Source organism: Sander lucioperca, chromosome 2 (genome assembly GCF_008315115.2).
Source record: "Sander lucioperca isolate FBNREF2018 chromosome 2, SLUC_FBN_1.2, whole genome shotgun sequence".
Lineage (NCBI taxonomy): Eukaryota > Metazoa > Chordata > Actinopteri > Perciformes > Percidae > Sander > Sander lucioperca.
Window position 1 is genome coordinate 20,915,511 of NC_050174.1, and position 69,012 is coordinate 20,984,522.

Consider the following 69,012-nt stretch of genomic DNA (forward strand, 5'->3'; position numbering starts at 1 on the left):
ATCCAAGGAAACCTGCGAGATGAGAAAATACAAGGACTCCGGGGAAGATGCCACGTTAGTAATATGCATTAATGGGACAAGAGTGCATCCAGGTAAGGCAAACCTGAGCCAGCCCTAACTATAAGCTTTATCAAAAAGAAAGTCTTAAGCCTACTTTTTAATGTGGAGAGGCTGCTTGCCTCCTTGACCGAAACTGGAAGATGGTTCTACAGGAGAGGAGCCTGATACATTGTACTTTTAAAAACTATAGGAACCACAAGTACGCCAAGTTTAGACTGGACTTTACCAGTTTACACCAGTGTAGTCTTGCATTGCCAGACCTATCTCCACATGTGTCAGTGCTGAAGTATGGCCTAGCTACACCCTTTATCTATTCTGGGATAGGGGAAAAATACGCTATGGCTTGTTTGCATTTATTTAAACCAATTCCATCCTTCATGTGCGGTGCTAAGCCCTGGATGCAGCAACAGTGCCCTTGCAAAAGCGACAGAAGAAGGGGAGAGACATCTCCTTTTCTTCCTGTCGAGGTCGGGTAGAAGGTACCGGATACACCAGGCCAGCACTGAGATGCTCAGGAGAAGCTTCTACCCTCAGGCCACTAGGATCCTTGATTTATTGATGTGAGGCATCAGCAATGCACATTCGTTGAGCCAGACTACCACCAATGCGACTTTAGGAGACAGTGTATCATGGTGTATTATGGTGGATCAAGGAAATTCTCAAAATAAAAGACAGAAACCAGAGAGAAATGAGAGAGGGGTAAAAAGGTGGACGAGGAGCCCCAGGGCTTCTTTGTTTGGTAGCCTTTTTTTTCCGATCAATAAAGCTCATTTCAACCATCAATCTTCCCACATCCTGCACACACCTGTTTGCCTCTTTGCAAAAGGAAGCAGAAAAATAAAAAGGCAGACAACAGCAAGAACAACTACACTACACCTTAAGACAACGAAAGAAGCACAACTAAATAGACCAAAGTGAAGTAAAATACAGGAAAGGGAAGAGAAAAAAAGGAAAGAAGTGGTGGTGTTGAGATAGTATGAAGTGATACAAAAAATAAGACATCTAACTAATGCTTTGCCCCGAAATTTGTTCGGAAATGATCAACTCCTAATCCTCAACTAGATAGAAGTCACACTAAGTATGTTAATCACCGTTATTTCTGTAAATGGAACCACGATGCAGGTCGGCAATGAAATGGACTGCATGGAATTTAATGGATATTTTGATTGTTTGTCTTGAGTTTTAATTAAAGACCTATATCCTAAAGCGTGTATTTCTTCACCTAGTACAAAGCTGTCAAATAAAACGTATACATTTTGCCTAATGTAAATTGAAAGTCTGTAAAGCCTCAACACCCGCACATCCCGTCTTCTGTATTCTAATCATGTAGAAAGAAAGAGCGAGGAGTGTTTTTAAAGCACTCCCCAGACGTCCTGTCCTCACAGTGAAAGTTGCACACCCTGCAACTAAACAAAACGTGGATTCCTGATTGTAGGCCAACCTGATCTCACAGAAATATGTTAAATGTCCACAACCTCTTAACACCGCATTATGTAGTGATGGCCAGCGTTGTAGTACTTGAGATCGGTCTCAAGGCCACTTTTTGACGGTGTCCGTCTCGTCTCGGAATCGACCGCATGTTTACTTGGTCTTGTCTCTGTCTCAGATAAAGAGGTCTCAGGATTTTATTTCAAGACGGGGCAACGCCACAACTGCTTTTTGATTGTTTTATCAAGGCATTTCTCAGGTACACATATGGCAATAAAAGAGGTAAATGAAAAAGAATATTAATTTGTGTTTCGTGTTTTCTATTTAATGAGAATGTGGATCTTTCAGATCAATTTGAGGAGTGCCTGTGGCTTGCATTTTCCACATTTTATCGTGTCATGCAGTGTCGGACTCGCACCGTTCTGGTCTTGGTCTTGACTCGGTCTTGCCCTGCCTTGGTCTTGGTCTTGATTCGGTCTCAACCACTCAAAGTCTTGGTCTTGTCTCGGTCTTGATACACTCTGGTCTCAGTTTATGTGGTCTTGATGGGGTCATCCCTATGTTCCCCGGGTCCTATGTTCCCCGTTTTTCCCAAAAAGGGTTAGGGTTAGGGTTAGGGCCTATTTGCCATGGAATTTGGCAGTAATGGTGGAAAAAGTAACAGACCGGGGAACATAGGACCCGGGGAACATAGACACGCTCCCGTCTTGACTACAACACTGGTGATGGCACATCATGTGTTTAAATTACTTGCCGGCACAGTACTAATCAGGCTGTTCTCATGAACCATTGGTACATATAGCTACAAAAAGTAAAGTACTGTAATACGTATGTATTCCACGTATTTATTACTGTATGCACCACAGTGACTGCTGCGGCGTAAGAATGCTGAACACCACAAGTAAAATGCATCCTCAAAGCTGTAGAAGCAGACTTGCATGTTTACATTTGTAAAGTGGCAAAAGTGACAGTGCATGACAATTTGTCATCAATGCCAGTTGCCAGCATCTAACTCTGATGCCATTTGGTGGGACATCTTGATCCAAAATGACTCACAATAGCTGACAAAATCCCATCTACTTTGTTCATGGGTGGCCCAGTGGGAATCAAATAGCTAACCCTGGTAGTGTTAGCATCTTACGCTTCCCACACAGTACTGCATATGAAGCAGCGTCAAACCAGACCAGCTGTCAAAACTACGATTAATATTAGTTGTCGCATCCTGCATGCCATTAAGTCTTTACTCCAGGGTTAGGTACACAGATGGTTATTTAAGTCATCAATTACATGTTGGCAGTTTGTAGTAGAGCAACACACACTGATGTAAGAATGAGAGTGATGGCCTGCCTGTCTTATTGTGATACCTGAAAAGAGAGGAAGAGATTACAAAATGAAGCCTGAAGGATGAATTGCTCACCACCAATGCTGTAGTGACATTAGTGCATTAGTCAGGTGGGATGCAGCTGTAGGCGAGGTTGTGGCATTAAACCTTAACACTCCCGAGCTACGAAAGTTATTGTGCCATCCCTCTCTTTGTGTGTGCTTACATAGCGTATTCTTATTCCGGCGGGTCTCAGAGAAAAAAAAAAAGGTAATCAAGTCAAGGAATGTATGCATGGAACACATCAAAACCACAGTGCCTGGCACACAGACACAACACATTCTCATGATCAGGTTGGTATGATGTTGCATGAAAAACGTATGCACAACAATTTGTTCACGGTCACGCGTCAACCAGTCACAAGTCACGCTTTTCAGTTAAATTTAGTTGAGAAAAGCGTACTGTGAACTGGGTACAGGGCACTGGGAGGTTACGGTCATTTCAATGGCCATTGCAGTGAACTTTAGCCGACAAAAGGTGATCGTCATGCGGCTACAGTTAAGTTTAGACAAAAGATAGTGCTTTGGATTTAAACAGCGGTCCCCTTAAGTAGTACTCCTGGGACACTGACAAGTGGTTCCTGGGTGAAACTCTTGTGTTTTCCACGGGACACGAAACACCAATCCACCCCGACCTCCAGCCTAAGCGGACCACAAGTCTCTCATACAGCATAGCCTACAGAAATAATTGCATTGAATACACATGAATTACAGTGCATTACATTTCGTAGCGATATGTACGAATGGTTCATGAGAACAGCCTGACAGGCAACAGGTGCTGCTGTGCTGAAACAAGAATGACTTAATAAACAATACTATGTGCAGCACACTGATAAAACACAAACTAGAGGCCTGCAAGTTAGGCAGAGTAGATTCGGGCGGGCTTTTTTCAGCCTATAGACCAGGCTCGGGTCGGCCTATAATAAATTGGGGCCCTAATTTTAGTAGCGTGTATGTGTCGATGTGTGTGTGTGTGTGTGTGTGTTTGGTTTTGCGCATCAGAGAAAGCATGCTTCAGAGAGAGCTTAAAGTTATTGTTGTCTGTCTTGGGTCGGGCACAGACTGAAAAATTGAAGACTTTGTTGGGCTACGGCTGGAGTTCTGGCCCGTGAAGGGCTCTAGAAACACCCACTGGCTGTGGGGGCTTACAGCAATATGCCAAACTATTACATGCAAACATTACATGTAGGCCTATCCTAATTCAAATCGCAGTAACTTTGGCTGACATGCACAAAACTTACAAACTTCAGGCATCATTGCATGACCTGAGATTGACGTCTCTCTCTCTCTCTCTCTCTCTAAAAATAATCTGATTTAAAATGTATCTAAAATAGGCAAACAAGCAATTTACAAGTAACTTTGATGGGAAATAACAGAATGACAGAACAGATAACATTAAATATTACACAACATGTATTTACAGATTTTGATAGTGACAATAGGAGGTGCCAGATCCAATCAAATAGGTCCCGGTCCCAATCTGACAGTATTCAGCTCAAATTAAATCCTGGTTTTTGAATATGTATGTAGTACCGTTCTAAATTTGTTTATTTTATTTATTAGGCCATATGTTGTTTCTCTGATATTTATTTCTGTTAACAAAAAAATATGGGCCGGTTCTTAACAACGTTTGCCTTAACATGGAGATATATATAGTTTTGTAAGATATTATTGTAAAATGCCCTCTGTTGTAAGTAGCCCTTGACCCTCTCAGTTGCTCTGTATTGGGTGGGGCCAGGTGTCAATTTTGTTATTAGCCAATCAGAGAGGTGTGGAACAGAAAGATAATCTCTAAGTGCTGACTCTAAGTGCAGTACATCTGTTGAATTACTGTTAATTAAAGTTAAGAACCAGGAGATTTATGTAAGTGTGTAACCCTGCTGAAACAGGAGAGTAAACTGTGTTTTGGTGCTGTTTCAATCAGTGGTATTTCTACTGAAGTGACGCGAACGCCATAGCCATGTGTGACGGTTGCTAATTAGCTAACGTTAGCTAGCTAGTTAACTATCACCCTCAGGAGCTGGGAGAAGAGACTGCGTGCGTGCGGAAACCCACGTTGTCACTGAGTTTCAGAGTGAGTATGGACATTGAGACCGATAATGATATGAACATTGATAGTAAAGCTTTAGTAAGCTAAATAGTGATTGTGAATTTCAGGATAGTGTACTTCGAATGCTGCCACCCAGGCTGCTGCAATAGCGGTGCTCAGGACTTTCCACTGCATGGCAGAGGAGCCTGTGTTTTGCACACGGACAGATACTCAGGACAGGTTTCTTCATCGTACAGCTTTGAGTTACAGAGGAACAGTGAGTACTAATTATTTTCTGTAAGGATTTCAAATGAGCGCCATCAAGCGCACCAACGTTGTGGTACCACAAACTTGAGTATTAAAAAAACCTGGGTATTTTATTTCTTTTGAGCCATGAGGACATTTAAAGGGTAAAATGACCTGATATTTTCTTGTAGGCTATGACATTCAATCATCGTGGTTCAATGTTTATTCATGTGTGATAGTAATTTGATTTAGGTGTTAAATTAGAGTTAGTGTCTAGGAATGACTGCATGGGAGTTTTAAACTCACAGTAAAAAATTAACTATTTTGTCCACCAGCCAAATGGCTAGTGAATGTCAAATTTTACCAGCATCAATAGATTACCATTGTTGGCTGGTGAGTGGAGCAAATCTACCAGCCACTTGCATTTTTACCAGCTGGCTAAGTACAGTGATTCGATTCTTTCACGATACATGGGTGCCGAATTGTATTTCGATTTTCATTTATTGCTATTCTAGAAGTATTTCAATTTGATAGTTTTGAGTATTGAGATTCTCTTTTACTTCAACAAAAGCAAAAGTTGATTAATACACTTCTAGAGACAAAAAAATCAAGAGACATTTCTAAAAACATTGTTTTCTAAGAAGAATGCACATCACATGTCAGTCTGACATTTATTTAATTTGTACATAACGTGTATTTTCTGCATTTTCTGCTTTCGGCCTGTTTTGCCAGAAACGAATATGATGTAGTCGCCGTTAGCGGTACTGTATAAACAGAAATTATTTAGGTGAATCGATACATTGTTGTTACACAGTGCCCAATGACTTTGTCCCACCACTGCTACTACCCATTTTAGATGTCAACAGAAATAAAATAAAAGGAATCAATTGAGTAGGGAAATCAACCAAAGGAATGCTTAGACTGGAGCACACACCAGCTCAAATCAAATTATTGAGATGCCAGTCTAAACAGCGTCCTCCTCTGAGGAAGTCTGTCTCCAGGAGAAACGAAGTTTACCACCTCACAGGGCTGGAGAATCCATCATCATTATGACCTCATAACTGTCGCCATGGAAAATAGACAGTCAGTTTTCCTGTGTGTGTGTGTGTGTGTGTGTGTGTGTGTGTGTGTGTGTGTGTGTGTGTGTATGCGCTGAAGGGTTGGTGATGGTGTCTGTGGGGCCCAAATAATCACAGTGATGCTAGGGATCATCATCTGCAAGTCATGCACACTTTTCTCAACACCTTACCACACACACACACACACACACACACACACACTTTCATCTTTATTACTTGTTTGCCAGCAAAAAAACTCAATCTGAAGGACGTCATTGCGAAAGAACTTGCACATGCAAACACTCAAACACAAATAACACAAATACATGCACAGTCAATCACAAACTTACACACAACACACCCCTGCAGAGCCTGTGAAGATATGTCATTCTGGGAGGAGAAAAACAAAAGATTCAAGGGGAGACAGTATGAGTGAGTGGGGAACAGATAGATTATTAAAAAGAGACAGACGGAAAACTAAAGGGTTTTAAAATCATGGATTCCCAGGTGTTTAGATATCTACCTTTAAGATGTATGCAATGTGATAAGGGTCGATGGAATTTTGTTTGTGGTGCTCACATCATTGAAAATGTTTTAATGAATAAAAAAATCATTGTTGCAGTGGCTAATTCACGTAATACTTTTAAACAGTTTTCAGAAGAATTACTTACTGAAGCAATAAGTCCTTATTAAAACAATCACCAATCTAGAGAAACGGGGACACTCTTGAAAGAATCGCTGTTGTTGAATTTTTTAAATACAAGTTTTCTGTGTGTTCAGCATCACAAACACAATTCCTCCATTGGGTATGCCAGCACATGCCCCAAATTATCTGCAAGGCCAGATATCCCCAAGACATAGGAATATGTTTTTTTTTCTAGGTTCTCTTCTCCTCTGCTCCCCCTCTTTTCTCCAAAGCCTTCATTTTTCTTGCATCTGTTGTAATACCTTCAGGGCAGGGCTCATAAAACATTTAACTGCTGCTTTTGTTTGTCACCTGCTCCGACATGCCAACAAATAACTTCTCCCCAGGAAAGCACATGTCACTGGAAACCTTTAAAGTTACTAATTTAGTCTGCTGAGGGGAAGTAAACGTGATGCTAGCATTAAAGACTCTTCTCTTTTCTTCCTACTACTTTCAGTCTCTCTCTCTCTCTCTCTCTCTCTCTCTCTCTCTCTCTCTCTCTCTCTCTCTCTCTCTCTCTCTCTCTCTCATCTCCTTCTCCATTCTTTGTCTAAGTTGGTTGCTGGCGCCATCTGTTGGTCACAAAAGTCCATCACTTAAGTTATTTAACCCCGTCACCATGCAGTGACCATTGTACAAAGAGAATAGTTTTTTGAAAATCATACACTTTATTTCATTTCAACAGGTCATACAAATTGCAAATAATTATAAAATAAATATTCTTTTCATTTTGTAATGGTAAACTTTACTCGTTATAGACGTCTTTAAGTGGAAGTGTGTATGTGTGAGAATAAAAACAGGACTCTTTATTCATTTATTTGAAAATGTGTTTTCACACTGACAGTATGTGTGGAGTGTGTATCATGGGTGCATTAGTCTGTGTTCCTCCTTTGTCTTGTCCTTGGTAAGAGGAAATTCCAGCGATGTCCTGAACCGAATGGGCACCTCCTGTTCCTCACCGATTGGCTGCTTGGTCACGGGGGCGTGGATACGCAGCTGTCCATCATTCATCAGGGAACAGGAGAGGCCGGACAGATCCAGGTGAGCGGGAATGTCGATCCTCTGAACGAATCCCATCTGAGACGAGGCCGAGGAGCACAAGGAGGCGCAGGAGGAGGAGGAGGAGCAGGACTGGCTCTCTTCCGCTCCGGCCTGCTTCTTGGCCACCACCGCCAGGCTACGCCCCACTAGTTTGACAGTGATGTCATTGGGGGCGTAACCGCGAGCGTCTAGGGTCACCAGGAGGTCGCCGTTCTCTGTGGCCTGTTGAGGTTCCTGGTGCAGCTCTGCGCTCGCAGTCTCTCTCAACTGCTCTTTACCTTCACTGAGCCTGAAAGAGAATCAAACTAGATCAGAAGCAGCTTCATGACGCCACTGGTGTCTGAGGGCATTTTTCAAACCAGCGTTGTTCAGCGCGGGTGAATCAGACTGGTTTGTCGGTATGATTTTTTTTTGGCAGATGTGTAGTTAGTTTAGTTCGGTTGAATTGCACTAGAGTTCATCTTTCTCCTTGGTACGGTTCGTTTTGGGCAGGTGTGAATGCAGCAATCACCCCCGGATGCGCACCAAAAGTGTACCAAACAACTGAGACCTAGGGAAGTCTCGGTACGCTTTCAAGCGGACTCTGGAGCGGTTTGTTTGTCGTGAGAAAGTGATCTGAACTCGAAACCGCACGAACTGTGTACTCCGCAAGTCTCAGGTAAATGGCTCTTTTAGTCAGGTGTGCTTTGCAATCTGTGATGTGGCAGAGCATGTAAACTGTACTTCATGTATTTACTTTCTTTCAGACACATCTGACCAATAAGAAGAGTGAACGTTCTTGCGTGGTTTGTAGTGTAATGCATTTTCGTTCGCTTGGATTTTCGTAAAAAGAACCTGAACCAAGGGGAAAACACTCTGAGAATACAAACTTGACTGCGGGACTGTAAAATGACGTATGGAGAGCAGTAGTAGTATTGAAAGGTTGGAACTCCTGTGTGAAACCTGATGTCAGCGTTGACTTTTCTGGCGTCTTTTTGAACGTTAACTATCATACGCGTTCCTTATGTAATGTTCCTAACTTAACCAGAAATGTAAATATTTTAACCAAAACCACAATCTTTTACTAAACCCAACTAAAGTAAGTTTGTTGCCTAAACCTAACCAAGACTCTCAGAGTTGTGAAATGTGACGCCAAGGGGTCCAGGAAAACACTAATAGACAATTTTACAACGTGAATACATGATAACGGCCTTCTGAACCTACTAGTAGGTGTAACAGTCCCTTCTGACAAATATCTATGAGGCTGATAACCACTGACAAAGCCCATTCAATGGAATGATAACATTCAAAATGGGTGACAAACTTTAGGTGTGAAAACGGCCTAAAACAAAGCCAATCAGGAGTAACCACTACTGAGTTACACATTTACTGTACATACCTCGCCAAAGTGGAGGAAATGAGAGGCAACTTGTTAAGTTTGAGGAGGTGGGGCCCATCGTGAAGCTCCCTCAGAAGGCTGTCGGCCAGTTTGGTTCTCTGGTTGAAGAAGTCTTGCTGCAGTGAGGAGAGGGCCTCGTGACGCAGCGGCCACAGCAGCTGCGCTTGGCTGAAGAAAGGGTCATCGCCGAACAGGCTGCTCAAAGCTGCATGCTGAGCCATTAAGTCAGCGTCAAAGGACAGTTCTTGGCAAACTTGACTTCAGCAACCTGCAAATCCTTCTTTTTGTTTCTTTGGGGGCAGATTCCCTCTCTTAGACTTGATATCTTAAGGCTCCAGTGAAGAGTGAGAACTGAGAGCTTCCAGAGTTTCTTCTTCTTGTTAGTCTTCTTTCTGGTAGTTTGAGACATTACACAGTACTTCTCTCTCTTATATACCCCAGCTGTCCTGCTCCGTCCCTCCTACTGAGCTATTTACACCCCATGAGGTCACTGCTGTTTGTTAGCGTGTGCCAGCGAGGTCAGGAATACCCTGAAACTAATCACAAGGCTAAAGACAGCTCATGGTCATAACCTGTTTGTGTTTTTGTGCCTATGGCCGTGTTTGTGTTTGTGTGCCTATGACCGTGTTAACACTGCAGTCTGAGTTTTACATTCTACTATATAATGCAGATACAGATTTCTAAAGTGTGTTAAAAGCAAAGATATTTGCTCATAACAAATTTTTCATGTAGCAGTATGAGAATATCTGGGGTGATAGTGAAAAGAAATGATGGTGTGTGAAGTGGCACTTTATTCAACAAATGTCTTTTATTTATTACTTTCATTACACACAGACTCTTTGTTATTAAAAATACTTCAAGTAAGAGTAAAAACTAGACAGAAGGGAAAGAAATGTATCATAATCCCCTGAGGCTATGCACTGTAATGGACATAAATTTGAGACAATAAAATGACACTGACTTCTACCTAGTAACTATACTCTTACTGATCATTTAATGTCAAGTTTGATTGTTTTTAAAATGAAAAATACATCCACGCAGCAGAGTTAATTCATTACCTGATAATGGACACCTCGAAGGGCATTAACCTGCTTATACCATACTCACTTGCAAATATATTTTTTTAAGACGAATAAGTCTATTACGGCTGTTTTCTTGGTAACACCTAAGGGTTTGACTAATACCTGGAAAAATCATTGCCATCCCATTAGGGTTCTTATGCAGTGCCAACGTTGTTCACAGCTCCAGTAAATAGGACAGACCTTAGATACGACTTGGCAACGGGAGATATTTCTAGTCCGCTCAGCTCATAGAACCCTTTGGCTCCGTTATCAGCCAGACATCAGAAAAGCTAACGTAAGCTAGCAAGATTCAAAGTCAATAACATATGTATGGTTGACAATCAGTAAATATAATTTGACAGTATGTTTAACAAGACAAGTTAGCTATCCAGCCATGTCATTGTCCCCAAATCAATATCCAGACTTATATGCCATGTGTAATGTTACTGTCGGTTGCAGCCTGAAGTAGCGAGTTGAACAGCATACAGGATCGCCGTATTCTATTAACACTTGACAATGGACACCTCGTCGGGCATTAACCCTTACTTAATGGACACCCTGCGGCCAATCAGAATAGAGTATTTAACCAGACCATGGTATAAGCTAACTAACCGGCTGTATTGAATTGTTTATTTTCGTGTCTGGCCGCTTACATGGCCCATCCATTATAGGATTATTTAGACACATTTTAAATAAACACTTTCCTAGTGCTGACACTGACACAATATAGACATAAAGGTTACAAGTATGAAACAAAACAAACAAACAGATAAATAGTTAATACAGGTAGGGTACTAACATAAAGTTAACATTTCAACATAAAACCCTTTCAGACCAAAATAAATTATAGTAGAAGTTAGCTGTATATTTAACATACACACAGAAGTGTGGTGTCAACTCATTTAACTTTCGGCAAGAGAGTAAGCTTTAATTGCAAAATATCAACTAGAATTTGTCAAAGCTGTTAGGAAGTCTGTCAGGAAGACTGAATGACAAAATAACTTGCAATCACTTCATTTCTACTTGATAAGAGGCTACTTTTAATTGAAAATGGACATACATCAAACTTAAATGTGTTTAAATAAAGTGGGAAAAGTGTAGGTATCAGATCAGATGGGTAAGCTTTTGTTATTGTTATGGCTCACAGACATTTCTTTTACATTGTCTGTGTGCCAAATTGCAAACTTCTTCTTAGTTGTTTTCTTCCTTAAACAGATATTTACTGACAACCTAGAATCAGACTTCAGCAGCTGTTCAGAACTAAGCGTGTCGATCAGCAGTGTGAACAAAGCCCGTCTTGTCTCAGGTTACAGTGCTTCTTCCAGGAATGAGCTCAGAGCGTGAACATTTACCAGAGTCTGTCTGCATGTGTGTGTGAAACCAGAGTCCTAACATTACAAGAAGCCTGTGTCATATCTATTTGTGGCTGTCTAAACTTTAAACTGTAAAACTGCCTTCACATTATTGGCTCACACAGTGAAATGGCTTGTGATTGGCTGGAAACAGCTTCTTCAGTGTGGCATTTCTCACTTCTGCTTTTCACTATATGCTGAGACCAAATAACATCTATTATTCTGATATTTTTTTAAGTTAATCAACAGTATTACAGTTGATTAATTTAATGTAATCAATACAATCTCCGAGCATTTAATACTGTAGTTCTGTTTTGTGGTTTTTAGGCTTTGTGCTTTGTTGTATTGGATTACTTTTTGTGTTCATGTTGATTTGGATACTGTTGGATTACCCCTGCAAGCATTAGGCTGCTTATTTTAATACAAACATTTATTTGTTGTTAAATACTGCTCAGTATCATCGGCATAGATTAAGACATTATCTGTTTAAAAGTGTCCTTTATGTCAGCGGGAGGACTACTGCAAAAATAAAGAAGTGTGTCAGTGAACCAGGGGATGCCAGGGACAGAAATAGAAAGGGAGATTCAAGATGGCTGCCAAATCCTCATCTTTAAATGACTGGGTTATTATTACCCACCCAGCTCAGTCTGGTCATTATTTATGGTAGTATGAGATCATCCAGCTTAAGACTCCTCATGGTCATATCTGGGTTATGTGTGCATGTACAAAAAGATAAGCAAGAATACCTTTAATAAGATACCATTTAATAAGAAATGTATTTGAAGAACATGTAAAATATATAAGTACTAATATAATATGATATACAAAGAAGATATATTTAACATAAAATATTTGAATTTAACATTTGGCCTTTATACCAATTTATGAACAATGTATTTCTATAAATTTGAGAAATAGTTCACCATTTTAGGAAATGCACGTAATCTACTATTGAAGTAAAACTATTTTAGTACAATATGAGATTGTATTCTGAATGAGTCGCCATTAATGGCCAGTTGAAAAATCCAAAATCCGCAAGCAGCAGCCAGACCCACATGACGCGTTTGCATTTTTTGGGCGACAATACAGATTAGCGCCGCCTGCTGTTATGGAGACGTATTACGTATCGTCGCTTTGGTGTGTTCCGAGGCATTTTTTTGACCAACTCGGGCAGACTGATCAGTCCAACTGCCTTTTCTACCAACGGTCGGCCGTCGGCCCGGTGTGTAGCTGCCTTTAGGGGCACTCAGTGCCGTACCACAGCCCAACTGTCTGCAAACCACCTCAGCATCAACTATGTCCCAACCATAATCACAGACTGTTCCACAGGCGTTTTTGTAATAGATTTCAACTTGTCTAGAGCTTGAGTAGATCCAGCCAATCTGACACCTAGGCAGAGAACACAAACCATTGGTGGGGGTGGTGATCTTCATTTAGTCTTGACAAAGCACATTTGTAAAACACATTTGTCATAAAGTTATGATTAATTTACATACTTTACATCCCTCATACATATATATGATATAACACTTTTCACAGTAGATAAATCACTCAATAGACTTCTTCACTTACATTAAGGTTTAATTTCTGATGTATTAGCAACATTTCACACTTGTTGTTCTGCTTTCCAATTTAAAAAAAAGCCTGCTGTGGTGACCAGCGCTTTATCATCGCTGCATCTACAGCTGTTAAAAACATCACAAGCCACAAAGACTAAGATACAGAGCTGTCTATAGAAAAGGGTACATTTATTCAAAACGCTTTAACAAGACACTACTCTAATAGATTTCAACTGTTGGAGAGCACCGCTTAGACCAGCTCATCTGATCTGACAATCTGTCAGACACATAAGACATAACATACAATATTTAAGTATTTTGCACAGAATGTAAACTGAAAACTAAAAGGATTTTATGCATCACACCGTAGAATTGACTGACCTGCAGCAGGTGAAGTTGAGGTGAAGAAAAAACAGGCTATAGAGGGAAGAGAAAGAAATGGCATGGCTCATAAAATTCAACAAGCTAAAAAGTACAGAAAAAAATGTGCTTATCTGGCAAGGAGTCAGGGCGGTGCGGGATAGCTGCTGTTACACATGGTTAGACACAGTATAGGGGGTTGGGTTTCTGCCACTTTGGATTTAATCCAACAAACAAACTGTCTAAACATGCATGGAATGTGAATGTGCACTTGATTGCTGTTTTTCAAAAATCGGATGTGTGTCCAAAAAACTAAATGTGGAAGTTCATAGAGAGTTGATTTTTTAGTGAAGAAATACAGTTTAAGGGCACTGAATTCAATTTCATAATTTTACATTCACTTTCAAGTTTATTGGAATTCTGCATAATTGGAAATTGCTATGAATGCTATACAGATTGTGGTTTTCAAAGCAATTATTCAAATTGAGCAATTCAAATGTAAATAGTTCAAATTTGTTATTTTGGAACAGAATTCCAATTTACTTGGAAGTGAATGTAATATGAAATTGACTTCAGTTGTCCTGTAACTGAATTTAATCTTCACTAAAAATTCAACTCTATATAGTTATACTATATACCATATTCAGTTTTTTAGACACACATCCAGTTTTTGAAAAACAGCAATCTGCGGTAAGCAGAACTCCCCTTAAAACACTTTGGCACTTGATAAAACTGAGCTAAAAACAAGTGGTGGACAAACTGTTGATAACACTACAACAATGGATGCTATAGCTTGTTTTAAGATTCGTGAGGAGTATACCATTTTATTGTATTAATAAATGGCACTTTTTTGAAGTGTTTAATGTGTCATCTCTCACTGATTCTTGCTTATTCATTACATGGCATTAGTAGTTTTAAGGAGTAGGAGTTGCTATACATATTCAGGGGAGCGCAAGGACGGGTGGTATTGTGATCTTATATGGTGGGCCGGTCAGGGCCAAAATGCCAGGGCCGATTTTTGGTCCCAGTCCGTCCCTGTTTATCAGTGACAGAACAGATGACAGAAAACTTATTATGCACAAAAAATATCACACTACTTGTCCTTCCCCGAACACTTCCTCTTTCTTGCATTTTTTTCAGCTAAAACTGCAAAGTCCTGAACCTCTGCAGCTCTGAACCATAGAGTGCAAAGTACAAAAGCTGTAGTACCAAAGCAACTCATCAATTTCAATTTCTGCCTCTTAAAATTGTGTACTACAAAGCGAGATAAGTGGGTTAGCGAGGTGTGTTGATCCTAAAGCCATAGTCTTCAATGTCACAAAGATGGCTCTTTACAATCTCCCCTCTCAGTTTTGACTCTCAGCCTGACCTCTTTTTGTTTTCATGGTGATTTGGATACACACATTCGGACAGTTGGATTAGCCCCCTCACATGCATCAAGGCTGCTCATTTTAATGTATATTTATGTAATGTTAAATACTGCTAAGAATCATCTGCATAGATTAAAGGGCTGTCCACACCAAGAACGATAACTATAAAGATATCTATGGACATTTAAAAAATCGTTCTTACTCAAGTGGATAGTGCCCACTCCACAACTACGACAATGACATAAAACGATATCGTTGGGATCAGTTTCAGAGCAATTTGATGAACGACAGAAACACTGACGGCTATTCAGCAGATAACATTGCGGAAAAACTCATTGAGGTTCAAAGAAAATAAAGTTGCCAATAAATAGGACATCTGGGAAACAATCGGGCTCACCCTCGGAATCAGTGGTGAGTGTTTTGATATTAACAGAGAGGAGGAGACCATTAAAAATAGCTAGCTAGCTAACATACCTCAGGTAACATTAGTCTTTTAATATAACTGTCTCACCTTGATATGATCAATAATAAATTAATAATCTGCACTAAATAATCCATAAAAATGAATAAAGAAGTGTGTTAGTGAACCAAGGGATGCCAGGGACAGAAATAGTGAGGGAGATGCAAGATGGCTGCCAGAGGCGGCATCAGCCGATTTTGCCGGGGCTTCAGCCCCGAATGTTTTGAGTGTAGCCCCGAATGTATTTTGAAAAGTTGACTGACAAATATGAAACCGGATAATAGCCTACGTAAACCCCCAAAATCGTAAGTTGCCTTATTTCATTGTGCTAGAACTCATGGTAGAACTGTAACTTTGTCCAGTTTATTTTTCTGAGGCGAATAGAACGGGCAGCTACGTGCTGTATTTGTTGCTATCACCTAGTAACTGTCTCTAAGTGAGGAAAGCTGTGAAAGGTGTAATTTTCGGAGAAATTAAAGCCAAATCTAATACATTGATGCCATCAACACACAGTTTAGGAGGGCAATGCTAATGATTTTGTTTTAAGTTCCCGTGACGTTTCCAGTCTATGGTTCAGAATCCAACACACAGAGCTCTGAAGCAGACCAGTGCGTTGCCTAGTGACCACTCTCCCTGTAAAAATACAGATGAGCAGCGCGCCTTCCGTGGTCTGTGCAGCTTCAGGTTTGTAATGGACGCACTCTGATGTGGACATGCTGCAGCAGATATGTCATGTTTGAGCTCTGTGTATTTCTGCCGTAGTTTTGGTTTGCCACATCCGACGTAGAGCAGCGTACAGCCACTTCCCTAAACTTTCTGTCATTCAGAGTCTCAAACAGGGCTCTGTGTGTGTCAGCAGGTCTGAGATCTACCACATCAGCAGAGCAATAACATAATGCACAGCAGACTATGGTGCAGGTTGATTATTTTCTGAAATATAGTGACTTTATTCTTGTAATAGCCTATTATAACTTTATTTTTCTCAAAATATCACGACTCCTCCAAATCTCAGAACACAGATGGGATGAGTTATATTTTGAATGTGCATAAAGTTTTGAACATGAGCAGAAATCATGCTCAAACACATCTGAAATATTACAGTCCAAGGGTTTATTAATTCATTAAAATGAATTAATGTATTATTGATATATTATTGATATATCATATGCACATTTAAGGAGGTTACTTCCTCAACAAAAGATGCAAAAGAGGAAGGAAGATTAAATTATGCCTATAGGCTATATGGGTGCTGACTCAGATAAAATTAGAAAAGCCTGACAGCCTTACTCAATATATTCCATTATGTTCTTATATTTGGATTGTAATATGTTTCCCTTTACATAAAGATATTTCCAGCATAAATTGATTCAGAAAAAGGTAGAAATATGTGGTGCATACAAATTCACCATAATGCAGGAAATTAAGCGTTTAATGCTAAAAATTCTCTCTCTTTTCAGACCCCCCACATCATAAGTCACCAAAAAAATCTGGAAACAAAACCTTGGCCTTTGGGTTGCCAGACCAGTTATGATTAGGCCAAATAGTGGTGCCATCTAAATAACATCTACAAACTGGGCAGCTAAAATGAACATACACTGGTTATTAACAAGCTGGGCAAGCCAATCTGTTAGGTTCAGGGAAGTTGAGGACCCAAAGGCAGAGAGCAGGCAGGCAGGCAGGAGAAAGTTTGAGGTGGAACATTTATTAGTCCATAAAACAAAGTACAAATAAACAAAGGGAGTCCTGAAGTGGCAGGCAAAAACTAATCCAGAGTGAAGAAAACAAAAACAGGGAATCCAAAAAACAACAGCAGAAAACAAACCAGAAACGTCAGAACAAAGAAAATCCAGGGAGCAAAAAAAAACAGTCACGAACTGACACTGGGAGACACGAAAGGCACGCGCAAACACAAAAAACACACACAATGATCTGACACAGGACAAGGGGAACACAAAGACTACTAGAGGATAACGAGGTAACAGGAGGCAGGTGACACAAGGGCTGGGAAACAGGTGGAAAACATCAGGCAATCACAAGAGAGGGAAAACACAAGACATGAAGTAAAACCAGACAAGACAAGACAGAAAACCAGACTATCAAAATAAAACAGGAAACAGAACATAAAACAAGACAAGACCGAAAATCACAGAATCACAAGGAGACAAGACATGACAGAAAAACAGACTACAATACGACAAGACAAAACACCAAAACCATAACACAATCGCTGTTTTGCATTGCATTCAGTTTATTTTAATGGGTCCGGGCTAAGCCCCAAACCTAGTCAAGTCCTAGAAATGCCCCTGATGGCTGCCAGTCCTAATTTTTTAATTACTGGATTATTATTACCCACCCATCCCTGTCTGGTCATTATTTATGGTTGTATGAGACCATCCAGCTTTAAACTCCTCATGGTCATATCTGGGTTATGTGTGCATGTGTAAAAAGATAGGAAAGAATACTTAAATACATTTAGTAAGACATTTATTTGAAGAAAGTACTTATATGATATATGATAATATGATATAAAAGTAAGGTATATTTAACATAACACAATTAAATTAGGCCTTTAAAACAACATTAAAACATTAATGAACAATGTATTTCTATAAATGTGAAAGAAATGAATGATACCACACAGTTATTATGTAGCTGCCAGCAGCATGTTAGCATAGCATAGCTCTGGCCAAAGGGAAAAAATTTACCAATCAACAGCTTCCAAACACACTAAATAACAATATCTCGTTTGGCCAGCTGTTTAGCATACAGAAATGAGAGTGGATTCAACTTTCTACTCTGAGCAAGAAAGTGAAAAGTTTATTTACAATAATACAAGAAGGTTAATATAGGTGTACATTAGCCAGTTAGATCAATGAATATGAAGAGAATGTTGTGATCAACCCCAGTGAAGAGGTATTAATTGAGATTCACTAAAATAGGTTTTAAAGACCCATTTTGGACTTTGATGGTTGACTAAAAACACTTTAAAGAAGATTTTATATTATTAATTTTTAGATACTCTGTACATATAGCTATATTAACCTTCTAGGGAGCTATGTGATGTCATTTTATTCAGACAGGGACAGTGCAAAATGAAACATTAACCGTGTAATAAAAACAGAGAGATGGAGGAGAGATGCATTGTACCAGGTTTTAGCACAATTGCTATTTTCCGCCCGTGGTTACTGGTAGATAGAACAATAATTCATTTATACTGTATAATCCAATGCAAATGGAATGCCAAACCCCAGATTATACAATTATACAAACATTATCAATTCATGACCTAATCACGATAATTCGCAAATATATGCAAAGGAGCAGCAATAAAATCATCAGGGGCCACAGTCCATAGGACTGTAATTTGCTGTTTGCACCCAGTGACTACATATAATAAAATCTTCATATGCCCAGAGACCAACCAGTATTCCTTTGCTTCAGTTATACTAACTTGCTTCAAGTTTCCTAAAAAATATAAATTATGATAAGGCATCACATAACTAGCTCATAATTATTAACATATTCATTATAAATAATAATATAATAATGTTGTTGTAATTATCTAGGTATATGCAATTCAAAATAACAAAACTTTGAGTGACTAGCCTATTCCCCTGAGACATTGTGCTGCAATTTCATCTACTCCATCTTTTTGAATAGTCACTTGTCACTTTAAGGGGACTTTCACATCTGCCTAATTTAGTTCAGTTGAATCGCACTAGAGTTTGTTTTCCTTCTTGGTATGGTTCGTTGGGGAGGTGGAATGCAGCAATCGCACTCTGATGTGCACCAAAAGCGGACCAAACAAGCTTTCAAACGAACTCTGGAGCAATTTGTTTGTGGTGAGAACGTGATCTGACCTGGACCAGAGCCAACTGCTGAAAGAACTGTGCATGTTTGGACTAAACCAGCTGCCGTAGTCAGCTGTGCTATGCAATGATGATCAGGGCTACAGTCAAGCCATGCAGTTTCTCTCGTATACTTGCGAAAGCGGCATGTTGTCTGCTTGCTTTTCGTCCTGTCTATGTTTACTTCCGGGAGTTCCGTTGGAATTTTCCCGCATGTTAATTCTGACCAATCGAAGAGCAGTTTAGGAAATGCGTTCAGAGACACATCTGGCCAGTGGTGTGAATGTTGTCATGTGACTTGTGTTGCTGCATTTTCGTTTGTTTCACCAATTCATCAACTGATTTGGACCAGAGCAAATGTTTTAGTGTGAAAAGGAACTCAAACAGCTGAAAAATGCTACAATGTATAATTGTTTGTCCTTGGTCTGGACCAAATGAACCAAAGTACAGATGTGAAAGCACCCTAAGATTTAAAAAAAAAAATGTACTTACAGAATTCTTTGCAGCGGTTCAAAAAGTCAGTGCTTCATCCACGGTAACCACTGTGTCACTGTTGACCATTGGACACCTTAAAAGTTTTGATAAATATCCTGTTCTCCATAAATGTCCAAAGTTTCTTCACTAAATGGCTTGGTAACATTTTCATAGTCATCTTCATCATCTGGTTCTCTGTTTTTCTCTACAATGAAACAGACATTTTTGGCTTTTATAATATTTTCCCTGGGGTCCGCGTCCTCATAATCATGATCTTCGTCACCCTCTGTCTGCACATTATCAATGGTCTCCTCTTCCTCCCCTTTCCCTGCTTCCTCTTTGAGTCTCTTCTTGGTGTCCATTGGATCAACATTTACATAGTCAGCCTCGTCGTCCTCAGATTCATCTTCAGAATCATTCCTGACTCTGACAGCCACTGAAACGCAAGCATCATGAACATCAGAAGAAATTCTTAACAAGCATTTGAACTCATTGGATGAATGTGTACTGCGTGAGCACAGACATTTAGTTTGGACGACGGCTCCAGTGTGCTCGGCTCGTCGTCTTCTCTTGCAGACCAGACAGACCACCACCAAGACTAGCAGGAGCAGCAGCAGACCCCCAGCAGCTACTGATGAGACCAGCGGCAACAAATGCACTAGGAGAGACAAACATTCAACAGTTAATCCTAAATTTTGTCAATTTGTTTTACATTGGGATTAAGAATCTGATATATCTACACACTCACTGCTAGCTTGTCAGAGAAGACCCGTTTGTGTTATGCCGACCCTACACCAAACGACTTTTCAAGTGTTTCTACCATTGAGAATAATTTCCAATATCGGAATGAAATCCTGAGAGTCTTGCTAGAGTCGGGGCGCTCCCGTCGTCTCAATCGTTTGGTGTGAGGTGGTCAAAAAACTCTGTCCGAGTCACAATTTTTCCCGTCTTGATGTTCTGACAAAATCAATGTAAATTTTATGTCTTGGTAGTGAAGTTAAATTACATGAACATTGTTAACAACCAATGGGTGCGCACTGTGCGCTGCTCCCTCCAGCACCAAACAGGAAACAGCAAACAGCTAGAGCCAATGTTGTTGATGGTTGCTATGGCTCTAAGCTAAATGCTAAAGAGGGAAAATTGCCGATTTTCAACCTTTCTGAAGCGAGTCATCCAACGGGAGTTTTAACGGCGGAAAAACGTGGACCTCAGGATACCGCCACCATTCATCTGCATGTACAGCAGAACCGAAAATCTGCAAACTTTCCCTAAAAAGAACAAAATTATATATTTCTTGAAGCTGCACTTTCATATAGCTCTTTGTAGTTTTGCTTATTTAAAGCTAATGTACTTGCACTGGAGTTTGCACCTTCAGGGTTGAAAGCACTTAATTGGAAGTCGCTTTGGATAAAAGCGTCAGCTAAATGACATGTAGTGTAAAGTCACCAGCTTACGCTAGCAGTAGGTAGCTTGATTACATTTTTCAAAACTATCTAGTTGTAGTCTTGCAATTTGTGACCCTGCAAGAGCCCCAGTCTTTAACATTTGATGTGGGATATTGTCTTTAGATGTGAGATGGTGTCAGACGTTAGTATTTTCAAAGTCTGTTCAAAGTCTTCTAGTGTATGTAAATAAGGAGAAGTTCAAGTCCCGTTTGAAAATAAAAGTAAATGGTGAGTTTTATAGTTGTTTTTTTTTAACTTTACAGAACAAACTGAGCTACGTCACGTTCAGCGTCACATGCATAACCGGAAGTAAAGTTACTTGATTTTAACCCAAACCACAATGTTTTTCCTAAACCTAACTAAATAGTTTTGGTGCCTAAACATAACCAAACTGTGACCATCCTTAAAACCGTGACCATTACGTTCTGTGTTTTAGATATGAGGATGGCAAATATTCTTGTGGGTTGTATTTGAGGGTAGAATTAAACTTATTCATTTCATCATATGGTTTGAAGGCAAGGCAATGCAAGGCAGCTTTATTTGTATAGCATATTTCAGCAACAGGGCAATTCAAAGTGCTTTACATAAAACATTAAAGAGCAGTTAAAAACGACTAAAAACAAACAAACAGGCAGGACCATATTTCTTTATCATCTCATCCACCACGGGCCCCGCAGGAACATGTGACTTTGTACTCTTGTTACCCATAAGAAGAGTGGAAGTACTTCTCTTTACCTATAATATAGCCGTCACTATAAGGCTTAGTTTAATCAGGCAAACTTTGCAAAATCCTAAACAGTTCCAACTGTTTTCCTTTATATTTTATCATTTCATCATGTGACATTACCAATGTCACACCCACTTTGGAGAAATTCTCAGAAATATGTCTGTTATCTGTTCAAAAATACCACTAGATAAAAGATAATAATAAAATTGACAGTGCAGTATAAGAAATTAACAATTATTTAAAGAATGGCAACTGAGAGTTGCGCCGGACCTGTAGTTTTCTCTGAGTTTGTTCTAGGTATCTGGAGCGTAAGACCAGGTCTGGGTGGTTCATAGTGTATAAAAGCATGGACAAGTTTTTCCAAATCCTGCTGAGACATTAATTGTCTTAATGTGGCTGTTAAAATTCAGGTCTGAGTCCATGACTACACCCAGATTTCTGGCTTTGTCTATTGTTTTTGACGGGACTTGTTGCAAATTTGGTTTTGTCCATGAATGCATCTTAATGCATAGGCCTCTCGCATTACCAGACTTATCTCCACAGCGCTGTGGAGTAAGGTCTGGCTACACCACACATACATTCTGGTATAGAAGAAAAAAATAACATTTCTTCAAAATTTGCCATTTTCAGCATGTAGTTTGCTAACTCGAGATTTGTTGTTTCCCGGAGCAAAGGGAGTTTGAGAATGGCAACACACAAGAGTGGAAAGCGAGGGACATTTGGCACAATGTCAGGCAGTTATCCCGGAAATGTACTTACGTTGATCCAGACTACTATAACTGTAATATGGCTGGTACATGTACAATCATGCTGCTCATTATTTCTCTATCTGCTCTGGCTTTACTGGAAATCAGCCATATACAGGAAGTAGTCTATGTATCATTCAAATATTGTTGATAAAACATTGCAATATTTAGTTCAATTATTTTTTGTTCATTCTACTTACTTTTAATGACGACACTAATCAGTGCTGTCTGTGTAGAAGTGAATCTTCTCGAGGACAGTGTGACTTCATACACACAGCTGTAGTTGTGTTCATACTCAGCCACCGGGAAGGAAAAGGAGGCTGACTGGTTGACCGCTGGCCAGAGATGTATAGTAACGATGTAGAACTACTTCACTACTGTACTTAAGTACTAAAAGGCTGTATCTGTACTTTACTGGAGTATTATTTTTTTCTCCTACTTCTACTTTTACTTCAGTACATATTTTCGATGAGTTTAATACTTTTACTCCGATACATTTTTTATGTGCTGCATCGTTACTCGTTACTGTTATGAATTCCTCACGCTACGGAGACTGTGTAGGTTACAGTGTGTGTAGTTACGGCTACGTTAGTTACGTAAGAAATCCCCGAGATCGCCACTTGTTTCTTTTCATTACGGCGGTTACCTGTTCAGAAGTCAGAGACAATGTAAATTTGTACTCTTTCTATTTAGCTATTGTTGCAGCAGATTAATAGCCTGGATGCCAGCCGAACTTAGCCCCACCCACAACATTTGAGGTCGGGAAGTTTGGTCTGGACTTGATCCGTTGTGGAGCAACTATGCTCCAACCAGAGCTGTTCATACCTATCAAATTGTCAGGGTGGGCTTTATACGACGATAGACAGATGATCAACAGTAATGTAATCAACCACATCACCAAGAGTGCTTGGGTTGAATTTGGAGAATTGAGATGTGTAGATACCGCCATCGCGTCTGGTATAGAAGATATCGACAGCGCATTCATTTTAAAATCATCAACCGGCCCATCTCAGCTTGACTCAAACCAGCTGATGGTGCCGCTGCGTCTCAGCTGTTCAAGTCCGCCTGAAAGTATAGTACTATTTGGTGCCTAAACTTAACTCTCGTCGCCGTATGACACTTACCTTTTGTCGGCTAAACTTTACTGCCCCTGAAAGGACTGTCATCTGGAGGAGCTCTGTACCTGGCTCAAAGTCACCTTTTGTCGGCTAAACTCAACTGGCAACGGCTGCTGATACGACCGACTCACAGTAGAGGCTGTTCTCATGAATCATTCGTACATATAGCTTTGAAAAGTTAAGCACTGTAATTCTTATGTATTCCATATTCTTTGTTGCATGGACCCTATTGCGTGTTGCTGTATAAGAATGCTGTGAGCCACATATGGAGAAGGTCAGGGTGGATGGGTGGGTCATAAAACAAAACACTTTCACCCAGGAAACGTGTGTCTGTTTTTCGAGAGTGTTTTAATCCAAAACCATGTTTTTTTTCATAAACATAACTACTTGTTTTAGTGCTTAAAATTAAATGTCGTCACGACATGGTGCCCCCGTATGGTTGGCTAAACTTAAATGTAATGTCCGCTCATAAGACCGACAGCTCACGCAGCTCTGTAGCTGGCTACCAGTAACCTATTGTTGGATAAACTTAACTACCAACTGCCGCTGATACGAGCGACAGATCACAGAGCTCTGTAGCCGCATGAAGCGACGGCCAGCGGTCGCCTAATTTCGTAGGATATCATATGAATTGGTAGTCATACATTTTCATACAATATCATACAAACCTGTTCAAAAGAATATGTTGGGAGACTACTGAAATATTGAAATTTGGCTTGGGCTCAGGCGTGACCAATTGGCTCCATAGCCAATAGTCGTGTGGATGTGTAAACAGTTTATTGTTGTTTATCGTTTATTAGATTATTAGGGGTTCAACACATACGACCGACAGCTCATGGAGCTCTGTAGCCAGCTACCTAACCTATTGTTGACAGTATTTTTATCATTACTTAGAATTTTTCATGGGGGCGACAGAAACTATGCACTATAGCTTTAAAGAAATCATCCTACAGATTTGACCAGATCAACTTTAAAAAAAAGTCTGTACAATCCAAAGACCTTAATGATGGAAAGTTATTAAAAGCTTGAATTTTCGTCTAACAGTGTGACATGGCATGGCAACCATTTTGCATGTTTTGCTATAAAACGAGAAGTTGTTGCAACTCAAATGTACATTGTCCATTCTGCCTGAAATTACTCATGCTTGAATAGAGTCCAGACCTGAGGATATCTACTGTGACTCATAGTCAAAGCATAATATATATATCATTGCCTTTTCCTAAGGCACTGTACATTAACAAACTTCTTTTGGGAGGCTCACTGAAAAAAATAAAATTTTAGAGTGAAAAATATTCGGGGTGTGCAAAAAAATCGATTCAAATTTGAATTGAGATTCAAGCTCTACCGATTCTAAATCGATTCATAGAATTCAAAAAATCTATTCATATTTTTTTTTCTTTTCGTTTTGACACTATTGTTCTGAAATGACATTACCTAGCCATTCCGATATTGCGCTGCGTTGAATTCACACTGACGCCTGGGCACTCTTGTCATAATCAGAAGAAGAACGAGTGCAGCAGAAGTAGCTAGTTTAGTCGGCGCAAACAATGGCAGACATCACAGAAAGAATTATTCAGCCTGCTCCATCCTCATTAAAGGCGAGAGTTTGGACACATTTCGGCTTTTATAACCTCAAGGGGAAGACGGACCTTGATAGGAATCATGCTATATGCAGGCTTTGCAAAGCGAAAGTTAAGTAATTTTGGAAACACCACAAACTTGAGAACTCACATGGTACGGCATCACCCACAGATTAACATTAAAGACGTGGATGAACAGCAACCTAAAGTACCTCCTCCTAACGTGCCAGTCAACCAACGCACTCTCTTTCAATGCTCTAAACTCCCACCGATCTCTGAACGGGCAAAGAAAATAACTCAATCCATAGCCTATTGCATTTCAAATGATTTGCACCCCTACAGCATGGTAAACAATGAAGGCTTTCAATATATGATGCACATAACTGAGCCTAGGTATACTATACCATTCTGTCGCCATTTTACCAAAAAAGCGACACCGCAAATATGAAGAGACAATGGAACAGGTCATGGGGGGGCTTGGAGAAAGCAATACGAGTTGCCTTAACCTGTGATGCCTGGACATCAAGAGCAGTTCAATCTTATGTCACCTTTACCGCTCACTTTATCACCGATTGTTGGCAACTTGAGACTCATGTTTTGCAAACTCGTGCAGTGCATGAGAGCCACACAGGACCACATATGAATGAGATGTTTCAGACTATTGCTCAGGAATGGCATCTCACAACCTCCGACCTAGTCATCGTTACAGATAATGCTGCCAACATGGTAGCTGCTACGCAATTGGGCAACTTCAAGCACGTTAAGTGTTTCGCACACACCATTAACCTCGCCACTCAGAGAGCTCTGAAACTGCCGACTGCGTCACGTTTGCTGGGGAGGATTAGGAGAATCACTGGATTTTTGAAGTCACGTTCTTGAGCAGAAACAGAAGCTACTCGAACTGCCACCTGACAAGTTAAAGACGGACGTGGCTACTAGATGGAATAGTGCCTTCGATGTGATTGAAAGATTCCTCGAGCAACAACCAGCCATTCTCGTGCTTCTCTCTCCCGAGGTGAGAAACCATGGAACAGATGTCTGTACCCTGAGCGAAGCTGATGTCAACAATGCTGAAGAAATGGCTGTGACCCTGAAACCAATAAAGGAGTCATCATGTGTGAGGATAGCACACCGACTTTGTCCGTGATTGCTCTATTGCATGCAGTTACTCCACGACACAGAAACAGGCTTCAGTGGTGAAACTCAAATTGTCAGAGAAATCAAACAGGCCATTCACGAAGATCTGTCAAACAGATACTCGACTATGGCTGAGGAAAATATCCTCTATACAGCTTCTACTTTGGACCCAAGATTTAAAGCCCTTCCATTTCTCTCCCAAGATAAGCAGCATCAGAATCAGAATCAGAAAAAGCTTTATTGCCAAGTACGTTTACACACACAAGGAATTTGTCCTGGTGCTGTAGGTGCATGTCACATTAAAGCAACATGCACAGACACACCGAGTCGCCATATATGCGGCGCCAAAACAACTCTCACTTAACTCTCGCAGGGAGAATACAGCATCACATGAGGAGAGGAGAGGGGAAAAAAAAAGCAACTCTCAGACTGTCCTCATAAAGATAAGAACAGTGTGGGAACAGGAAAAAAAACACCTCAGCACATAGGCACACAAACAGTACATTTGCACTGCTGAACATAACATAACATAACATAACATAAATGTACAGTTGCACATTTGGCTGCGAAGGCGTTGGACTGGGGAGAGGGTAGGTTGGGGGAGTTTGGCCTGCTGAGAAACGCACAGCCCGGCAGTCCCACTAGTGACCCAGTCCGCAGAATGTTATAGCGAAAACACAGCACGTTGCCATGGTGACACCCTTGAACAGTCCAGAACCGATACGACAATCAGCAGGCAGTGGGGAAGACGGGGGAGGAACCAAGAGCGTCTCGCTTGCAGAGCCCCAACAGGGTGACTGTTTGTTCCAAGATACGGCCTTGGCAAGGCCGTTCAGGATAAGGGAGCCGAAAGATTAAATTTGTTATGTCTACGCGAATGGCTGCTCTAATTTAAACATTCATTCTATTGTCCAACTACACACTGTTCAACTGGTCAATTTTTCTTTCCAAATCCATGACCTTCCTCATGATGGTAACCAAGCCGCGGGTCATCATTACCATGTTGTTTTCCATCACGCGATTAATAGTCCCAGTTTGCAAACTGATCGCTTTTCCGACAGCTTTAGTCAGGCCAGGCAGCTTCCTTGGGCTTTGGACAGCTACCAAAGTCTTTCCAATGCTTCGATAAACCAGAGCGAAGCATCCTCCAATCAGCAACATTCCAGTTATCAGGGTTCCAAATAGGTAGATATCCTCAACGTCCTCCACGGAAAGAGCAGAGAGACACACGACACGCCGTTTCTCCCAGCCGTCCATCGTGTACCCCGCAGCAAACGTCCCGTCAGAACATGCTGGCTCACCCGAACCAGTGCTCCTCCTCGAGAATACAGTGACAATTGCGTTGAGAGACCAGTTAATCAATTCCATGATTTTTAGGTATTTGTAGAGCCTTGCAGGGAGAGTCTCTAAAAAGTTAACAGCAGACACAAGACAAGATAGCAAGCAGGGTAGGCCTGGGAGGGAGAGGGAGAAAAAGCGACCGCCTTCGCTGAGAGCTGGAAAGAATGACATACAATCCAAAGTAAAAGCTGAAGCTGCAGCACTTGAGGTAGGCTAACTATTTCTATATTAACAATAAAACATGTAAAACAATGTTGTAAAGCTGTATTATATCACAATTATGTGTTTGACTACATAATTGCTTAAAATACAGATTTAATTAGCACAACCATAGACATTGTGTTTGTGCATGTGATGAATGTTACTTGTGGAGAGATGCACCAATATTTCAGATGTATTCCATTTTATCTTAATATCTTGTAGTGGGACCTAGTTGTTACAAGGGATAATAACACTTAACTTGGAATTCAAATATGAGGCTTATTTGTTGATTGTGATTTATTTTCTGATCTTTCACTGCAGCAAGAGGTGGGGTTGGGGCCTAAGGATTATGCTGAGAATGATGAAGGTAAGAAAGGAAAAGAAGATCTACTTCACTGGAGAGCCTGTTAGGCAAGACATTCAGTTATGCCGGGGCAGTCCCTAAATCCTCAAACACCAGAGCTGAGGAGGAGATGAAAAAGTATCTGGAAACCTCCCAATTATCACTCTCAGAAGACCCCCTCATCTGGTGGGGGAGCCATGAGACTGTCTTTCCCCTCCTGGCTAAGTTAGCTAAGCGCTATTTGTGCATCCCTGGTACTAGCGTTGCATCAGAGAGAGTGTTCTCAACTGCTGGAGACATCGTAACTGCACAGCGCAGCATGCAAACTCCAAAACACATAGATGAGCTTCTGTTTCTGCAAAAGAATGTACAGATTCCAGCCAGTGGTGGACTATGAACTGGTTACACACACACACACACACACACACACACACACACACACACACACACACACACACACACACCTAAATGTGTATCCATTATGTGATTCTGACACATCACAAAAGTTCTGTTGAATGGACTGTAGTTGCCACAGTTTTAAAAAGAAAGGGCCTAATTTTAGGCAGTTCAATGTGCCCAGTCGAGTTCACATTTCAACAGTCAACCTGGTAGCTGAAGTACTCCTTAAACCACATTTAGCAGTATTTCTTGTTTGATCTGAGTACAGCACTTTAAAGCTACATGTAAAAGCTCTTTATTCTTGAATTAAATGTATTTAAAAGCTGGCCAAAGCTTGGCACTTTTGCAGTTTTTAGTTGCAAAAGTTTTTATTTTTGTATGAAGACATATGAAGTAATATCAAACTACATTTATTTTTTGTGTTTCTTTTCTTTTAAATTGTATGTCTACTGCAATCACATGGGAAAAGTAAAAGTAAAGTATGTGTACATTTACATACTGTGAATCGTTTTTGAATAGAAAATCAATATTGAATCGAATCGGGAGCCTAAAAATCAAATCGTGACATTTTCTGAATCATACACCCCTAAAAAATATATTACCTTGCTCTGAGATATATTTTTCAGTTTTAAGATAAGATAATATAGACTGTATTAATCCCACACTGGGGAAATTCCCTTGTTGTTTTATAGGTTGGCTGAATTGCTTAATTAATATATTTTTTTGTTTCTTGCAGAAGTTAGATGAGAAAATTGATACCACGCACAGGTGTCTCCTCATATAACTCTCAACAAGAGAGCCAATAACTTTGCAAACAAAATGTTTAAACATCAATTTTCGGGGAATTGACTGATTTCCTTACCAGTAACAGAAAGGCTGACAGAGTCACTTGAGGAGGTGAAGTCTTGACCTGCAACTGTTATCTTATACTGACACTGGTAGGCTCCTTCATTGTCAAAGTTGACTTCAGGCATGTTGAAGGTAGCAGAGTTGGTACTTGTTGTTTGGGTCTCTTCAACTGAACTTGAAGCCTTTTTCAAAATAAATGTTGGACTTAAAATCTGTTGAGTTTGAGTTGAGACAGAACAAGTGATGCCGACGTTCTGACCCCAGGTAACCTCAGCAGCAGGATTCATAGAGATGCTGGGCTTTGGGAGGAGTGCTGAAACATAAAACAACAATATAATGAGGAGGTATAATGGGAACTCTGACTGATGGAACATCCAATAAATAGTACAGATTTAAAAGCCGTCATGGTGTTTAATAAGAACTTTAAAGATTTGAGAATTTACTGGTCTTTTGTTTTTTTTAGAGAAACCATATTTATACCAGTAAAGCTAAATTACTGTAAAGAGGCAGTGTTTATGTTCTATGGGCCTTTCCCCAATTGCACAACTTCATCAGGTTCATATGCGTGTTTTTCAAATCTTATTTCTCTTCCACTGATATTTGAAAAAGACAACCAGAGTTTAAGCTGTGAAAGCAGTCTCATGTGAAAGGGTGCAACACAAGCTGAACACTTCCAATACCACCTGATTATATGCTTGTCTCCCTGCATATGGTGTGCAATTTTGTCCCATTTATGTCAAGAGTGGGAAATTGTATGATGTACATAAAATGTTTCAAAATGAAAATAATTTACAACAGGATTTGGGTAGAAGAGCCATATATGCATGTTTTGTATTTAAGCATTTGCGTCTCTTTCTTATTTTGAGAACATTTCTCTTGATGTTTTAATTTACTCATGTATAGACTTTGATATTTTAAGCATTTTGAATTTTGAATGCTTTTCTCCTAATGTTTGTGTTTTCGCTTTTGTATCTGATGTATTTTAGCCACAGCATTGCTCTATGGATGGCAATAGGCCCTTATCTCACAGCAACAATTTTGACATTTTCATTGAAGGGCAAGTAGGTGTAATTAATAACATTAAATATGTCCCTACCATTCAAGTGGGCCACGGCCGGGGAATGAGCTAGCATGCAGCAGGCCCTGCTCACTGGAATGGCAGGGAATGCCAATTCACGGTTTTCCCCTGACTTGACCTCTAGCACAACCATGAGGTTGGCATTTTTGGTCTTAAATAAAACATCTTGACACATTTGGATGACATTGTATGGACATTCAGGGTACTTTGAGCTAGCAGAACCTAACTGGCTTTAAAAAAAACATTACACAATCTTTCTCACCTGAACAGACCACACCTGCATCCTTTCCATGTCCACAGTCGTGTGTCCCAAATCCTCTGTGCTGACACAGAGTTACAGACCTCTCACTTCCTGAACAGGCCACCTCATCAAGCCAGATTTCTCCGGTTCCATTACCAAAGCTGGCTGAATGAGGGGCACTCAGTGCCGTACCACAGCCCAACTCTCTGCAAACCACCTCAGCATCGTTTAAGTCCCAACCATCATCACAGACTGTTCCCCAGGTGTTGTTGTAATATATTTCAACTCGCCCAGAACACAGAGTAGACCCAGACAATCTGACACCTAGGCAGAGAACACAGAAGATAAACCATTGCTGGGGGGTGGGGGTCTTCCTTTAGTCATGACAGAAACCATCTTTGTTAAACACATTTGGCAAAAGTTATGACTAATTTACATGCTTTACACTCCTTCCAAGACTGAGTATGATAGTGATCAAGCACTTGATACACTGCTTCACTTACATTACACTTAAAGTAACAGTTTCTGGTGTGTTAGCAACATTTCACACTTGTTCTACTTTCTAATTCTAAAAGTGTGCTGTGGTTACCAGCTCTTTTCCATCAATCAATCAATCAATCAACATTTACTTATATTAGAGATGCACCGATTACAATTTTTAGGCCGATTCCGATTTCCGATTTTTCATTGAGTTTGACCAGCCGATATCGATTTTAGCCGATTCCGATTTCATTTTTTCTAACCACTTTACAACACAAACAAATACTTATTTTCTGTCTTTTCTTTAATAGAAAATTTACCATTTCTCATAGAACATAGAATATTTTTTGAAAAGATAATCGATCACTATAAAATAGAACTATATAAATTACTACTGGTGGGGGTAATTCACACACATCTAAAGTGCAATGTTATGGAAGAACCATTTCCTTCTTTTCACATCCAATATCCAACAAAAAAAATTGATATATTAAGCAAACTAAACTTCTGTATGTATGAAAACAGGGAAAACAGGTAATGGCAAGAAAATAATATATAAATTAAAGCTGCAAGCAGCGATGGATGGGCCCTCGCGCCTCTGCGCGTGTCAGGGTTACTGGCGGACATCGCTCCTTGCGACCGTGCATTTGCGCGGCACTCAGACACTGCAAATCGTCACCGATGAAAAGGGAACTCCCTGCTGAGTTCAACGATACCTCACACAAGACTCTACGTCATACAGTTCATTAGCTATGAAAAGAGGCGTGGCTAAACTATAGGGGGCGATTAATTAAAATTAAAAAGGAACTCTGTGCTGAGTTCAATGATACCTCACACAAGGGTCTACGTCATACAGTTCATTAGCTGTGAAAAGAGGCGTGGCTAAATTATAGGGGGCAGGTCAAACCATCACCAATTAAAAGGGAACTCTGTTCTGAGTTCAATGATACCTCACACAAGACTCTACCTTAGATGGGTCAGCATTTATGAAAGGGGGCATGGCTTAAACATAGGGGGCGGGCCAAACCATCACCATTGAAGAAGGAAGTCTCTGCTGAGTTCAATGATACCTCACACAAGGGTCTACCTTAAACGGTTCAAATGTTATGAAAGGGGCGTGGCTTAAGCATAAGGGGCAGGCCAAACCATCACCATTGAAGAAGGAACTCTCTGCTGAGTTCAATGACACCTCACACAAGACTCTACCTGAAACGGTTCAAATGTTATTAAAGGGGGCGTGGCCTGAGTAAGCGGGCGTGGTTAAAGTATAGTAACCACAGCACACTACTACTCAGTATCACATGTCGTCCACACATTATAAGTTTCTTGTAAATCGGATGATGTTTGTCATATGAGGCGCATTTCCTGTTGCCAGGAATTGCGCTATGACCAAAAGTAAATATTGGCCTGTAGATGTCCTCAGACCTGGACCCTTGTCAATCGTGAGAAATTTCGGGCAGATACGACAACGTACACTCAAGTTACAACTATTGCTTTGTTCATCGCTAAATACTCAAAATGGCCGCCACGCCACGCCCACACCGTTTGACGAAAAGTTTTTCTTTTAATAACTTTTCATCTTTAAGGTGTTGAGATGATACAGACAAAATTTGAAGTCCTCTATGATCTCTAGGAGGAGTTCGTTAAAGTATAGCACCTTCACTTTTAGGCCTACTTCCTGTTGCCACTAGGGGGTGCTATGACTTTAAGTAAATTTCGGCCTTTATTTGTCCTCAGGGTTGGACTCTTATGAAACCTGAAAGGTTTCGAGCCAACTGGACAATGTACACTCAAGTTACACCCACTTCCTGTTTTAATGGCGAAACGCACAAAATTGCCGCCCTGCCACGGCCACGCCCTATGACGAAAAGTTTTTCTTTTAACAACGTTTCATCTTTAATGTCTTAAGATGGCACAGACCGAATTTGAAGTTGATCGGATGAAATCTCTAAAAGGAGTTCGTTAAAGTACGACATGTGGAAATGGCCAAAATCGCACTAATTTCAAACTTTGAAATCAAAATGGTGGACTTCCTGTTGGGTTTAGGGTATGGCTCCAATGACGTCTTTTGTACATCTTGACATGTTACATATGTGTACCAACCTTCGTGAGTCTACGTTAAACGCACTGCAGGGGCTCAATTTCTTTAACTTTGTAGGGGGCACTAGCGAGCCATTTTTGTGCACCTATTCCCGAAACCCTTAAAATACGTAAAGTTCCACCAGACTTGATGCAACCGCCAATTTTGGTTAGTTTTTGAATATGTTAAGCCCCTCAAAAAGCCAATTCATTTGCAGAAAATAATTCTTTCAGTTCCAATAGGGCCTTCGCCGCTGTCGGCGCTCGGGCCCTAATAACTAATAAAAATAAAATAAATATAGCCTTGCAGTATAAAGATATTTCTGAAAACACACAAAGGCCTGTTTGAACGTCAACAGTAACGTTACCTGAAAACAGCGTGTAGTTCCTTTTTTAGCTAAAGTTTAAGTTAAAGTTTAAGTTTGCTTTATTTGTCATTGTGCATAAATATGAACAATACAGTTGCTGTCAACAGGCTTATCTGCTGCTAACATTAGCTACCGGCGGTAGGTTTTTAATGTTGGTTTTGAGCGCTATGCATTCACACTAACCTGGAAAGCGTTTTAAACACTAACGTTAATACAGCGTGTCGGAGGAATACAGCGTCTCTTTTTTTTTACACAGCGGCCGGTAAGAGGCAGAGGGACCGTAGCGTTCGCTAACGTTAGCTTCTTGTCTCAGCTGGGGTCTGATAAACAGTAAATTCATCAAAGTCAGTGTGCCCAACGCTATTTTCCGATAAACTGCAGCTGTCATATTTCACGGGACCCGCGTGAGTGTGGTTTTCATGTTTCATGTTCAGTCATTTCAGCCTCAGAGGGGAGAGAGTGAGAGCGGCTGACTGTTCGCCTGAGATCAGTAGAGCAGACGGCTTTGCCTAGCCGTGTATAATTACGACTTTATGACATTTCATAAACAGCTGATTGAGCGGCAGTGCGGCGCTACTACATGCATATAGCGGAAAACCTGCATGTACACATGTGGTGCTGATGTTGCGCGATGTAAATCATGTGCCTCCCGAGTGAATTTGACTGGCATAAAATCGGCATAGGTCAGACTGACCGGCAGGTCGCCGGTCATGGCCGATGACGTGAAAATCGGCCAATTCCGGTCACCAGCCGGTCAATCGGTGCATCTCTAATTTATATTGCACTTTACAGTTACCAGCAGGTATTCAGAGGGCTTCACATCAGAAACCAAGAGTAAAACACATATCATACAACATATCATACAATAAAAGAATGAAACATAGCAAACGGTGAAATCAGAAAAGGTTACATAGAAACAGGAGAGCGAAATTGTCACACCACTACTAGGTATTAAAAGCCATTCTAAACAAATAAGTTTTGAGTTTGGACCTAAAAAGAGCTACATCTGTAATCGTCCGAATATCAGGGGGTAACTTGTTCCAGAGTCTCGGGGAAGCAACCGCAAAAGCCTGATCACCATCACCATCACTGCATCTGAGTGACAGAGCTGTCTATACAAAGGATACATTTATTTAAAACACTTTATCCAAAGGTTTACTCACCTGAACAGACAACACCAGCATCCTGTCCATGTCCACATTTGTGTGTCCCAAATCCTCTGTGCTTACACTGAGTTAGAGACCTCTCATTTCCTGAACAGGCCACATTATCAAGCCAGATTTCTCCGGTTCCTTTACCAAAAGAGGCTGACTGAGTGGCATTCATTGCCGTACCACAGCCCAACTCTCTGCAAACCACCTCAGCATCGTTTAAGTCCCAACCATCATCACAGACTGTTCCCCAGATGTTGTTGTGATAGATTTCAACTCTTCCAGAGCACAGAGTAGACCCAGACCCAGCTAATCTGATCTGACCATCTGTCAGACACATAAGAAATAACATACAATATTTAAGTATTTTGCAAAGAATGTAAACTGAAAACTATAAGGATTGTATGCATTACACCATAGACTTGACTGACCTGCAGCAGGTGAAGTTGAACTCAAGAGAAAATAGACTATAGAGAGAAAGAGAGAAAAATGGTAAGGCACATAAATTCAACAAGCTTTAAGACATAAAGTTTGCGGAAGGTTGTGTTTCTGCCACTTTGGATTTAATCCAATAAACAAAGTATCCATGGTGGATATGTTTATACACGGACCGGAGTTGTGTGAAATGGCACTTTATTGCCCTTCATCAACGACCGGATGTGTCTCAGTAAACTGAATGTGAAAGCATAGAGAGTAACATTTTCTATTATTCAATTATATTGAACTCAATTTCATATAACATTCCGTTTCAAGTTTATTGGACTTTACTTCCAAACAAATTAAATTTAAAATTATGCTACTGAGGTTCAGTTTACATGAACATGTACATAACATAAATGATTTAAATTCAGTTTCTAGCAACACATTTTTCTGCCCATTCAACTGTTTCAAAGGGAGGGACTCACATGGACTAACATGCACGCACGACCAAAAAAGCTATCGAATCATGATTATGATATGAAAGGATATATTTATCAAAGAACAGAGACGCTCGGATAACAACAGGCACAGAAGGAATGTGAATTCATTCTCTGCTTAGGATGCCTTTATATCTTCACATAGCAAATAACCGTTTACTTCTATATTAATGTTCTGAATGTCATTTACAGCACCTTTAAGTAAAGAGAAGGACCTTTATACTGAAAAACTGAAGTTGTAAGTTAGTCTCAAGAGACTTCATGTCTATACCATACCATACAGCTGCTAGACTTTACAAAAGCTGCTTTCCAAATACAATTTGGTAATATTGGTCTTACCCATGGCCAAATGGCAAATTTTTCTCTGTTTGCTCCCCATGGCTGCTCTGTCTCATTTATCAGTGACAGAACGACAGAAAACTGAACTTAATACTGCGGTACAAAGAAGACTTCACACTGCTTGTCCTTCCTGGAGCACTTCCTCTTTCTTGCCTTTTTTTCAGCCAAAACTACAGAGTACGGAACCTCTGTAGTTCTGAACCATAGAGTGCAAAGTACAAAAGCTGCAGCACCAAAGCAACTCATCAATTACTAATTCTTAAAATTGTTGTTGATCAAAGAATGTTCAATAGAGGTGTGTACCACAAAGCCAGATTAGTGGTTTAGCGAGGTATGTTGAGCTTTAAGCCAGTCTTCAATGTCACGAAGATGGCTCTCTAATTACTCCTTTTTCTTTATTGACTCCCACATCTCAGCCTGACCTCTCAGCTACCGGCCATAGCTCCCGGCTCCCTGTTCCCACTCCTCCCCTTTCCCTCCTTCCATCTGCAAGCTTTTGGCTCCCAGTGTCACAGTTTGATGAAAGCTAGTATGGACTCAAGTGCAAGAGACGAGGCACGCAGGTTTGATGGAACAAAAGGCGAGCTTTAAAGGTACAATATGTAACTTTTCTGCATTAAAATGTCTAGAAACGACCATACCTAATATATTTTTTTGAGTTGTGTAGTTACACTATCCCAAATGTTTCCACCAAATGGCAAACCCAGAGAAATCTGTTATTTTATTTTCAGGCATGTCACGTTTCATTTAGTCGCCCGTCAGTGGCGTCATATAACCTTTCACCATCTAGTTACTCGTAACTTCCGTCAAAACACGGGCACCCAGATGCTACGTTTGAGAGTAATTGTAAATCATACAATGTCACAGAAAAAATACTTGTAACACTGCTTTTTTTGCCAAAGGCATCATTTTGTGATTAATTACATGCCACTTTGCAACACAGTAATACAGCAGAAACCTTATTTATTGATACATGTCAATATTAATCCAGTTTAATGTTACTACAATGTATGTGTTGGTTGACAAGTAGCTAACATTAATGCTAGCTAATGCTTGGTGGATAACATTATAGGGTTACAATATCGTTCATCACGCTCATAAAGTTATTAGTAGTATGATTGTTTTAACCATGGATAAAAGCAGCACTGCGCTAACCCACGAATATGTTCACTAGTAACGTTAACGTTAGCTGTATAGATAGACGATTAATCTAATACTAATTTAGCCAGCTAGCACACCCCGCTCTGCCTGCCTCACTCCCCCGGCACAAAGAGACTTCATTCGGGATGATAGCTGACAACACAGCCGGGACATGTAGCAATAGCTAGTTACCGTTAGCCTCAGCCGGTGCCATGTGCTTACGACGCTAACGGCAGTTTAATGAAGCATCAGGAAACAGAGAATGGCAGACCCAGGCACCCTAGTCACAACATCGGCCATCCATAATGTTAGCTGCCGGTGTTTGTACCGTAAATCTCCTTCCTGCCGAATTTCTCCCCCCTTCGCGTTTCGCTGTCTTTACAGTTAGCTAGCTAAATTAACCCGACAAAAGGTGTGTTAAGCAACAAAACAAATAGTTAAGATTATAGAAAAGTAAAGGGGGAGATCTGGCAGCTGGGAGATGTTCTCATACTGCTGACAACAGCAATTGAACATCATCGCCGTCGCGGAGATTCCTCCTGCAATTACCACCCACACCCGTCTCTCAGCCTCGTTGAGTTGCTAGCTAGCGTTACAACAAACCCCGTCTGCCCGCTAAAATCCAAAAGGTGACATTGGCATGTGAAATATACTGTGATAGTGTGGTTTCAGCTGCTGGCTAATCATTAGCCTGGCTAATGATTAGCCAGCAGCTAGAACCTGCTAACGTTAGCCACTAATGTTAGCTTGCTGGCTCACTAGCTAACTGGTCAGCTAGCTGCCAATACAGATTGAATCAAGAAAAACGTAATTATGTTGGGGAAACTGCAGCTATTTTATAAGCATGACATGAATAAACGTTACTAAACGTACCGTGAATAAACTTGAATGGGTAAACTCGTCCGTGAACAGATCTTCTAATCAACGATAATGTTTAGCAAAAAACGATAGTGTTTAGCAATAAAAACTCCCATACTACCACGCAATTTCCCAATGTCATCAAACGTCTGTGTTTACCATCCATGTTTTTGGTTGAGAGACCCCTAGCGGCAGAAAGTTACATATTGTACATTTAATAAAATACAGCTTAATCCAAAGAAATCCAAAAGTGCTAGTAATACAAAATACTGGAAGATAACACTAGGAGCCGGGAACAAAAGCAGTAAATCCAAATGACAGGGAAAAACCAGGAACACTAGGAAAGTGAACCCTAGAAACAAAACATCTAAACACAAAGTACGACAAAGAAATAACACCAGACAAAGGCAGCACACAGACTCGACGGGGCAGCAGCGGTTGTAACGAGAGACGGGTGACATGAGGGCAAAAATAAACAGGTAAAACACATCTGGGTGGGGCAGACAATCACAAATGTGGGAAAACACACAAGGCAGGAAGACAAACAAGACATGACACATGGGAAGTACAACCACATCCAAGCAAAGTGCTTTCATTAAAGTGTAATTATTTATTTTCTAAATTAAGCAAACCAAGACGTTGTCTACTGTCTGTAGATACGTTGACGTATCTACAGACATAAGACTGCCTTGATGCTTTGTTATGTGACCTCATCCTTCATAATGTGATGTGTTTCATGGTTTGATGTTCACAGTATTTGTTTTTATGCTAAATAATGTTAGCAATGTTTGTATTAAAGCAAGCTAATCCAAACAGCAGATAATCTCATTCTAGACACTAGAATAAATGAAGAAGTGCTGATTGAAAAGTGGTCATGCATGTCATGTATTTACCCAGGGTAACTTCCTGAAAGATAATGTTGATTGTGCATGTGTTATCAGTGTTGGGCCACAGTTCCTACACTGAAATGACTTCAATAGGCCTACTAGTCGTTCCCCCCCTTAGTGCCATAAATTGTCTGGACAAGCTGGCAACCACTTAACCTAAGGTGACCAGATTTCTGAGACAAAATCCGGGGACATTTTCAGGTCAGAAGCGTAAATACCTCCAAAACAGGTAATGTTTTTATCTTTGTAAACTTAAAACGGGGACACTGCCCCAGGGGCGTCACTAGACCTAGAGCTGCACTGGGGCACAAGCCCCCCTATAGGGTTCCATGGGCATGCTCTCCTGTAAGAAAATTTTGTCTATTTTAACATTTAAATGCCTCAATCTGGTGCACTTTGAAAAGAAATTCAGACAACAAGCAGGAGGTGTTCTATGTGTGGAGTAGTTTTGGAGACATGCCTCTTTGTAGTTATGACATCTATAAAAAAAAAAATTATGGCAAAAAATACTCCCCCAAAATATGCATATGCCTATTTTTGAAAAGTAAGTGATGTAGTATAACCAGCAGAAGACTAATTATATGTGAGGGAAGTTTAGAGACACAACTCTATTTAATTATTCAAATATTAAATGTTTTTGGCAAAACAATATTGCCCAAAATTATCAAGATGCTTATTTTTTGAAAGGTAAGTGCTGTAGTACAACCAGCTTCTATGTGTGGAGTAGTTTTGGAGACATGACTCTGTAATTTTGACATGTTACATTTTTTGGCAAAAAATATTCCCCAAAATTAGACATATGCCTATTTTTGAAAAGTAAGTGCTGTAGTACAACTAGCAGGAGACAAGTTATAATTGAGGTAAGTTTGGAGACACTACCTTATTTAATCATTAAATAAATAAATATTTTTGTTGTATCTCTTTTCGGTGTTGTAGTTTGTAGACCGCCCCTAAGCACTCGTCTTACTACTGTCTCACTGCTGTTATTTCTCCAGGTTGGAGGATGGCTCGTTTTGATGAAAATGAGTTTGTAGCTCGTTGTTTAACTTACTACGGTAGGAAAGATGCTGCAGAGTAATTGATCCCGGAAGTTCGAATCTGTGAATATCTTTCTAACTTTACCGAAGTTGAACTCTGAGCAGTGCTTGCTCTGGCTGTCTTGAGCCTGCGCGTGTAGGTGCGCGACTATACATTTGGTCAATGTTTTCTTTCTTTTATTCCAATTTCGGGTCTGTCAGTCACAGTGAAAACCGGGGACATTTCCGGGGACAGCTCCAGCCGGGGACAGGTCACCGAAACCGGGGACTGTCCCCGGAAACCGGGGACGTCTGGTCACCCTAACTTAACCTCCATGCTAAAGACAATGGCTTAGCTAACTAGTTCTTTATAAACCGTTGGAAGGGTTATTCTCCATGCCTGTTTAAACAGCGTTGGAAAGTAATAGAGATGAGTCATTGTTCATTTGCGTTGGGTGTGGTGTCTGTGCTGTCTCATTCACGTTAACACCACAAGGTGTTTAGTATCCAAATAATTATCAATAATTTGAATTTTAGGAGTAACACTTTTGTGATGCAACACCGGTCCCTCCCACCGTGGAGATCGGACTCTAGATTTTCCTGTTTAAGGAACAGTTAGGGTTAGGGGTAAGGGCATTTGTAGGAATATATGAATACTTTTTTTCTTATTTAACTCCTCAATATTTTTACTTTAATAGCCTATCTTCAACTTACTCATGCAGACACAATCATGCGCAACAAAATAAAACATGCAAGAATGAAATCCCCTTTCAAAACCATGGAAAGTGCCACTCAGCCAGGCCAGTCAAAACATATATTTATGAACTTCAATATTCAATAAAAAAAAAAATAATAGCACAACGTGGTGTAAACATAAAAATAAATAGGCTACAGTGAAGGCCTATGCGTCATACTAAGAAAACAGACTTCAGTCATCATTTTCTGCTCTCCTGTGGAAGGGTCATCTGTGGCATGTCACCACTCTTTTACCCACATGTATGCAAATTTCCAGGCAGGGAAAGAGGCAACCCTTGGTCTATTTACTGAAATCAACAGTAGGCTGTTTAGCGTGGAGACATTCATTCTGTTTTTGTCTGTGAGAATATGGTTCACTGCACTAAATCCCCTTTTACACTCATTTGTTGACACTGGGAGTGTGGAGACAGTGGTGAGCACTTTGAGTCTGTCACCTCTGACTCCATGACACTCTGTAAATGGCATCCCTTTGTAATGTGTTTCACAACATTATGAACCACAAGTTCCTTACTTGTGGTTCATACAGTGAATGCCGGTCAGGTTAGGGTTGATATTCTCACGAAGGAGTGTGGCTGCTCATCTGTATTGGCTAATCATAGCAGCAGCCCCATCAGTTGCAAAGCCAACAAGCTGGGAGCGTCACGTCTTCAGAGATGCCCCGCAAATGAAGGCTTTGAAGCAGGCAGTGATGGCTTGTTAATAAAGGGCGCTAGGGCGCCGCCCCCATCAAATTCCAGAAAAAATAAACGTATACTTAAACACAAAAATTATATGAAAATGAAATAAAAAAATAGTTTACTCATACGATGTGCCGGCTGGTAGTAAGAGCCTCAGCATTTAATAAAAATTGGCTTTAATCGGTTAACTATTTTCTATGTTTTAATATGTTTCATGCGGTTTCGTAGGCAGGGACTCTGGACAAATGAATGTCTTTGTAAGTCCTTAAACTTTCAGCAAGCATGTGACCTGAAACTGGTCTATTTGGTTTCTTAAAGATTCTCCTCCGGGTGCAGCTCGCTGCATCCCTGGCAAATCAGAATTAGATACATGTTATTTTATCCAATCTGATTGATTCTCGACACCTGTCATTCAACTTTACCCTCTTGGCCGCTACTCGCGCAGGCGATACCGTCACTCCGCCTTGCAAACCTTGCAAGCTGACGATCACACAAATCACTTTTGTAGAGATAATGGCATGATTATGTCACTGATTTACAAAAAAAAACTTCCACAAGACGTTCGCTGGAAGAAAAAAAGAGGATAAAGGATCTCGGACCGGACCAACCCGATTTACAAATCCAGCAGCAGGCCAGTGACAGAGGAGGAAGCTACATCTGGGGCTTCACCATGGGCTCTTGTTATGTGAAACGAAGTTGGCTGGCTGGATGTGATGTCAGATAACCCTGGGATATTTCGGGGGGTTTTGGATTTTGTTGCCTCTCTTGATGGAGCTTTGAAAGAGCACCATGACAGCGCCACTGTATTTAAGGGAACGTAAAAACTATACAACGAGCTACTGGACTCTATGTTGTCTGTTACAAGAGAAAAAATAATCAACAGAGTCTAGACAAGTGAAATGAAGACAGCGCTCAGTCTCATCACAGATGCCTTCCAAATAGTAGCGATGGTACATGTATCGACAGAGAGTTGGAATAGAGGGCATTAAGGACCATCAGGCCCACTGGCCTTATTTCTGTTCAGCATTTTAAAAACTGTGATGACAGCATTAGGAATAATTATTATTCTGTCCTGAATTGGGTCACATGGTAATGACATAGACAGGTCTCTGCAGCGGGTCACATTACTTTCATAATCCAGGTTAAAACGTTTGTAAAAAATGTTGAGATCATTAGCCTTGTCCACATCATTCCACACATTCAATTCCTTCTTTCCAGAGATCATGTTAGTCATTTATTTCACAGTGTTTTTTTCGAATTATTCATTGAAAAGGCTTCCCTAACACCTGTGTGCTGTATTCTTCCCGAGCCTTCTTAAATTTCCCCCTCAGGTCTTTTTGAATTGATCTCAGCTCCATTAAGTCATTGTTCTGGAATGCTTGGTTTTTCCTTCTGATCAGATGTTTAATTTCAGGTGTGATGTAGTCTTTATTGTTGGGATATATTACAGTGTTGACACAAAAATGAATATACCCTGTTATCGTTTCCGCAATATTGTCAATATTGTTGTCCTGGTAGAAGAAATCCCAATCTGTGGCCAGGAAGCAGCCACTCAACATCTCCTTGCTCTCATACAGCAACACACTGACAGTTTTTGAGACAGGTTTGCTTTTTTTAATGGCACACTTAAAGGTGTAGATCAGGTGGATGGTATTATGATCCGAGTTTGAGAGGGGGGGTTTAATTCTGGCAGCATATGCATCATTAATGTTGCCATAGCATTTATCCAGTGTCCTATTCTTCCGTGTGCTTTTTAACAAAACAAAATGTTGAAAAATGTTGCTGGAATCCTGGAAGAGCCTGCTCCAGTTTGAAATGGTTGAAGTCTCCGAGAATAAATATAGGGGAATTGGGTTTGTCTTTTAACTGCTGGTGGACGCGGTCTGCTACATGTGAGGCTGATTTGGATGCGTTCCCACTGGGCGGGATGTATACCGAACATATAAAGATGTTCCCATAGTCTCTAGGTAGATAAAAAGGTCTTAAGCTAATGCAAATGAGTTCAAGATCAGGAGTACACACCCTGTTTTTATTGTGTAAATATTGCACCAAGACTCATTAATAAAAACACAGATCCCACCCCCTCGTCTTCCCTGAGTGATTGGCCCAATACAATTTGCGTTCTCGAGAAATTCGTAAAGAGCTTAGGGTTGTCCCGATGTCGAATTTCAAAGGGCGTGAGGGTTTGAGCAGGGGCACAACTACCCAGTGTCAGAGGGGGTATATCAGCGACATTAACGGTTGCCTGGTTGCCCTTGGCAACCAAATTGTGACAATTGGCAACCTAATCACCACCCCTGGCTGATGTGATTTGAGTGGTGAGTGGCTTTCCATCTCTGTCTGCACTATTTTTCCACCAAAAAGGACACAGTGAATAGGTTGGTCAACAGAACTTCAAACCATACTGGACATTTAGTTTTGTGTGGTCTAATAGAACTCCTACCTGATGTCATCACTGGTCTCATCTCTACTTGATGCCATCGCCGACCTCATGTCTCATTCACTCCTCGCCTGTGTTCTTCTCCACTAAGACATATTGTCAAACAAACATTACGTAATAGATTTTTCATTTGTTTTTCCATATTAATAATATTAAGAAATGAATCTGTTGGTATCAAGTGGCTCCCCCTACACTTCCACCTAATGTTAAACCTACCTGTTGCCTTCCCCTGTCTTTCCTGATCCACCATCCTCACACCGAATGAAATTAACTCACTGTTCAATATAGCAGCCTAAATCCAATTCTTAAACCAGCCTAGTGATGGCATCAAATAAGACAACTATTATGCAGTAAGGTTGTGCTGCTGTTGAAATTACATTAACATTTTGTATTTTAAATATATATATTTTTTAATAATTTATTTTTCTTCTTGTCATTTATTGTGCATGCTACCTTATATTTACCAGTTGTTATTTGACCTTAATATTGAGATATAAATTGAGATATGTCATGCATGGGATTGGTACCATAGGGTTTAGCCAAAATCTAAAAGTAGCTATCAGCTACATTGGTTTGCATTAAGTTAGCAAACACTAGCCAGTCTGTTAACATGAATATTTGCAAGCCTCCAAGTTTGGCAAATCTATGCATGATTCCATGGTAAACCAGAGTTATTGCATTAGTTATGTTTTCCAGATTCTTGTCATTTATTGTAAATGCTACCTTATATTTATCAGTTTTCAGCTCAGCAACCTCGGTTTTGCATATTCTAAGCTAGCCGTAAACCCCCATTTGGCTGCTACATTCCCAGTGTTAGCAAACGCTAGCTAGTCTGTTTACATGAATATTTGCAAGCCTCAAAGCACAGATGTCACACTTTAAATCCTACCTGTTGCCTTTCACCATCCACTTATTTAACTGCTGTTGCATCCCTTGACATGCCATCTCCTTTCCCTCTTTTTTTCTATTTTGAGCCCCTGACAACTGTTTTGCTTTATACATCTTTTTCCATAGACGACAACTCACTACTCGTACCTGCTCGATCGGCGCTCACGGCGCCCACCCGCTCCCCCCTCCCTCTTCTATGTCAACATTCTATGATGGAATCTTATGAGACAGGGCGCCTACTCTAGCCTGTTAGTCCTCTAAAATGTTATATAATAACATTGAGGAAATGCAGAAATGATTTAGAAACGCACAACAGCAGCTACATATAGAAAATACCAAAAACATTTTTTTATTATTAGTTATTTTTTTACCATCGCTTTGGCGCTCCCCATGGTGCTGCGTCCCTATGCGCTGCATATGGCGCATACCCACTTTTTGCGCCACTGAGTTTAAGTACACACTTACCGAGCTGTTTCCGTGAGTCTGCATCAATGCAGACTTCACTAAAGGGAATTACCCACAGTTCAAAGCGTTGTGACGTTTACCGCGGAGACCATAGGGAAATCCAGAAATTACAAAGGTAAACAACAGGACGACACACAACCACGGAACACAGACCAACCTGCTGTCCAGCTTGTAAAACACGAGTTTGAAAAAATTTGGAATCAGGCAGCCGTCTCCTGTGCCTTGGCCGTGTGGAAAGCAACAAACTTAAAATGAAAATTGTTAATTCTAAGTTTGTTGTTCATTGTTTGGGCCTTTTTGAAGCTAGTTTCCGTGCCATGTCAATTTAACCGATATTTTTTGTACGTGTGTTAAGTTAAATGATCAAGGGAACGGCTTTCTTTTTGGGATATGTAGGTCAGTGAATAACCGATGATAGTTATGTGGGTCATCATCAGGTTGACCTTTTAGCAGGAACAGCTGGTTAGCACTGCAGATAGCTGGTTGAGGATAATTTCATTATTGTTTATCAGTCATTGTGTGTGTTGGTGAGGATTACTCTGCAGATTGTGTATGTGAGAACACAAACAGCGAACACGTACGTGTTTGGCTTGCTGTCCGTCTACAGCATAGCTCTTCCGCCGTCCGTCATGGCATTCATAATTCGCGCAAGCAAGGCAAGGCAACTTTATTTATATAGCACATTTCAGCACAGGGCAACTCAAAGTGCTTTACATAAAACGTGACGTAGAGCGTGATGTCACGTGCAAAGGGTGAATAGACGGCAGCGGCGGCCTTGTGGCCCTCCATCAAAGGCGTTGTTGAATGCCGCCCCTTCTCCCTCGTTTCTGCAGCCATCTGCCTCCGTGCTGTCGTAGCAGCTCCTCCGGAACATGATCTAACACGCCTGGTTCTGGAGCAGCTTTCCTCCTCAAGGACAGCAGCCAGTCCCTGCCATACACCTGCAACGTCTGCTCATTACCTTCGGTAAGTGTGGTGGCATCGTATTGCAAGCAGGTGCAAAAGGTGGATGTAATTAGCAGCAGCAGCAGCCACACTCTGGTGATTCTCTTTCCCATCGTGAAATTCTCTTTCTTGTTCACGTCTTTCTCACCAAGCAGACCACCAGCATTCGAAGCACTTCAGCACCCTTGACAGACTTCTGACAGACTTGACGAACTTAAAACTTGGACAAACGTAGACAAACAAACTACCACAGACGCCCATTCTCTCGTGCCCGTGTCGCCAGCAGTGCTGCCACCGGATATCGTATTGTCTTGCTTTTCTTAAATACATAGTTTTTTAAAATAAAGTAGTGCTGGTTGTTTTTCCAATCACAACCACAACTCAGTGATTACAACCTCTCAAATCTGTCACTGCAACTTCACATATGTGCTCTCTCGCATTACGAAGTGGCAAATCTACCCACCTCGAGTTTTGCCACACTTTTGGCGATACATTTGGTGCAAAACTAATTTATACCTGTGGACTTAGGCTGTGGAACTCTGAGCCAACAGAATGGGCAAAGCAGGGTTTCTATCACCAGATGAGGGACAACTCTCTGCGGCTTATTTATGTGGACTGGAAGCTTGGTGTAAAAGCTAGCGTTAGCTAACTAACCAGCCAGCCCGCTTCTAAATAAATACCTTTTAATTATCCATACAATTTTTAACAGTCAAACTGAAACACTGGCAGTGAGCTCCAGGTCCTGCAGCTTTATGTCCAATAAACATGAGCATATTAAGACAAGCCTTGTCAGAATGCAGCATACATCCCAAGTGTACACCGTTAAGTTGTTTCAGTTCCAGCAGCTCTGGATGGATTTTGAATAAGAGGTTGTTTTGGCAGATCGTACAGGCTGTTCGCATGCAATTCTAAGTTACTGTTAAACTCTTCTCATTGTGTTTTCACCAGAGGTCCACTGTTTTCTACTGCCTTTCAATTTACTGCCTTTTTCAATTGCTGTCTCTCGTCTTCTCTGCAAAATTGCAATGCATTTGATGTGGGACTGAACTTAAGCAAAGTCCAGATATAAATCAACTCAAGAATATGTACAAAACAAGGGTTATGAGGTATAGAGATGAGGTAATTGTTAAAGTAATTTCTGATTGACACTGGATGGATTTGGGGTTTACATAAGTTGTTTGAGTTGTATATATGATGAATGAGATTTAATTGTTTGAGTTATGGAGAAGGGGTCGGACTACATATGTGAAAACTTCTTCCTACTCCTCTTTGAATGTGTAATATTTATTCATTTTCTTTATTTATATTGTTTAGGAGAATTAGTTTTTTTTAACTTATTTGTTACATGTTCACACAGATAACGTTGCATATATTATGTGGACTCTAATTGGATTTTAAAAGCCTGACCCAGTTCCAGTGGTGGAATGTAACTAAGTACATTTACTCATGTACTGTTCAAGTAAAAATTTGAGGTACATGCCTCTTTCTACTTGTAGAGAGAAATATTGTACTTTGTACTCCACAACATTCATCTGATAGCTTTAGTTACTTTACAAATTAAGATTTTTGCACCCAAAACACATGTAGTATAAAATATGATGCTTTATTATGAATTAAACTACCCAACAATATTATGGCCTAGATGTCCAGCTGAAATGATTAGCCGATGAAACAATTAGTTGATTAACAGAACTGTTTGGATTGTTTCCAGTTTCTAAAATGTGAGGATTTTTCTGCATGAAGTGTTTTTACTTTTAATACTTTAGGTACATTTTCCTGAGGATACTTACATACTTTTACCTAAATAACATTTTCAATGCAGGACTTTTACTTTTAACAGAGTATTTTATAATACTTCTTCCACCACTGCCCAGTTCACAGTTTACTTCTCCTCTCTGATCTGCAGACCTGTTGCAGTATCCAGTGCCAGCCACTAGACGCCATCACAGCCTAGGTTTTCAATATAAGAGCAAGGTCACTCCAGATAATAGAGTTACCCAGTTTCCAAAATTAACTTTTTAACTCACCGGCCACAGTGGCGGCTAGATCAAAAAATCCACCGACCAAGCATATTTTTAACCGGCGAAAATATGAAATTGCTGTTTTTTTTGTAAATGAGGCCTACATAACAAAACTTTATGATTGGGGTTGCAAGTCCTGCTGGTAGGGATGTTAATGATTAACCGTTTAACCGTCAACCGCCAATAGGATGTTTGAACGATTAGCTTAATATTATCAATTAAACCAATATTAATAAAAAACATATAAAGTTTAAAAAAACTTATTTTGCATGATAAAAATGTAAATAGGCTATACAATCCATTTCTTAACTGCTTCTTAACTTTTTAGTCCTAACTTTGATCCAGCAAGTTGAGTTTTAAGCTCCTCTTTTTTCTGCTTGTGGAGAGCTACGTGACACTTCAATCTATACTGGTGAGGACCGCAGACAGTAGAGGAACAGAAGAAAGTAGCTGCAGCTTCACCAAAATGAAGACGGAAAAACAGAAATATTTTGGTTCAAACATTTACTTGCCATGTGGCGGATAGCCCTCTCACATTTACTCGCCAAACATTTCACTCCAAATGTAGCTTTCTCTCCCACAGAGCACTTTTTCTCAACTCCACATTCCTGTTTGAAATTCCTCAATTAGTAATGTCACTGATTGGGAATGCCAGCTCAGTATTTCCTATGTGCTGTCCATAGGTGCTGCCTGAGCAAGCACAGCCTGCCAGCCCAGTGGGTTGTTTGAAATTGGTTGACCAATCACATCAGAGTGGGCCAGCTGACCAATGACAGCAGACTGGGCTTTTTGGGAAGGCGGGCGAAGAGCTCTGACAGAGGGGCAGATGTACTAACGCTTTTGCGCCCACTTCAGTCGTATTTCTTTCGCAATGTGCATGTAAAAGCATGGCGAGGTATGTACAAACAGGCCGCACTGTGAGGTAAAAGCGCAGACTGCCTGTCGCGGGAACTGAAAATTGCAAATTGCGCTTTTCCGTGTCATGCATATGCATTCATGGGAGGGTCAAGGGGAAAGTGGGAGTTTCCCATAAAGAGATGGGAGGGGAAGTGTAAAGTGCACCTAATTATATATTCCGCTGTATGTTCAAAAACCGCCCGTGACAGCCCGCCCGTGACAGCCCGCCTCTAGCAAGCGGGTTTCCTCGCATATGCCTCCTGGTGAAATGGCAGCAGTAATCCGAGCAAGACGAAGACATAGGTCAAGGAGACGGTCTGAAAGTATTTTTGCCACAAGGATCACACTTTTTCAGTTGAGTGAACACAAAATCATTAAGCGTTACAGATTAAGCAGCCATGCAATATTACAGTTACTGGAAGAAATCAAAGATGACATTGAATCTCTGACTCAGCGTTCATAATCCATTCCAGCAGTTGTTAAACTCCTCGCTACATTACAAATATTGGCATCAGGATCATTACAAACAGTCATAGCATCATATGGGAATATCGCAGTCTGAACTCAGCCGTATGATAGCACAAGTACTTAACGCTTTGCTACAGCGCAATTTATGGTATAGTGGGCGGAGAAAGGCGCTGATTACCAGATGAACTGCAGGTTTGGTAAATATGACGTAAGCTGAAGTATCACAGCGTGCGCTTTCTGCGGGTTGGACATGGCGCTGATAACGCTACATTCGCAAATGTACGTACATCTGGCCCAGAGTGTTTCAGGTAGAGGAGCTGCAGCAATGGGCAGTATGAGACACATGAATTTTTGAATTTTTGAATTTTTTTTGAACATCGCAGCATGTAAACATATTCTAGTAGATCCACAGAGTTAAAATATGACGCTGAAAACAAGTATAATAGGGGCTCTTTAATTTCTGGCATGTAAACAACATTTCACACTTATTCTGCTTTCCAATTCTAAACGCATTCAGTGGTTACCAGCTCTTTTCCGTCTCTGCATCTGAACAGCTCTTACACACATCACAAGCTACAAAGACTACATGACAGAGCTGTCTTTTATATTATATACTCCAGAGATACATTGCTGTCTCTCCGACCATTCGAGTCTACACCTCCGGATCACTTGCCGGCTGTCATCCGAGCCACACGGCCACGGCGAAAGCGAGGAAGGCGGGGAGGCGTCAGAGAGCGTCTCCGCCGGCGAGCAAGTAAACCACCACTACCATCAATAATCCTGAGCAACGCGCGGTCGTTAATGCCCAAGATGGATGAACTCTGACTCAAGCACAGAAACTGGTTTGAATTTCGGGAATCAAACTTTATTGTGTTTACTGAGACCTGGCTTCACCAACGAGTCCCTGATTCTCTGCTCAATCTGGACGGTTACTCACTTGTGCGAGCCGACCGCTCCTCAGAAACGTCCGGCAAGAGGAGCGGAGGAGGCTTGTGCATTTATGTGAGTGACAAATGGTGCAGACAGTACACAGTAAGAGACATAATATGCAGCCCGGATATAGAACTGCTCTGTTTATCCATGAGACCACACTACCTCCCAAGGGAGTTTGGCAGTGTTATTATAGTTGCTGTTTATGTCCCCCCCCCAGCGCCAATGCAAGTAAAGCTGCTACATGTATAGCAGAGTGCGCACATGAACAGCTGCAGCGCACACCCGGAGCACCGACTTTCTTTTTAGGTGATTTTAACCACTGTAAGGCTGTTTTACCAGGCTTTGAACAATACGTAAGATGCCACACTCGAAATAATAAGATCCTAGATAAATGCTATGGAAATATTAAGAATGCATATTCTGCAAAGCCAAAACCCCCTCTTTCTAACTCAGACCATAATACAATACACCTAATCCCTTCTTATAAATCTGTTTTTAAGTCAAATAAACCAGAACATAAGACTGTTAATGTGTGGACAGATGATTCCATTGAGACATTAAAGGGGTGTTTTATGTGTACAAACTGGTCTATATTTCATGCACTAGAGCTTGACGATGCTACTGAAACAATAACTGATTATATAAAATTCTGCTCTGACAATGTGGTAGATAAGAAAAATTTAATTGTTTACCCCAACAATAAGACCTACATTACAAAAGAGATTAAAAACTGCATAAATCGGAAAAAGCAAGCTTTTAAAAATAAAGATAAGGCATTATTGTCTGTTGTACAAAAAGAGCTTAAACAGCTTCTCAGAAATACAAAACAACAACATAGGCAAACCATGGAAAACAGTATACAAACATCAAATACTAAAAAACTGTGGGCCACTATGAAATCAGTTACTAACATGAACCCTCCAAAAAAAACAATTGTCGCAGTGGATGAATTACAAAGGGCAAATGAGCTGAATGACTTTTTCCTGAGGTTCGAGTCAGAAAATTTCTCACAGGAACTGGACAGTGTGTGGGAATCTATGCCTGATAACGATTACACCCGCTGGCTGGAAGTGGATCCACCCAGCGTTCAGCGTCTTTTTAAAAATGTGTGTACCAACAAGTCAACAGGCCCAGATGGACTACCAGCTTTTCTGCTCAAAAACTGTGCAGAGGAACTAACACCAGCATGGTGTCCCATATTCCAACGGTCTCTGGACACAAACACCGTCCCAGCTCTACGGAAGAAATCCATCATGACACCAGTTCCTAAAAAGCCCTCTGCCTCAGTGAATAATGACTTTTGGCCCATAGCTTTGACTCCTATTGTAATGAAATGCCTTGAGAAATTTGTAGTGTCCCAGCTTAAGGCAGAGGTTGAGCCAGTGTTGGACACGTGGCAATTTGCCTATAAACATGAACGCAGTACAGAAGTATCTTGCATCTTACTTCTAAACACCTTGAGGATACAAAAGCCTATTCTAGAATATTATTTATTGATTTTAGTTCCGCATTTAATACTGTACAACCCTATCTGCTTTTAAAGAAACTGAATGATATGCATGTTAACCCTGTCCTGATCAAATGGTTTTATTCTTTTTTAACTAATAGGACACAACAGGTGAAAGTCAATGGCACGCTGTAAGAGGTCAAACATAGCAACACGGGGGTCCCACAAGGTTCTGTGGTATCACCCATACTTTTTACATTGTATACCAATGACTGTAGGAAAGTACACCCAAATAACTATATTATAAAATTTGCAGATGATACAGCAATTTTGAGCCTTCTCCAGAAAGATATAAATCCTTCTGTGTACCATGATGAGATAGACACCTTTATCAAGTGGAGTGATAATAACCATCTTATCTTAAATGTCACAAAAACACAGGAGATGATCCTGGACCCAAGGCAAGTGATTGACCATGAGCTAGTCGTCATAAAAAATCAGAAAATCATCCAGGTAACGTCTTACAAATACTTAGGTGTCCATATAGATAATCTGCTCTGCTGGAAAACACACATTGACCATCTGTGCAATAAATTGCAGCAGAGACTATACTTTTTAAAGCGACTGAGACTGTATGGAGTAAGCAGCCAGATCATGCTCATGTTCTACCAGGCGATTCTGGAGAGCATCATTAGATATGGAATCACAGCATGGTTTGGCAACTTAACAGTGCAGCTGAGAAGCAGGCTGGTCAGCACACACAAGACAGCTATGAAGATAATAGGGAGGAAAGAGTACAAGCCCATACAGAGCCTGTACGAGCAAGCTGTTAGAAAACAAGCTGAAAGAATCACTGCAGACTCTCAACACCCTCTCTTCCCTGAATATGAACTTCTGCCATCAGGGAGGAGATTCCGTGTGCCAAGATTTAAAACAAACAGACTAAAGTTATCGTTTATTCCAACTTCCATCAAGCTGCTGAACTCCAATAGTAAATCTTAGCCCAACAGAGCAGGGGTGCAGTAAATACACCAGCACTTTTTGCACCTCACACTTTAATTATTACAGTTCACTCTTAGGACGTTGTGTCGTTCGTGCTGTCATGTGTGTCCTTCTTTTGTGTCTTTTGTGTCTTAGGATGTTATGCTGATCTCACTTTCATGTTGATTTTATCCTTTTGTATTGTATTTGTGTTTTATTCTATGTTAATCTGAGAATGTTTTTTTGTTGGTTATGATGTCAACAGATTGTAGCACTATGTCCAAGACAAATTTCCCCTTGGGGACAATAAAGTGTATTCTATTCTATTATAAAAGGATACATTTATTTAAAACACTTTATCCAAAAGTTTTCTCACCTGAACAGACAACACCAGCATCCTCACTATGTCCCAAATCCTCTGCGCTGACACTCAGTGAGAGACCTCTCACTTCCTGAACAGGCCACATCATCAAGTCAGATTTGTCCGGTGTTCTTCACCAAAAGAGGCTGACTGAGTGGCATTCAGTGCACCTCAGCATTGTTTAAGTCCCAATCATCATCACAGACTATTCCCCAGATGTTGTAATAGATTTCAACTGTATAAAAAAAATGTTTGTATGCAATTGATGTATAAAAAACACATTCAACACGTTCAGTGTAACTTTCTCTCACACAGACTTTTTCTCATCTGCCTGAAACTCCTCGCCCTCGTTCCTGTTTGATATTCCTCATTTAGTGATGTCATTGATTGAGAATGCCAGCCCATTTTGTCCCAATTCATAGGTGCTGCCTGAGCAAGCACAGCCCAACCAGTGGCTTGTTTTAATTTGGTTGACCGGACTGGGCTTTTTGGGAAGGTGGGCCAAGAGCTCAGACAGTGTTTCAAGTAGAGGCGCTGCAGCAATACGCACAATATGGAAATATGCCTCCATCACTGCTGAAACCATGACCACCCACATAAATGATGGTGAAGCAGTACCTGTGGTCAACCAACGCCATCAAACAATGGAAAAAAAACACCTTTGTAGTCATAAAAAGGTAGATCCAGAGTTTGATGACACCTGGATGACCACATACTTCCCATCCAGGGCACCAATGCAGTTGGGGAACTGCCATCTTTGCTGGAATCCAGCTGCAATTTCCAGCCAATCATTCTGCATCAGACCTGGCATATGCAGAGGCTTCATCTTTGGCCATATGGCATCCAATCAATAGTTAAAATATATCGTTTTGAATGAGTTGCCTGTGGCATCCAAAAAAATAATAATGGCAATTAATATTGAACAACTACAAAAACAGTGTTCAATTTGGGTGCCATGAATATTTTAAATTTCTGAGATTTTTTTCTACAAAATTTTGTTGCAGGAGCTTTAATATTGATTTACTATAGAATCAAGTTCATGACAGATATAGGGCCGGATTACCACAGTGGAGTTCCCTAAGGTGACCACACAGCTATGCAACACACCCAGACAGAACAACTGAATAATTTATCTGGAACTTTTGCTGTTCCATACATCAGTGTTTCATTCTGCAGCTATGCACAGCATTGAGTCCAGTGTCAGTGTCGAGAGTCCTTTATCTAAAGCCGGACTCTGTTTAAAAAGCAGGGCAAGTCAGTTAATAAAATAAATAAATAAAGAAGTGTGTCAGTGAAACGGGGGATGCCAGGGACAGAAAGAAAAGGGGAGATGCAAGATGGCTGCCAGTTCTTCTTCTCTAAATTACTGGGTTATTATTACCCACCCAGCCCAGTCTGGTCATTATTTATGGTTGTATGAGACCATCCAGCTATAAACTCCTCATGGTTATGGGTACATGTTCAAAAGATAGGAAAGACTACTTCAAATACATTTAGTAAGACATTTATTTGAAGAAAATATTAAATCTTTGAGTACTTATATAATAATATTATAAAACGGTAATGTATATTTAACAAAACAATTCAATTTAACATTTCACCTTTTAAAACAATATTAAAACATTCATGAACAATGTATTTCTACAAATGTGAAAGAAATAGGAACAGGAAAAACATGTAATCTGCTCATCCAACCCAACAGCGAAGTCAATGATACCACTATACCATGTCTGCACGGTTAGTATGTAGCTGCCAGCAGAAGGTTAGCTTAGCATAGCTCTGGACAATGGGAACAAAATTGACCAATCAACAAAAAACGCACTAAATAGCAATCTTGATAGGCCAGTTGTTTTTGTTTTTTTTGTTTTTTTTTATACATGTTAATTAAATGTAAATTAATATATATATATATATATATAAACAATAAAAATAACAGATAAATAAGAACATTTACATCTCAGCACAATCTTCCAAAATTATTGCAAGTATTCAAATAAGAAATTCCCACATTCAAAAAGGAGGAGGAAGAGGTAAAAAAAAATTACTTTTTTGGTCCTACCCCCTTTTTCTAGTTTTATACATTAGTTAAATACAAAACAATTTGATGCTTCACTTATTTATACATGTTTACATACACATACATGTACCATATATCTACCTACTGTACCTACACGCACCTACATACATGCATACACACATACATTTACACATTTTTTTCTTTTCCATCTATCTACTGTACTTTGTTTCCTTCTATCTACACCACACCGAATAATAACCCATCCAAACTAGACTTAGTATACAAGCCAAGGAACCATACAGTCAGTATACAATACTATAACCTCAAGTCCTTTTCATATCCATTCAATATATTCATTTTAAATTGCTCATTGTTGTACATGATTTCATCTCTTCACTGCAGCTGTTCCATGAATTAACTCCTTTGGTCTTGATGCAGTGATATTTAGCATTTGTTAGTAGTGATAGTACCTGCACCTTTGCACGCGCGCGAGCGTGCGTGCGACTGATTCGCGCATAGGTTTCAAGGGTGGGGGCCGATTCGGCGAGTGGGGGAGGTTGCATGCGCACATCGCGTGTAAATGTGCGTGCGCACCTGTGTGTGTGTGTGTGTGTGTGTGTGTGTGTGTGTGTGTGTGTGTGTGTGTGTGTGTGTGTGTGTGTGGTGACGTTGTCATAGCGACCGTAACTGCATGCGCATCTCGTGGGCATGGCATTGTCGTCGCGGGCGGACGTGACTGTATAGGGGGCGTGTGACGTTGTTTTATTTAGATGAATGAAGGTGTTAAAAATGTGCTGTTGGACCTATGATTAACGGATAAAAAGCTAGGGGGTAGGTTTATGTAGGCAATTTGTCATAAAGGGTGTGGTTTATGTGCTTTAAAAGCCTTTGTTTCTTGCAGTCTGGTCACTTTTTTCTCCACTCGTTTTTTTTAGCTAGCTAGCTAGCTAGCTTGTTTGCTCGTTTTTTCTCCACAGCTGTTTCTCTACAATCAACGGTGCTTTTTCTTTTTAATTATTTTGGTGAAAGGAGCAATCAGCTTGCAGTCATGTGTACATGACTACACGCGTATTTGGACATCAAGTTGGATCGTCTTTTGAAAAAGAAGGTACGCATGATACAGACTCTCCCAGTACATTTGAATTGAGACTTGATCAACGAAATGGCTCATCTATCGCTGGAGAAGCTACTGCTATTACAGATAATCCATTTGCGTTGAATCGGGCGCCCAAGAAAAAGAGACCCCGTCCAGAGATGTATACGCCAAGCATGGCTGATTCCTGTACAGCTAATATGGAATATGGGGGTGACAATGGATATTGTAATTCTATTCGCCACAGTGCAGGGTATGTGACATTAGCTGTTTACACTAGCATTGTTGTGGAGCTATCTAGTAAATCTAAAACAGAGTGTACACTCTCGGTGAAAGACTGGAAGCTTTTTCGAGATGTTGTCTGTATGGATCTCGACAATCCAGGATTTCCTGAGGTTGTGTATGTATCGCAATGGGGTAGCTGCAAAGGGAGCAACATCTACCGTGTGGAAGCAGTCCGTTTCACAAGAACTGCTGAGGATTTTATTTTCCTTAATGTATGCGTAGAAAAGGAGAAGTACATTGCATCCAGAGGTCGTGAAGATTGGTTGTTAAAGCCATATCCTGTTTCTCACGATGAATGCAACAAGTGGTTTAAAAACGGCTTCTTTATACAATGGTGTGATTGGGAGATTTTGAAGAAACAGTTTGATATCGTCGATTATATTGTTAGAAGAGACCAGATAAGGAGGTCTTATGAGACCATAAGAAAAAAGTTAATTTTCAATGACAGCGGACAACATTCTCTGGCCCTACCCCGACCGCTTTATAGACCTAAAATCGTCAGACACAAAGACTAGTAAAATGGTGGGTCCATTGCACTGTTTAATTACAAAATATGTAAAATGTTTACATAAAATGTTTTTTTTTTTTTTGACTTGTGTTTTATTGTGTCTGTAATGTATGGATTTTTTTTCTTTTTTTCTCCAGAATGTTTGGAGTGGGGGTGTTATTCACAGGAGCCTCCTCCTATCCAACACGGTTTATTTGCCCCTCTGACTGTAACAGGATCTCCTCAATCACCGTCACCATCATCATCATCATCATCATCATCATCATCATCATCATCATATATGACCCCCGAACGCTTCCTGTCGCCACCACATATGTCACCTCCACTACCCCCCTCTCTTTTGATCAGGTCAACGCCACCCACCCCCCACAACTATGCATATCCGCTCTTCCCCCCATCGTCTGATGTCTTACAACAGACAACTGGCGGTATCTGCTCAAACGCTGTGGGGGATGACCAACCGGATGGTCTGGTGTCAGCGTTGTTTATAGACAGTGTTAAAACAGTATCTCTACATCTGCTTAACGCTGTACTTTACAGTTACTGGCAGGAGGTGTCTTATGGTTGTCAGATCAACCATCTGAGTCAGAAACATCACAAATGTTTGGGTAGTATCCCAGAGGGTTTCTACGTAAGACATTTTGAGCAACTTATGAAAAGACTGTTGACGGATAAATTCATCCCTGTAGTACAGTGCTTTCTGGCGATGAAACATCTCCGTGCCGATGGTGCAAGAATCCATGGAGTAGCCGAAACTGTTTTGTACGAGTTGAAATCTGTGGAAGATGTCACAGTCAAAATACGAGAAATGTATGATTCTATGATTGGTGAGGACGTCATCAAAGTGGCTGAAATTCGTGAGATTGGAGACTGTTGGAGAGATTTATATGAGAGGAAAAAATAACTGTGTGGTTATGGGGAACTGTTTACATACAATGGGTAACCGTATGAGTCAGAGATATGTGATAGTTCATTTATCCTGTATTTTAGATCAAACCATTGCCATCAATGTGAATGATGTTAAAAAGTACCAAAGTACGTGTAATGTAGATAGCCTTGATGTGTGTAGGCTAGAAAAACTGATGGATCTTGTTAGAAGACAGTATAGCAAGCCGCATTGGGATGAGTTGATGCAAATGTTGTTATCAGTGCTAATAACACGTGAGAGTGTTGTGGAGACATTTTGTGCAACCATAACTATCATCACACACAATTTCAAGATGTTGAAAGTATGTCATATACTGACAATGTATACAATGCTTGTAGATGCTGTGTGTTTGTACGTGAAAGAAAAACAATGTAGGGATGTCTTGTATGATTTGCAAAAGCTACACATATTCATAATCAGTAAAAATGGTGTAGCTGATTTAGCCAAAACTCTATCTGTAATAGAATGGGTTACACTGTCCTCATAATTGCCATGTGCGTGTTGTAGAATAAAAAGGTTGCCATAAAACTAATGTGCTCACTTGTGTCCTAGATGAATCATGGAGAGGGTTATGCGAAAAATATATTATGATCCAGCCCACCCTGGAGGGTTATGTGGGGTGCATAAGCTACGCACTGCAGTCAAAGAATGTACGGGGTTGGCTCCACCAATACCTACGGTTAAAAAGTTTCTGTTGCGTCAGGATGCGTATACTCTACACGCTCCGGCGTTGAGACATTTCCCAGGAACCGAGTGTTAGTTAATAGTATTGATAAACAATTTCAGGCTGATCTGGTCGATATGACTGAATATTCTGAGGAAAACGATAATGTTCGGTATCGATGTGTTTTCTAAGTATGCCTGGATCAGATGTCTTAAAGATAAATCTGGCCCCACCGTTACAAGTGCCTTTAAATAAATATTGTGTCAAGGCCGGATACTTATGAAACTTCAAACAGACGAGGGAAAAGAGTTCTATAATAAGGTTTTTCAAAGATTGATGACTCAATATAAAACACAGCATTTCTCTACATCAAACAAGACAAAAGCAAGTGTAGTGGAGCGTTTCAATCGATCTTTTAAGACTTGTATGTGGAAATATTTAACCAGCGTTAACGCACGTAGATATATCGATGTGGTGCAAGATCTGGTGAGTGCTTACAACGATTCACACCATAGGTCAATAAAGATGGCACCGTCTGCAGTGAATAAAGACAGCGAGAAAACAGTCTTTAACAATCTATACAAACTGAAACATCCCGGAATGGTTGCTTTTAAATTTCAGCAGGGTGACACCGTCAGGTTGTCAAAACATAGGGGAGTATTTAGGAAAGGTTATGAACAAATGTATACAGATGAATTTTTTACAATAGCTAAACGCATAGGAAGGACACCCCCTGTTTATATACTAAAAGACGCTGCAGGGGAGTCATTGACTGGAACATTTTACGAGGCCGAGTTACAATCCGTAATTGTAGACAAAAACAAAGTGTTTAAAATAGAGAAAATAATTGATAGCAAGAAAGTAGGTCGTAAAAAGCTAGTCCTAGTGAAATGGTTAGGGTGGCCTGATAAATTCAATTCATGGGTCTCTGAAAAAGACATAGTTGATGTGAGATAAAGCTAGCATGACAAACACTTAACTAGTCATTCTGATTCAGTAATGAAAGGCGTTGGTACTATGAATAAGAATGTTTTTTTCGTTACGCTCCCAAGTAATGCTTCAGCCTCAGTTTACCCGAGCAATAAGATATGGCAGTTCAGAACAAAATTGGCAAAACCGCTAATATTCCAGCAACCCTACGAGGTCGGACTCATAGAGATGCAGTACCCGAGGATATGGAATAATTTCAACACCGATGATGCTGAGGTTGAAACTTTTGACACGAAAACTACTCGGACGTACCAGATAGAACTAGCGGTCGGTTGTTATAATTCAGTGGCTAGCATTGTTAAGGAGTATAATATGAGATGCATGTCTAGTGTATGGACAGCAGACATAACCATGAGCTACAACAATATTACAAACAGGGTTTACTTTACTGGCGGTGCAGGGTATCATTTAGCATTTACAGGCCGTCTGGCCGAGATTCTTGGCTTCATTCCAGACACTGTGTTCGAAATAGACTCCAATCCCCATGTTAAATGTGTAGCGCCCAGACCTGCAGACATCCACGCGGGTCGCTATAATATTTATTTATAGCGACATAGTGGATTACCAGCTAGTGGGTGATAGCCATGTCCCACTTCTCCGATGTATAAATATCTCTGACAAGGCTGGACGAATCCCCACTCTGAGTTATGGTCTCATGGTATACAGCCGCAAACCGCTAATAAGAAAACCAACAGGATGTGGGTGTAGCCAGTCGTTATCTAAAAAAACGTAAAACCACAACCAAAAAACGAAGAGTCATCAAAAAGAAGACAGCTTTCAGAAGACGTAGAGCTCCGACCCGACGCTCTCTGGTCCTAGCAAAAGACATATTCTAAACTAATTTTTGGGAAGTAATCATGGCGTTCATTCATAATCAGTCGGAAGAGTGTGTAAAGACAGAATTGGACCTGTTTACCGTACCGTACACCCAGACGTCTATCGAAAATCTACTTTTCTAGAAATTCCTCCCATGTCTGCTCTAACAGACAGTGGGCCTATAGAGTTTTTCATATCTGCTAGTGGAGAAGATTATCTCGATCTTAACGATTCATATCTGTACATATAATACATATAATTTGGGGTTAGAGCAACGGGGCGCATACAGTGGTGAAAGCTGTATTGTGGAATTAATTTCACCAGTACACGCTGACTTGTTTTTTCAAGAAAAACTGTTGTTAAATGGTGTGGCATTGCACTAAAATTCATCCGGTCAAAAGATGACTTTGCACGAATGACCCCAGGAAATGTCCAATTCACTGTGAAAATAATGTCTGCCAGTCTGTTTGTAAAGAAAATATCAGTAGCTCCGACTGTGAGATTAGCACATAGTAGAGCGCTACAGCATACTAATGCCAAATATGCTATTGACAGAGTAGCCATAAAAACATTCTCCATACTGGCTGGTACGAGGGTGTGTAACCAAGAGAATTTATTCATAGCGCAGATACCTAAATTTGTAGTCTTAGCTTTTGTTGACAATGAAGCATACACTGGATCATATGCACGTAACCCATTTAATTTCGGACACTATGATGCAGAATTTATAGGCCTATATGCTGATGGACAGCCTCACCCTGCCCGACCTTTTCAACCACATTTTCAAAGAGGCCAATATGTTCGCGAATATTATCAGATGATTGAATCAACAGGACGTCATTTAAAGGACCGTTCATTAGCCATAACACAATCAGATTTTGGTAATGGTTATACGCTTTTTTGTTTCAATCTTGAACCCAATGGTGGCGGGGCAGGAAATGTATCGCTGATTAAGACAGGCAATGTGAGATTAGAGGCGTGATTCCGGAATCCCCTCCCACGGACGGTGACCCTGATCTGTTATGCTGTTTTTGATTCTGTAATCGAAATATCTAACCGGAGACAAGTCCTATGGGATCATCACTAGTATGAATACAATAGAGCTTACTAGTGTGCTTAGAAAAAGAATTAACGGGGAAATAAATTTCTTAGGAGTCATGCCATGTGATCAACTTCCAAAAACCATGATTCGTAAACTACCCGCAATGTTAGTGGTAAACACTGACACAAGTTGTAAACCGGGTCAACATTGGCTTGCTATATACCTTACCGAAAACAAACATGGTTTGTTCTTTGATAGCTTTGGACACAGTCCAACTGTTTTCCCACCGGAGATCAGTCATTTCCTCTTAAAAAATTGTGTGGAGATGTACCATTCGGGGGTACAGGTGCAAAATAACTATTCTACAACCTGTGGACAGCATTGTGTGTTATTTTTATGTAATATTCAGAAAAAAAATGCCTTATACAAAAGTGTTAAACATGTATGGTGATAATCTTGTCTGTAACGATGCAATGGTCAGTTGTTTTATTAACAAAATACTGCTTGTTTTAGCCAATAAAAATAATTGTCTTACCAATTTCTGTACTAGTTTTTTTATTCAAACTTTTCCAAAAAAGATCTATACATGAAAAAAACAATTACACAATAGGGAAAATGCATGACTAGTTTTGAAAAAACAAATAGAGAAATACAATCGATATTGTCAGTTTTACACTCAATAATGTCTTTTTAGGTTTTCACAGTAGGGGAAAAACATTTTCACAGTCATAGTCAGTAGGAAAATAATGTAAAATAATGTAAAAATGAAATATAAAACAATATGTGCAATTGGAAAAGATAGAAAATACAGCCATTAATGTCTGATCAACTTGACAATAAAAAAATAATCAAAAACTAGCCCAGCGTGACCTGATCAAGGGTGAGTCAATGCGTACAGCTCTAGGTGTGAGCGGTGAGGGATAAATACTTCTGCAAAACACTTGAATATCTTTTGGCTTTTTCATATACGTCAATGTCAGACTGATTCAATATATCACTCATGGCTCTGTCCAATTCATTCTGGACAGACTGCCGCATAGAGGCGTTTTGCTTGTCTGAGGTCTGATGGTGCTGTAATGCCGCTAATTGTTGCTGAGGCACCAGAAACATTTTCTGCTTGTGTTCCATGTCAGTTCCTATTGATGAGACTAGCGATGAACAGGATTGCTGCCCCCAATAGAGGCAATAGAAAGCCACCTGTTTGAGTAATTGTCTTTTTTTTTTTTTTTTAAATGTTTGACTTTTTTATCCGCTATTAGCCTGATTACCTTCTTCTTCTTTTTCAACAACTTGTACTGACTGTTAGACAGAGGTCTATTACCTCTTAATACGTTCAGCGCTATCTCGCACAGTGCATTAATAAAATCTGGACTTGAGTTGCGCACAATAACACCTCTAGCTCGGGGTGCTGCCTTATGAAGGAGGTCCAGCAGTGTGAAATTGCATTGCATCCGTACTGACATTATTACACTTTCGGTTTTCTTGGGACATACGTAAATTATCTGGAGTTTTGGATTTATAATCTATCAGGAGATAGCCATACGGTGAACTTGTTGCATCGCTAAACACCTCTAGAAAAAATGTATTTCCCGGGAACATCTGACGGCCTATCAAACTCATCTGAATTTGATCTCTAGGGTTTTTAAATAATATCATATAGTTTGTGTTCAAACTGATTGTACGACTGGCCTTGCCTTGAATAAACAGATTCTGCACTAAATATATACAGCTGAGGTTTCTGTGGTGAACATACTTTGTGAAAACACTTTGTACTTCTAAATTACCACTGGCCTGGTTCATAAGGTCGTCAATTACTAGCAGAGTATTCTTAGTAGGCGGAAGAAGAGCATCGTCGCAAAGTGAATCAGGGATACCTTCCACAAAATTTATATTCACTGTTTTAAGCAAGTGATCGTATATTGGCTGCCAGCATGAATAAATGTATACAATCTTGTCGATCTTGTGCGATATTACTGTTGCTGAATTTTCAATAATATCTTTGACAAAATACATTTTTCCGCAATTCGAGGGGCCACTAACAACTGCGCTGAACGGATGTTGAAGCCGGCCATCAAATCCTACAAACAGCGGGTTATTGTTATAGATATTATCAGTAGCCATAAGGGAGGGTTGTGTAGTCGCTGAGTACACAGCGTTTATTGTATACGACCCTCACTTTCTTGGTCACTGTGTCGTTTTTGAGATGAAACTGCTTTTTGTCACGTTTTATGGTGAATGCACTAGTCGTCAGATGGTCTGTGGACTGACGATTGGTCACAAAAGCCTGTACCAGACCTTTTAATTACTCATGTGTAACCACTTGGGTGTTTTTTGAATTGAGGGTTACGCCTTTGCACTTTACCTGGGTATGTCCTTGAGCTGTCCAATAAGCGTAGCATTTCAGCCCCCCAGAAACAAACTCTGTTATATAATCCTCTGTAGGAGAGCCACAGGCCTGTGCGTGATTTAGCTCATCTGTCAACTCACCAAGATATGACCCCAGAGGGGGGACCCATTCATCTTTTTTGGTTGTGAAGATAATGCTGTCCGTGTCACAATAAAGAATTCTGTCTTGCAGCTTATCCAGCAAATCGTATAACTCCATGCGCGCATAGGCACTAGTCATAGCCCCAATAAAAACATTCACATCTTTCACTCTGGAGCCTTGACTCTCTGCATGACGCCACTGAACAATAGCGACCTCTGGTGAAATAAATGAGAAGTGATGAACGTCAATAGCATCGCTGAACATGAGTTGTGTGAAGCGTTCTGGGTCTGTTATGAGCTCAGTAGACGTCATATTGTTACGCATCGCAAACCAACCCCAGAGGCTGTTAAGCAATAGTTTTTGGATACTTCTGACTGCTTTGTTAATGGTTATTTTGTCAGGGTCGAGACGAATACCCTCGTGGACATAGTAGTCTTCTATGTACTTTTGTTTCTCATCTTCCATTTGTATATGCCCTGGATATCCGGAAGACTCCTGCTTCCGTTTGAGGAATGTCTTAACATAGCCTTTAAACCAACATTTTGACATAGGGAAATCTCCAGGAATACAAATAAGGGTGACAGGGTACTACTCTGTAAGATAGATACTCAATCATATCTTTAAATGGGCAAAGTCTGTGTGTCAGTGCGGGCAACAATGATTGAACTAGCGCATCCACGTTAAGAAGGCTGAACACAAAACAAAACCTCGGAAATTCGGGCCGGAGCAAACACCGAACCTCTGCAGACTTTATACTTTAATACTTAAAGTACATTAGAAACGGGTACTGTTACTAAAGGTTATCATAGTACTTTTACTAAAATAAATATATGCCTGGTTATTTTACTGAGATGCAGTACTACATCCACCACTGTTCAGAGATCAATACACCACAACCAGTTATATGCACGCTTACCTGGATTATGCCTAAAAGATCTCTGGGTTGCGAAGACGTCACGAATGTAAGGGGAGTAAACAGAGGAAGACCATATGCCGAGTTGTTGCAGGGACGTACATGAAATGCCTTGATTTCCCGCATTAGTAACTGCCCCTATTCTGAATGAATGACCCGAATAAACTGAGTAAAGAAAACTAAATGATGGCTAAACCGAAATAGACCCGGAAAACCTCTAGTATGAGCATAAGCAATGAGTAGTTAATCTTAGATTAAAACCAATGAAAAGAAGCAGTGTCTCTGAGACTTAGAAGGTTAGTGTTGTAAGGAGTACAACTTAATGAGGTCAAATGTCATGAGTTAGCTGCGTACAAGGTCAGTGATAACGTCACTTAATGCACTGCATAAGTGACGCAAGAGCAAGAGTTACAATAGAGAATTTACCCATCCTGCAAGACTAACCACCGAGACCAGCCATAACCGAAAGTGAATACACGTAGTGATTAGAAACCTGGGCTGCCACCGGTTCCAACACATCTACCGGGAATCAGTCAGAATCTGATTTGCAGGACTCACACCAATCTATTGCCAACATAGGAAGCTTAGTGGAAATGAACAACACATCTTTGTAAATAGATTAAATAAAACGTAAAACACCAAGAGGCCCCCACAGATATGAGATGAAAATAAAAGTAAATAGCTGATGCGAGCAATGCAGCTTGTTAGATAGTTTGTACAATATAAATATTATGCTGAGAATACTTGCTTTGAAAGACCATATATGAAACACAATGAGTGTGAGCTACCCACCATGAGTGAGCATAAAGCACAAAACGTTAGTAAGCAGGCAACAACGGCGATGAGTATATTTATGTACAAATGCAGAATATAAGTGCCTTATGCATTTTGCTGACGTCAGCATGACTACTGACAAATATCACGACAGCGCCGAAGACAAACCTTAACAACGTGTCATTCCCTAACGAGAAAGAATCTTACACCTGCCCAAGTATTAAACAGTACTTAAGCCCAGAAACATCACGAATATGGGACAAAACACTTACGTACCTCCTATGCCCATTAGATGCTACCAAGCACTCAACCGCCGTAGCATCCAGTGACTGCCATATGACGTCACTTGACACCAATAACTTACATCTGAAGCGTTAAAGACTTAATTCGTACATTTAACTGAAGAAACACAACAATGTATAAATGCTCCATAGCTTGTATGTCACGGTGTGCTCCTTAACAGACGTTTTATAGTAAAAAAGGCTACCGTTACTTGTAAGATAAATAACTAATGCTAACTAGCATTCTATTTAGCAACAATTACCCCTTGCCTACATTATTCCTAGCATATAACTCAATCTCACTCTGCAAGATTGAAACGATGGAGTTTACTCATGCACAACCATCAGAAGACTACAACTTCGGACAGGCTCTTCATACCACAACTACGTAGGCAAACTCAGTTTGCAGCTGCGCAGTAGCGCTCAGCCCTAACATACTTCAGTGTCACCATCCAGCTAATACATCCATGTCCAGAGCAACACCTGTTGAAAAACTGAATCCACCGTAAAAGCGCATGTAAACGAGCACGTAATTTTTTAGAACGTCACCTGCAATGATAGCACACTAAATAAAATAAAAATGTCGGAAAAACTAAAAAGCAGCTTGCCTAGTGAGTCCATAGAGAAAAGACGTGCCTGTCTAAGTACACAATTAACTTTGAAGCATGTATAGAAGTAAAACGAAAATACAACTGGCAGAAGCGGGACAGAGAAGATATTTAAAACAAGGTAGTCATGCTGTGATTGGATAGAACGTAAGTGCCCGATTCTAAATGGTATACAGAACCGAAACACCCACTGCCCAGCTGATCAGTTAAAGAGAATAGAGACTATGTAGTAGTAGGGTATAGTAGGGAGTAGCAGGGTGTAGTAGGGTGTAGTAGGGTGTAGTAAGGTGTAGCAGGGTGTAGCAGGGTGTAGTAAGGTGTAGCAGGGTGTAGCAGGGTGTAGTAAGGTGTAGCAGGGTGTAGTAGGGCATAGTGAGATGCAGATGTAGCAGGGTGTAGCAGGGCATAGTAGGGCATAGTAGGGCGTAGCAGGGCGTAGTAGGGTGTAGTAGGGCGTAGTAGGGTGTAGCAGGGTGTTGCAGGGAGTAGCAGGGAGTAGCAGGGTGTAGCAGGGAGTAGTAAGGTGTAGCAGGGAATAGCAGGGTGTAGTAAGGTGTAGCAGGGTGTAGTAGGGTGTAGCAGGGAATAGCAGGGTGTAGCAGGGTGTAGTAGGGTGTAGTAAGGTGTAGCAGGGTGTAGCAGGGTGTAGTAAGGTGTAGCAGGGTGTAGCAGGGTGTAGTAGGGTGTAGCAGGGTGTAGTACGGTGTAGTAAGGTGTAGCAGGGTGTAGTAAGGTGTAGCAGGGTGTAGCAGGGTTTAGTAAGGTGTAGTAAGGTCCCAAATCCAGGGAAGAATGAGAGGCGAGAAAACACAAGGACCTGACTGATAATTTAACATGGTGATGCTCCTGGTTCCATCCATCCAGCTGATTCCGGTGCTTCTCTGAGTCTTCATAGCAGCTGAGTCAATCTGAAAAAATAATGTGAGATCATTACACTTGATAGGGCGTCTGCGTCGGACAACTCTCCTCCGTCTGTGGAATGGACCTGTGAGTCCTCCTACGTCTACGAATGGGGCGAGCGGCGTGTCTGCGTCTGCGTGGCATTGTCAAAAAACTACCTGATGGGAGTAACGGGGATCTATTCATAAACTGTCAAGACAATGTTCTGTGATGTCACTGATGATGTCACTGTTTACGTAATACATCATCATTTATGATCTCACAGAGACATTTCATGATGTCAAATTCCTGTGACTCAATCAATGACACTATAGTGATGTCACTAGTGATTGATCTAAGTTTTTGTTGCAGAGCATTTGTGACATCATCACTGACATCACTGATTCGTTACCTGACCACATTTGAAGGCAGCATGTTACATCATCAAAGACATCAAGGTATGTTGTCTCTGTGAGATAATTAATGATGATGATGTATTACATAAACTGTGTATAAGTAACTGTAGTAACTGTAGTAAGGTGTAGTAGGGTATAGTAGGGAGTAGCAGGGTGTAGCAGGGTGTAGTAGGGTATCGTAGGGAGTAGCAGGGTGTAGTAAGTTGTAGCAGGGTGTAGCAGGGTGTAGTAAGGTGTAGCAGGGTGTGGTAGGGTGTAGTAAGGTGTAGCAGGGTGTAGTAAGGTGTAGCAGGGAGTAGTAGGGTGTAGCAGGGTGTTATAGGGAGAAGCAGGGTGGAGCAGGGAGTAGTAAGGTGTAGTAGGGTATAGTAGAGAGTAGCAGTGTGTAGCAGGGTGTAGTAAGGTGTAGCAGGGTGTACCAGGGTGTAGCAGGGAGTAGTAGGGTGTAGCAGTGTGTAGCAGGGTGTAGCAGGGTGTAGTAGGGTGTAGTAAGGTGTAGCAGGGTGTACCAGGGTGTAGCAGGGAGTAGTAGGGTGTAGCAGTGTGTAGCAGGGCGTAGTAGGGTGTAGCAGGGCATTGTAGGGCATAGTAGGGCGTAGCAGGGCGTAGTAGGGTGTAGTAGGGTATAGTAGGGAGTAGCAGGGTGTAGCAGGGTGTAGTAAGGTGTAGGAGGGTGTGCCAGGGTGTAGTAAGGTGTAGCAGGGTGTAGTAAGGTGTAGCAGGGAGTAGTAGGGTGTAGCAGGGTGTTATAGGGAGTAGCAGGGTGGAGCAGGGAGTAGTAACGTGTAGTAGGGTATAGTAT

At 40.6% G+C, this 69,012-nt stretch overlaps 1 protein-coding gene and 2 long non-coding RNA genes across 3 annotated transcripts; all 3 read right to left on the reverse strand.

The window, feature by feature from the left end:
- Positions 1–7,687: 7,687 nt before the first annotated feature.
- Positions 7,688–9,717, reverse strand: hspb9 (heat shock protein, alpha-crystallin-related, 9). The gene is made up of 2 exons (XM_031318528.2): positions 9,306–9,717; positions 7,688–8,216 (listed from the first exon to the last, which is right to left on the reverse strand). The coding sequence occupies exons 1-2, from the start codon at positions 9,524–9,526 to the stop codon at positions 7,748–7,750; spliced, it is 690 nt and encodes a 229-aa protein (XP_031174388.1). The 5' UTR covers positions 9,527–9,717; the 3' UTR covers positions 7,688–7,747.
- A 6,079-nt stretch (positions 9,718–15,796) lies between these two features.
- Positions 15,797–21,189, reverse strand: LOC116063538. The gene is made up of 3 exons (XR_004108300.1): positions 21,177–21,189; positions 17,391–17,396; positions 15,797–15,995 (listed from the first exon to the last, which is right to left on the reverse strand). It is a non-coding gene; the product is annotated as an uncharacterized LOC116063538 (long non-coding RNA).
- Positions 21,190–35,246: 14,057 nt separating this feature from the next.
- Positions 35,247–36,415, reverse strand: LOC116062800. The gene is made up of 3 exons (XR_004108102.2): positions 36,329–36,415; positions 35,504–35,539; positions 35,247–35,399 (listed from the first exon to the last, which is right to left on the reverse strand). It is a non-coding gene; the product is annotated as an uncharacterized LOC116062800 (long non-coding RNA).
- Positions 36,416–69,012: the final 32,597 nt, after the last annotated feature.

Bases quoted from the DNA above. Each gene is read 5' to 3' on its own strand.
- hspb9 (XM_031318528.2), bottom strand. From the start codon at position 9,526: ATGGCTCAGCATGCAGCTTTGAGCAGCCTGTTCGGCGATGACCCTTTC. The intron at 8,217-9,305 runs GTATGTACAGTA...ATTCTCTTTCAG, and splicing joins ATTTCCTCCACTTTGGCGAG to GCTCAGTGAAGGTAAAGAGC.